The sequence below is a fragment of the Arvicola amphibius genome, chromosome 9 (genome assembly GCF_903992535.2).
Source record: "Arvicola amphibius chromosome 9, mArvAmp1.2, whole genome shotgun sequence".
In the NCBI taxonomy this organism is placed as follows: Eukaryota; Metazoa; Chordata; class Mammalia; order Rodentia; family Cricetidae; genus Arvicola; species Arvicola amphibius.
The window spans coordinates 63,503,321-63,560,248 of NC_052055.2; the positions used below are offsets into that span (position 1 = coordinate 63,503,321).

Genomic DNA, 56,928 nt, shown 5'->3' on the forward strand with positions numbered 1-56,928 from the left:
AATCTTAGCTGCATGATAGTCATATTGCCTTCCAGAATTTCTCCTATAGGGATTTTAATGCAGAGGGAAGATATTATTTTAGAGTAGATATTAATACCTAATAAACCAAGTAAAAAAATAAAAACTTATGTGAAAAAAGTCTCTGAATTAATTATAAAAGGTAAGCTGAGACTTCGTCAACTAGCAGGTATAGAACCAGCAGGAATTATAGTACCTTTTACTACTGAGGAAATAAAAAAGTTATGGGAAGACAATGAACCATGGCAAAGAGCTTGTGCTAATTTTTTGGGAGAAATTAATAGTAACTATCCCAAAAGTGATAGACTTAACCTCATAAAGAGAACTTCTTGGATTCTTCCTAGAATTGTACGTGATGCTCCAATAACTGGGGCCTGTACGTTTTATACTGATGCAAATAAATCAGGGAAAGTAGGTTACAAGTCAGATGAATTGAGTAAGGTGGAACAAAGTCCTTATAATTCTGTCCAGAAGGCAGAATTATATGCTATTCTTATGGTGCTAAGGGATTTTAAAGAACCTCTTAATATAGTTACAGATACACAATATACAGAAAGAGTCATCTTGCATATTGAAACCGCTGAATTTATACCAGATGACACAGAGTTGACTTCATTGTTTATCCCGGTGTAAGACATAATCAGGAATAGGCTTTGTCCAATGTATATAACACACATCCGGTCCCATATAGGTCTGCCTGGTCCTCTAGCACAAGGTAATGCTGAGATTGATCAATTATTGATTGGAAGCGTGTTTCAGGCCTCAGAATTTCATAAAAAGCATCATGTCAATAGTAAAGTCCTAAAGAAAGAATTTTCCATTACATGGCAACAAGCTAAGGACATTATAAAGAGATATCCTACTTGTTCTTTCTATAATCAAACACCATTGCCTGCAGACAGTAACCCAAAGGGTACTCAAAGGAATAAAATCTGGCAGATGGATGTGTTCCACTTTATGGAATTTGATAAATTAAAATATGTACACCACACCATAGACACGTATTCAAGTTTTCAATGGGCTATTGCCCTGAGCTCAGAAAAGGCTGATGCAGTAATCACACATTTATTAGAAGTTATGACCATCATGGGTATACCTGTACAAATAAAGACAGACAATGTTCCAGCATATGTATCTAAGAAAATGAAATGCTTTTGATTATTATAATATAAAACACATTACAGGTATACCAAATAATTCTACAGGTCAGGCAGCTATAGAAAGATCAAATCATACTATAAAGGATATGCTGAACAAACAGAAAGGGACAGAAAATACCCCCAGAAATAGATTGCATAATGCTTTATTAACCTTGAATTTTCTTAATGCTAATGAGAAAGGAATAACAGCAGCAGAAAGACATTGGATAATAGAAAAGTCTGCTGAACTAAATCAACCGATTTATTTCAAAGATGTGCTGACCTCTCAATGGAAGCCAGGAGATGTGCTATGTTGGGGAAGGGGTTTTGCTCTTGTTTCCACAGGAGAAGAAAAGTTGTATATACCATCAAAATTAATAAAGGTTTGATTTGAAGAGGAGAAACCTCTTGGAAAGGTGAAATGACAGCTAACCTACAATGGTGATATTCATACAGGTGGTAAGAAAAACATATAGAATGGGGCAGGGTTCTCTTCTTATCTCCACAGGAAAACATTAATCTTTGAAAACTTCAAGGGACCCTGGATGTTTGAATACTGACAGATGGAAAAACAGCTGCCCAATAGGGACTATCAAGAAAACTGGATAGGTTCCATAAGTAACATATACTAAATCATATTTCTAAATTTATAGAGCTGATTTTGGAGTAGGACTCTGGCTCAGTCCCTCTCTAATTCCAAGCCTGTTGTTAAGAGAATAATCCAGAGTTTCTGTCTCATGTCAAAAGCCATGATATGGGACAGAAAGAAATATGAGTTTAGAAAACATCTTTGGTTTTCTTCATATCTATCAGACCTTTCATTGAATATATTTAGCATGCCTTTCATTGAATATATGTATGTCTATATATGTCAATATGACTAATGTTTAAGTTTTTCACAATGAACAATGAGTTTTTCCTGCAATGACATTTGAAGTTTCCAGGAAGAAGATGGGGCCCCATACCAACAACTCCACCTGGTTGATATGATGTCATGATACTGATAGCGCTACTACAAGACCTGTTTTGGGTACCAGCTACACAAGACAGTTCCAACTTGGTTAGCTGAAATGGTGCACATCTTGTACAACATTCTGGTCAGACCTGCACAAAATACTCAGAGACTATTTGCAATTTTAAAAGACATTGATCTTAAAATTTAACCATCATTTTACTTTCACAGGATCCCCCAGAAAGAACGTCACCCCCATGACAGCTGGAAGTAATTCTAGAGGACGACATCCCCTCTCCCAGTAAAGTTTGTCCTTGGGTTTAGGGACATCATTTAAGGGTTGATTATAATTAGTCTATGGTTGAGGGTTGGGGGTTGGGGGAGGAATTTTATAAGTTCAGGGATCTTTTTGAAAAAAGAGGGCTAAGTGGATGATGGGATAATAGATTTGTAATTGTGAATTACTGTTTTTAGACAAATATATAGGTATCGATTCTTGTATATTGATACAAAGTTAAATTATCTTGACTATTATATGCATGCATGCTTCTACCTCTGTTTAGAACATTTTTATGTATATAAAATATACATATATTGTATATATTTACCATATTGCAGTGTACATTTCTACCTCTCATTAAGATATTTACATATTGTTTATGTATTGATATATATTTACCATAATGCATTGTATATTTGTACATTGTTTTTACTTGGAGGTCATATTGTCCTCATTTATTGCACAGTTGTTTATTGTCTTAGTCTTTGAGTTAGATACGTATTGAGAATTATATAGATCAATAGTCATCTATGTTTGTTTTTTTGTTTTTTTTTTTTTTGGTTTTTCGAGACAGAGTTTCTCTGTGGCTTTGGAACCTGTCCTGGAGCTAGCTCTTGTAGACCAGGCTGGTCTCGAACTCACAGAGATCCATCTGCCTCTGCCTCCCGAGTGCTGGGATTAAAGGCGTGCGCCACCACCGCCCGGCAGTCATCTATGTTTTTCACTTATAATTAGACTAATCAGGTTCTTTAGATACATAGAGATTATATTCAGTATAGATAGATAATCTTCAACCTCTTCAAAGAGCTGTAGAAAATGTCCTTTAATCTAACTCAGTTTCATGGTAGTGAGACACAATTGCTCCTGGCAACACTGATCATTTTCCGAAAGAATGTTGAGCACCAAAGACACTCAACCTGGAGCCTTTCTTCTTGGCAGAACTGGCCTTTGGGCAAAGAAATGCCCATAACTCAACCACTTACAGAGATACAGAGTATCTGTAAATGTATAAAACAAGACTGTCCTATCCTGCCAAGACAGGGTAAGATAGTTTTGAAAAGTTTCTTGCCTTTGAAAATGGTATGTCAGTTACATTAGGCCTTAGCCAACGTTGGTTGCTTCAATGCTGCAAACGTGACCTTGGGTGATTGCCCAGGTAGCTAGCTGTCTCTATGATTTGTTGCATGTTTTGGAAGTTGTTTAATTGCACTTCCTAATTACTCAGGTAACATTATTTCCCTTCTCAGATCTTCGATTTTATACAAGACTTAAGCTAGTTAGAATAGGATATTTGTACTTATTGTATATAATTTCGTAGTAGGTTTAGAACTCCCTTACTTAAACAAAAGGGGGAGGTGTTGCAGGAGCTCCTTCTGCTCCTTCAGCCAAAAGCTGCTGAGATACCAGCCCATTAGGGGCTTGGTCTCTCTCTCTCTTTAAAAAAGCTGCCACTGACCTCTGCTCACTCTCTAGCTTCTCGCTCGGCTTCCGGTGACTAAGCTCCCTTCCTGATTGCACAGAAGGCTATTGTCTGGGATAGTGATCTGTAAGTTTTTCCCCCTTAAATAAATAACCATTCTATTAATCATAATTCCAAACTGGTGTGGGATTGTTTGTGACTTACACCTTCAGGGTGAGCCCAAGTGTATATGAAGAATTCTGTACTTGGTACACATCAAAAGGAAGGAAAGCCACCCAATCTTTGTGAATCTCCATGATTAATTTGACAAGAGCATTTTTAAGGGTCTGGTTCATTCATTCTACTTGCCACGAACTCTTGGGCCTATAAGCACAATGTAATTTCCACTTTGTCCCCAAAACCTTAGCTAAGTTTTGAGTTATCTAGGCAGCAAATGATAGTGAGAGATCTAGGCAGTAAACCATTGTCTGACATGAATAGAGCAGGTTTTTTATACCTGGGAATGATGGTTTCCAGTCATTTCTTGATCACTATCTGGGCCATTTCATGCTTGGTAGGGAAGGGCTCCTACTCATCCTGAAAAGATATCTATAAAAAGTAATAGGTATTTTAGCTGTATTTTCATGGCTTTACCTCAGTGAAGTCAGTCTCCCAGTAAGACCCAGGATGATCTCCTCTCATCCACAGTCCAGGATTCCCTCCAGTGGGCTTGGTGTTGGTTAGTTGACAGACTAGGCACTTGGAGGATACTTGTTTGACCTTATTTCAGAGACAGAATACCTTGAGATGAAATTATCTGAGCAGTTCTTCAGTCTCTTGGGACCCTAGGTGAGTGGTTTGATGGATATGACCCAAACAAGTTCATTGCCATTTTGGCAGGCAAGATTAGTCTACTGCTCTCTGTTAGCCACCATTCTGGCTTTTGGAGCTGCCATGTTTGGGGTAGGCTGTAGATGAGAGCCAAATCCCTGACAGTGTATGCCAGTTTGTCTGTCAGTTCATGGAGACCCAAAATCTGGCAACTTTAAAATTAACAATGAGGCTGCTTGTTCTGCAGCTGGCTGAGCAGCTGCCTGCTGATTTCCATAGGCAACTGGGGAATGATTGCCAGGTTAGCCAGGAGTCACAAGGCTTCCAGCAGGTGTAAGGTTTCTTGTTTATTTTTGATAGTTTTTCCCTCGACTTTCAGAAGCCCCCTTTCTTGATCTATAGCACCATAAATGTGTGTTGTAGCAAAGACATAATGACTGGATATACATTAAGTTAATTACTTTTGGCTAACTGCAAGGCCTTTGTTAAGCCGATCAGTTCTGCCTTTTGGACCGACATCCCTGGGGCAGTATCTCAGCCCAAGTGTCCTCTCCCTTCATTACCACTACCATGCCTGGATACCATTTTCCATCCCTGATGAACCGCTTCTGTTGGTCTACCAGGGGAGTTCAGCATCTGGCATTTGTTGGTCTATCAGGTCAGACTGACTCTTGTGAACTTGGCTGAGTATCTCAAGGCAATCATTAATCAGTTTATCCAAGTCCAGGTTGGGTAGCATGTTGTCTGGATTGAGGGTGGTTGACAAGGCAAAGCGTATGTGAGGGGAGGTGAAGAAAAAAGATTTGGAAGTGCGTCATCTATGCATTTCTCAAAAAGCACTCAGGAGGTTGCTTGAGGACTCCTTTTACGGAATGAGGTATAGTCACAGTTAATTTTACCAGGAGGGGTTCTGTGTCAAGCCAGCTTAGATCCACCTGTCTCTACAAAAGCTTCAGGATACATTTTCAGCCAAGGGCCCAACTTTTGGGGTGGGAAGGACTGCTTAAAGAGTCTATATTCATCCTCTAATTGTAATGTTAGAACGTGTATTTGTATTTAAGTCCAGCACTGGCATTCCATCTTTGTCAAAGGTTACTTGAGCTCCAATTTCAGTTAGTAAGTCTCTACATGTCTTCAGGTAGTCCATTTTAATTGGTTCAGGCCAGTAGCTCCCTGTACCCACACTCTTATTTTGGTTATAGAGTCCATAGACTTTGCAAAACCAAATGTGTGGCCATCACCAACATAAATTAGATAGGACTCCCCTCAAATTTTAGGGGAACCCTGGGATTGGGGAGAAGCTTCAAACCAGTCCCCTTTCAGCACTCTGTTCTCCATCCTTTATCACCATCACTTGAGGAAGTGGCTTCTTGTGTTCCTCCCTCTTGGAGCACCCTCTTACCCAATGGATAATTTTTTTACAATAGGCACATTGGTCCTTTTGCAGAGGGGTCTGTCACCATGGTGGAAAGACTTACCTCAGGTTTGCAATCAGACTCCACAGTTGCTTCCATTTCTCCTCCAGGTTTGAAATCATGGCTGCCAGGACCAGGAAGGTCATGTGTGTCTGCCTGTCCTCTGCAGCTGCCATGGTTCATCTCTGCTTTTCATTTTCTGAAACTTTTTTCTTGTCTCACCACTTATTTTCTTCAGCTTTTAGCCTAGACTGCCCTTCTTCTGGAGTTCATCAGTTTTTATATACCTTAGCTATTTCTTCTAGAAGTTGAGGCAATGACCCTCCTGCTAAGTCATCTATTTCTTTGCAGCTTCCTTCTAATGTCTGGCATGGCCTGATTCGCAAAGTCTAGGATTACAGCTGAATTGTTATCAGCAGCTTTTGGATCTATTGGCAAATAGACTCTGAATGCCTCCATCAGCCTCTCTAAGAAGGTTGATGGGGACTCATTTGGTTCCTGTAAGTCTAGTCAAATTGGTGGATTGCCTTACAGTGGCCCTGAGACCATCCATTAGGGTTTGTTGGTAGATTTTAAGCCTCTCCTTACCTCAAGGTAAGTTGAAATTTCATTCAGGCCTGGTCAGTGTGAATCCCACATCTATGCAGGCTTGGTTGTCAGTGAGACAGCCATCTGATCCCAGGATCAACTTCTGGACTTCCACCAGAATCCATTCTTTCTTCCATAGAGAACAAAATCTGCAGTAGTTGTTGGAAATCATCTCAGGTTGACTGGTGAATAAAAATCGCAGATTCTAACAGATTAATAAGCCCCTTCAGATTGTCTGAAAAAAGAGAATTCTGGCTTTCCCAGTTATACAGGTCACTCATGGAAAACAGCCAATACTGATAGCTCTTATTTCCCTGTTCATCCCACACACCCACTACCTGGAGCGCTAAGGCAGTGGAATCTGACACACCCAGGAGCCTCACAGAAAGCATGTCTGTGAGTGTATGGTAGGCTGGTCATAACCTCAGTGGGTGGAAACTCCTGTTGAGGGTGTAGGAGAGAAGAATGATAGGGTGGTGGTGAGAGAAGAAGTTTTTTCTTTGTCTCCCCCCTTTGAGGACTTGGGATGACAGATCTCTTCTTCAGGGTAAATATCTGTGACTATTTTAGCAGTAGAATTGGAACAAAAAGCTTAAGCCAAGTTGGGGATAATAGACCATAGCTTCCCAGATGGAAATGTAATGAATTTAGTTAAGGTGTCCTGATCTTCCACAGATCGTGCCCTTGGTTTTTCTTATAATAGACAAATCAAAGGTGCCTTCTGGTGGCCAGTTAGTGATAAAGGGGGGACATTTTAATTCACATAGATTTTTCAAATGCTTCTACTTTAGAATGTTCAATCCATCATGAAATCTACAGTCCTTGAAGGCTTTAAGTTATCAAGGAACAGACTTAGCAAAGTGGGGTAACTAAAAGCTTGGCTTGTGATCTTTAGGTGTCCAAATTGCCAAAGCAGAAGGAGAAACATAAAAAAAAACACATGCACACACAATACTCAATAGCAAACCACAGAAGGCCATATACAGATCTGAAATTGAGGCACTGAATTAATGATCATGGTAGCAACCTGCTTAGCCTCTCCAAAGGAATTAGGGGGATCCAATCGCCTCCAAGCAGGTCTTTTCCTGATCACCTGTAGGGTGCTGAGATTCTTATCAGTCACATTAACCTGAGATCAACCATGTGTCCGTTTGAATCTAATGCTATGTAGTTTTCACAGAAAGAGCTCCAACAATCAGAGAAACCAGAGCTCCAATAGTAAGAAACAGAAATCAGAACTTGGCCCAGAAAATATATTCAACAAAATTGTGGAAGAAAACTTTCCCAACCTAAAGAAAGATATTCCTATGAAGGTTCAAGAAGCATACAGAACACCGAATAGAGTACATCAAAAAAAAAAAACTTCCCCTCGCCATATAATAATCAAAACACAAAATATACAGATTAAAGAAAGAATATTAAGAGCTGCAAAGGAAAAAGGTCAAGTAACTTATAAAGGTAAACCTATCAGGCTTACCTCGGACTTCTCTATGGAAACCATGAAAGCCAGAAGGTCCTGGATAGAGGTACTGCAGAAACTAAGAGACCATGGATGCAAGCCCAGACTACTATACCCAGCCAAGCCATCATTCACTATCAATGGAGAAAACAAAATATTTCAGGATAAAAACAAATTTAAACAATATGTAACCACAAATCCAGACTTACAGAAAGTAATAGAAGGAAAATCACAACCCAAGGAACCCAACAATGCTAACATCGCCTACAATAAACCAGTCATCTAGCAACCCCTAACCAACACAACTAAAAGAAAGGTAACACACAAACTCTACTACCAAAAAAAATGACTGGAGTTAACAACCACTGGTCACTAATATCACTTAATATCAATGGACTCAATTCATCTATAAAAAGGAACAGGCTAAGAGATTGGATATGGAAACCGGATCCAACATTCTGCTGCTTACAAAAAACACAACTCAACCACAAAGACAGACATCTACTCAGAGTTAAGGGTTGGGAAAAGGTTGTTCAAGCAAATGGACCTAAGAAACAAGCGGGTGTGGCCATATTAATTTCTAACAAAATTGACTTCAAACTAAAATCAATCAGAAGAGATGGAGATGGACATTTTATACACATAACAGGAATAATTCATCAGGAGGAAGTGTCAATCCTGAATATCTATGCCCCTAATATGAAGGCACCCACTTATGTAAAAGAAACACTTCTAAAATTAAAGGCAGTCATCAAACCACACACACTAATAGTAGGAAACTTCAACACACCTCTCTCACCAATGAACAAGTCAATCAGACAAAAAACTAACAAAGAAATAAGAGAATTAAGGGAGATACTGAAACAAATGAACTTAAAAGACATCTACAGATCATTCCAACCAAATAAGAAAGAATATGCCTTCTTCTCTGCAGCTCATAGAACCTTTTTGAAAATTGACCACATACTCAGTAACAAAGCAAGCTTCCACAATTACAAAAAATATTAGGAATGACCTGTGTCTTCTCAGATAACCATGGATTAAAGCTAGAATTCAACAACAATGCTACCCCAGAAAGCCTACAAATTCATGGAAACTGAACAGTCAACTACTGAACCACACCTGGTTCAAAGAAGAAATAAATAAAGTCTTCCTTGAATTTAATGAAAACAAAGACAAAACATACTCAAACCTATGGGACACTATGAAAGCAGTGCTAAAAAGAAAGTTCATAGTACTAAGTGCCCACTTAAAAATGGAGAATGCACACATTGGAGATTTAACAGCACAGATGAAAGCTCTAGAAAAAAAGAAGCAGACTCACCTAGGAGGAGTAGAAGACTGGAAATAAGCAAACTGAAGGCAGAAATCAACAAAATAGAAACACAGAAAACAATCCAAAGAATCAATGAAACAAAAAGCTGGTTCTTGAAGAAAATCAACAAGATTGACAAACCCCTGTCCAAATTAATCAAATGGTAGAGAGAGAACAAGCAAATTAATAAGATCAGAAATGAAAAGGGGGATATAACCACAGGACACAGAGGAAATTCAGAGAATCATTAGATCTTACTACAAAAGCCTGTATGCCACAAAATAGGAAAATGTAAAAGAAATGGACCTTTTTTAGATAAGTACCATATACCAAAGTTGAACCAAGATCAGGTGAACAATCTAAATAGACCTGTTAGCCATGAAGAATTTGAAGCTGTTATCAAAAACCTCTCTACCAAAAAAATCCCAGGACCAGATGGTTTCAATGCAGAATTCTACCAGATCTTCCAAGAAGAGCTAATACTTATACTCCTTAATGTATTTCACAATATAGAAACAGAAGAGCCATTGCCAAATTCTTTTTATGAAGCTACAGTTACCCTGATACCTAAACCACACAAAGACTCAACCAAGAAAGAGAATTACAGGCCAATCTCACTCATGAACATTGACGCAAAAATTCTCAATAAAATACTGGCAAACCAAATCCAAGAACACATTCGAAAAATTATGCACTACAATCAAGTAGGATTCATCCCAGAGATGCAGGGCTGGTTCAACATAAGAAAATCTATCAATGTAATCCATCATATAAATAAACTGAAGGAAAAAACCATATGATCATCTCATTAGATGCTGAAAAAGCATTTGACAAAATTCAACACCCCTTTATGATAAAGGTCTTGGAGAGATTAGGGATACAGGGGTCATTCCTAAATATAATAAATGCTATTTACAGCAAGCCAACAACTAACATCAAATTAAGTGGAGAGAAATTCAAGGCCATCCCACTAAATTCAGGAACACAACAAGGCTGTCCACTCTCTCCTTATCTCTTCAATATAGTGCTTGAAGTTCTAGCACTAGCAATAAGACAACACAAGGGGATCAATGGGATTCGAATTGGAAAGAAAGAAGTTAAAATTTTGTTCTTTGCAGATGATATGATAGTGTACATAAGCGACCTGAAAAGCTCCACCAAATAACTCCTACAGCTGATAAACTCCTTTAGTATCGTGGCCGATAACAAGATCAACTCCAAAAAATCAGTTGCCCTCCTATATACAAAGGATAAGGAAGCAGAGAAAGAAATCAGAGAAGCTTCACCTTTCACGATAGCCAAAAATAGCATAAAATATCTTGGGGTAACTCTAACCAAGGAAGTGAAAGACCTATTTGACAAGAACTTTAAGTCTTTGAAGAAAGAAATTGAAGAGGATACCAGAAAATGGAAGGATCTCCCCTGCTCGTGGATTGGGAGGATCAACATAGTAAAAATGGCAATTCTACCAAAGGCAATCTATAGATTCAATGCAATCCCCATCAAGGTCCCATCAAAATTCTTCACAGATCTTGAGAGGACAATAATCAACTTTATATGAAAGAACAAGAAACCCAGGATAACCAAAAAAAATCTTATACAATAAAGGTTCTTCTGGAGGCATTGCCATCCCTGACTTCAAACTCTATTACAGAGCTACAGTATTGAAAACAGCTTGGTACTGGCATAAAAACAGAGAAGTTGACCAATGGAATTGAACAGAAGACCCGGATCTTTTTTAAAAATTTATTTATTTATTATGTATACAATAGTCTATGTGTATGCCTGCAGGCCAGAAGAAGGCACCAGACCCCATTACAGATGTTTGTGAGCCACCATGTGGTTGCTGGGAATTGAACTCAGGACCTTTGGAAGAGCAGGCAATGTTCCTAACCTCTGAGCCATCTCTCCAGCCCCCGAAGACCCGGATCTTAACCCACAAACCTATGAACACCTGATTTTTGATAAAGAAGCCATAATTATATAATGGAAAAAAGAGAGCATCTTCAACAAATGGTGCTGGCATCACTGGATGTCAACCTGTAAGAATGAAAGTAGATCCGTATCTATCACCATGCATAAAACTCAAGTCCAAATGGATTAAAGACCTCAATATTAATCTGAATACACTGAGCCTGAAAGCGGAGAAAGTGGGAAGTACTCTACAACATATGGGCACAGGAGACCATTTCCTACATATAACCCCAGCAGCACTGACATTAAGGGCAACATTGAATAAATGGGACCTCCTGAAGCTGAGCAGCTTCTGTAAAGCAAAGGACACTGTCACTAAGACAAAAAGGCAGCCTACTGACTGGGAAAAGATCTTCACCAACCCTGCAACAGACAAAGGTCTGATCTCTAAAATATATAAGGAACTCAAGAGACTAGACGGTAAAATGCTAATTAACCCAATTAAAAAATGGGGCTCTGAACTGAACAGAGAATTCTCAACAGAAGTCCAAATGGCCAAAAGACACTTAAGGTCATGCTCAACCTCCTTAGCTATCAGGAAAATGCAAATCAAAACAACTTTGAGGTACCATCTTACACCTGTCAGATTGGCTAAAATCCAAAACACCAATGATAACCTTTGCTGGAGAGGTTGTGGGGTAAAGAGTACACTCATCCATTGCTGGTGGGAATGCACACTTGTGCAACCACTTTGGAAAGCAGTGTGGCAGTTTCTCAGGAAATTCAGGATCAACCTACCCCAGGACCCAGCAATTCCACTCTTGGGAATTTACCCAAGAGATGCCGAATCATACTACAAAAGCATTTGTTCAACTATGTTCATAACAGCATTATTTGTAATAGCCAGAACCTGGAAACAACCTAGATGCCCTTCAGTGGAAGAATGGATGAAGAAACTGTGGAATATATACATATTAGAGTACTACTCAGCGGTAAAAAAAAAGCAATGACATCTTGAATTTTGCATGCAATTTGATGGAAATAGAAAACACTATTCTGAGTGAGGTAACCCAGGCCCAAAAAGATGAACATGGGATGTACTTACTCATAATCGGTTTTTAGCCATAAATTAAGGACATCGAGCCTATAATTCTTTTTTTTCTTTTTTTTCCCTCCTCCTCCCCCTTCCCTCCCCTTCCTTCCACCCATACCCCCTCTCCACCCCTCTCCAAGACAAAGGGCCATAAATAAAGGACATTGAGCCTATAATTCGTAAAAAAAAAAAATCCTAGAGAAGCTATATAAGAAGGTGAACCCAAAGAAAAACATATAGTTATCCTCCTGGATACTGGAAGTAGACAAGATTGCCGGACAAAAAACGAGCCTATAATTCTTGATCTTTGAGAAGACAATAAGAAGGTGAATCCAAAGAAAAACATATAGTTATCCTCCTGCATATTGGAAGTAGACTAGATTGCTGGACATAAAAATGGGAACTTGGGGGCAAGGGGAGATTGGAAGAGAAAAACATGAAGGGGAGGATGGGGAGAGCTTGGGGGAATGGGATGCTTGGGATATAGGAAGGGTGGATATGGGAGCAGGGAAGCATATATCCTAATTAAGGGAGCCATATTAGGATTATTAAGAGACTTGACTCTAGAGGGGTTCCCAGGTATCTAGGGAGATGCCCCCAGCTAGTTCCATGGGCAGCTGAGGAGAGGGAGTCGGAAAAGGCCATACTGATGATTATCTTGCATATCACCATAGAACCTTCATCTGGCGATGGATGGAGATAGAGACTGAACCCCACATTGAAGCACCGGACTGAGCTCCCAAGGTCCTGATGAGGAGCAGAAGGAGGGAGAACATGAGAAAGAAAGTCAGGACCGTGAGGGAATCTTCATCTGGCGATAGATGGAGATAGAGACAGAGCCACACATTGGTGCACCGGACTGAGCGCCCAAGGTCCAAATGAGGATCAGAAGGAGGGAAAACATGAGCAAGGAAGTCTGGACTGAGAGGAGTGCTCCCATCCACTGAGATGGTGGAGCTGATCTATTCGGAGCTTACCAAGCCCAGCTGGACTGGGACTGAAAAAACATGAGATAAAACCGGTCTCCCTGAACATGGCTGACAATGAGGGCTGCTGAGAAGCCAAGGACAATGACACTGGATTTGGATCCTACTATGCATACTGGCTTTGAGGGGGGCCTGGCCTGTTTGGATGCTCACCTTCCTAGACCTGGATGGAGGGGTGAGGAACTTGGACTTCCCACAGGGCAGGGAACCCTTAGTGCTCTCTGGACAGGAGAGGGAGGGGAAGTGGGGGGGGAGCGGGGTAAATGGGATGCGGGAGGAGGCAGAAATTTTTCATAAAAAAGAGAGACAAAGGAAAATTATGGCTTTGTAAATACTTGCTTTCTGAAAACGAATCGACAAGGCATGTGACATGAATGAAATAATTGTTGTTGCACAAAACAGTCTATTCTGTTCAGTTCCTCCTTGACTGGAAAAATTTGCACAGAAACAACACTGACTTTTGAAGCCATGTGGTTTGTTCTATGTTTGTTGGTTCCTCAGTTTCTTGGGGAAATGTCCATGGGCAAGTTCCACAGACTTTGCCCCTCAGTTTTCTCATCTATTATGAAAATTAAGGATGCACATGAAAATCTGAGAAGTGTCAGCTCTGTGAAGAGGGCTGAGTGGATGGGATGCTTCCTTCCCCCATCTCTCTGTCACCAATTCCATATATTTCAAGTTTTCTTTTCCCTCCATTCCATTTACACTCCATGCTCCACAGTGGAGGCTGCATTGGAATCTCCTTATTTAGTGTTTGTACAGGCTTAGTTTCTACTTCATTGCTTTCTTCCCTTTAAATTTTAAGTGACAAGACCAGGCTTCTACTGTGCATTAATATCATAGGTTATTCTTACTGCAGGTCCTCATATAAGCTTACTGAAGTCCTTTCAAGAAGTTGACAGGGAATAAAGAATCTGTCCTATTATTGAATGTCATATTCTTTAGAGGATTATGAAGTAGTATATACTTCCCTAGCCACACCATATTCTTGGCATCACTGTGTTATCAATTTCAATTAAAGATGAGAACATCTGATAAATAGACAGAGTGGCCAGTGAAAGAGAGGGTCATATTGGCTAATGGACATTTTGACAGACTTGCTTCATCCTCACATCAGTTTATAAGGATGTTTTAATTATCTTAACATCTCTCCTTGAATCATTCTCCATGTACTTTCTATTCAAAAGTCTTCTCAGTAAAACCAAAATCATCAATAATTAAAATGTCATTAAACTCTCATATGTCTGCTGGACTCATCATATAGATGAATGCTAAAGTTGTTATTGTCTAAGATGGAAACTGATTTTTTGGTTGCTATTGGAAATGGTTTAGACCTCTTCAAACACTGAATAAACTCTTCAGGTCAACGTAGCACATTCATGTTGTGACTACTAAATGCAGCAAATTGAATGTACACCTAAAAAGAACATCTTGTCAGAACTTGGCACATTATTAGTTGGCCCAGGTAAGATTACACAAAGAGCTTGGATATCCATGCATACTGTGTTGAGGCTAGCTAGAAAGACAGACATCTAAGGGAACATGGAAAGGAAAAAAACACAACTGTTGAGTCTGGTTCCTTTTGGCAGCTAGGAATAAAGAATCTCAGAATGATACACATTTTTTGTGAAGATTGATGACCTAGAGGACAATACTTCTTATATTTGCCTGTTTTCAGTTAAGAATATTAAAATAGGGCTGGAAGTATGGTTCACTGTTTAAGAGTACTTCCAGAAGACCTGACTTCAGTTCCCAGCACCCACATCAGTTAGGTGGCTTACAGATGACTGTGACTCCAATTCCAGGAGATTTGCTGACTCCTCTTCTGACTTACACACACACACACACACACACACACACACATACACACAAATATATAATAGCAATAAATGTTTAAGAAAAACTGGTGTTAATTCTTTCTCAGATATTGTCTAGGAATCTCACAAAAATTCTACTAATATCGTTTACTATGGAAACATTCCAACTTTCCATGCAACCTCTGCAATCAGCCATTCAACTACCATAGTAAATGTCCTATGATCTCAATTAAATTACTTAACAAATCTTCAAAGATAGAGCTTCAAAACTCACCCAAAACATAAATATGGTGATTGTGAAGACAATTGAGCATGAATGATTTTCTTGAGAAGCTTATATACTTTGTGTATGTCTTATTCTTTTCCAAGTGCTTCTCTTTCTATTAACTCTGTTAAATCTATGTTAAACTTTCTTCTAGATAAACTCAAACTCTGCTTCATACATGCTAGTTTGGAAATTCTTTTCTGCCCCAAAGTGAAGAATATTGGATTTTTTCAGGTTGTTACAATGATAACGGTAGCCATTCAGTTCTTGCCCCACTATTTTTGCCAGTATAACTCAAGTACAACTAACTCAAGTATAACTTAATTTTTGCTGTGTTGAGACCCAAGGAATGTTATAAAACTAAGCCAAGAGAGGTGGATCAGCAGTTAAGAGCACCCACTGTTCTTGCAGAGGACCCTTGTTTTACTCTTTGGTTTCCAGCATCCACACAAGTCATCCTATGATGGAGGAGTGTCTATGTGTTACTTTCATTGGCTAATAAAAAAACTGCTTTGGCCCCTTTAATAGGACAGAAAATTAGGCAGGCAGAGTAGACAGAACAAAATTCTGGGAGAGAGAAGGCAGACGCTTCAGGCAGTCACCATAGGCAGTCACCATGCTTCTCCTCTCTGAGATGGACGCAAGTTAAGATCTCTCCTGGTAAGCGACCACCTCATGATGCTACACAGATTACTAAATATGGGCTAGAGGAAGATATGAGAGTTAGCCAATAAGAGTCTAAAACTAATGGGCCAGGCAGTGTTTAAATGAATATAGTTTCCGTGTAATTATTTCGGGTGTAAAGCTAGCTGGGTGGTGGGACGCAGCCCTGCGGCTCCTTCTACAATCCTACAACCACCTATAGCTCCAGCTCCTGGGGATACAATTTTTCAGGCCACTGTGAGCACCTACACAAATGCGGCATATACATAGATGCATAAATAAAAATGTAAATCTTATAAATAAGCTTGCACGTGTGTACACAAACATACATCCAAACTTTTTTACACTAAAAATTAACCGGAAAAAATATGTGATTTTAGACTATTAAGGAAATTTGTGGTTATGAATCAGGGAGCCATTTCTAGTGTGAAATGATAAACTTCCGGTCCCACAGGGGAAGGATGCAGCTTTCATATCTACTCCTTTTGTTACAAGGTTAAAATAAAACAGAGAGAAATTTCCAGAATTTAATCTGAGACAAAGTTAGGTGGAAATTCAGAAAGATTTGATGGAGAAATGCCAGCAGGAGAAGGAAGTAGCTTGCCTGTCTGGTGTCCAGGGCAATGTCTTCCCTGTGTGTTATTTCTTGGTTCCCTAAGACCCAGACAGATGAGATCTGTGTGTGGTTAAATGTTAGGTGATAGAGATAAGGATGTGTAGATATTACTGCAAAACAAACCTATTCAAATTTCAGGGTCTCTGGGAAATACAGGCTGACTATATGCTGATGTGGTATGTGCTCTGATTACCATTAATAAATAAAGAAACTACCTTGACTTGTTGATAGGCAGAACTTAGGTAGGTGGGGAATATGGAACTGAATGCTGGGAGGAAGAAGGCAGAGTCAGAGAGATGCCATGGATCTGCCTCAGAGACATACTGAAATTTTGCTGGTAAGCCAAGACCTCATGGTGATACACAGAATAAAGGAGATGGGTTAAATTAAGATGTAAGAGTTATCCAAAAAGAAGTTAGAGCTAATGGGTCTAGCATTGTTTTAATTAATACAGTTTCTTTGTGTTTATTTTGGGTGTAAGCTAATTGGGAGGCCAGGAAGAACAAGCAGCCCTTTCTCCTCCAACAAGTTGGTGTTGTAAATTCATGTAAAACCTGAGAGAGCTTGAAAAGGAATTCTAGACAAAAAATAAAAACAAACAAACAAAAAACAGAGTTTCTTGTTTTTTGCTGGTGGTGTGCTGCGGCTCCTTTAAGAGAGGTTTTCCTGACGCAGCAGCAAAAAAGCCATGTTATTTTGAAATGCAGGTTTTCTGGGATGTGTTGCCAGTACGACCTCTGTTTCTTTTGAGAGACCAAATATTTGGATGGGGTTTGTAAATAGACTGCTGCAGCTTGCTTAATGGCAATGTGGATCAGCTTTGTGTCTGGCACTGGGGCAGTGTATGCACCTCAGAGGCACAAGCAGCTCTACCATGCTGGACTGTATGGTGCAAACAGGAAGTACCATATATACCATAGTAATGGTGTAGCTTAAGTTTTAGATTGGGCAGGCAAACAGAAAGTACCATATTTGACCTAGTAATGTTGCAGCTTAAATTCTTAAGTGTTTAGCATTTTAAGAAGCACTTCTAGTTAGAAAAGAATTACAGATATGTGAAAAAGACAAATCCAGATGGACATGAACACTAAATGGTCACAATGTTGGATAAATGTACATAGGCTTGGAAGAGGGAAGAGAAAGACTATAGAGAGTCATAAAATAAAGTTAATGGTTTATTTTTTAAAAGGGTCTTTAAAGGGTTCTTAAAGAGTCAGAGTACAGATAGTCATCGATTAAAAAGATAAAGAAAATAAGCCACGTAAAAATGAAAAATTTACAGATTCTGGATTATGTATATTATTGTGTTATCTTTGAATTTTTTGTTGTGAATGAGCTAAGTACAGAGAGACATATCATTGTATGGGCTGCTAAGCTAAACCAGCATGTATATTATAAAGGTATCATGACCTTGGGTCTAAGGATATGTTGCTTTGGAAAAGAGGTTCTTCTCTTGTTTCCACAGATGAGAACCTGTGGATTGCTTCCAGACTGGTGTGGTAATGGAAGAAGACCCCCTGAAAGGTTGCTGTGAACACCCTCAAAAAATTACTTCACCCAACTGCTGACTGAAATGAACCTAGCACACAGAATACACCACTAAAGACCTGATTAACAACATCCCAAAACAGCAGGAAACAGTTTGGAGAAACCACACCCATATTCCCAAATATTGTTTATAAATGTTTGTTTACATTTAAAGAGGGATATGCTATAAAAATTTGCATTGATATGGATTTTGGTTTATTGATATAAATTTAAGGTCAATCTTATTATATTTCTACTCTTCATTAAGGTATTGTGATTATGTAGTTCATTTTTAAAATGTAGTGTATAATTAATAAATATAGGTTAATAGATAATCATCTATAATAGTCAAGCTTATAGTCATGTTAATTAGGTTTTCTAGATATCTAGATATATTTTTCAGTTAGGTGATCTTCAAATCTTTCAGAGACCTTCAGAATATGGCATTTAAAATGTTTTAATAACTTAGGACTTTTCATGACAATGAGACACATATGCTACTGTCAACACCAATTACTTTAAGAGGAAGATGGGCATTGAAGAGGCTCCTTATGGAGTTTGCTAGTCATTTTGGGCAAGAAACTGTTCCTACCTGGACTGCTGAACTGGACATGCAGGAGCCACAGAGAAATGACTGCTGAACTTGCCTAAAGGTGAGATGATCCTTTGGGGTTCCTGCTTCATGAAACAGTCTGCTAAACATTCTGCAGGACACAGAACATTGTGACAGATAAACTGCCAGTATAGGTGAAACTATCTTTGAAATTTCCTGCTTTGTGGAAAAGTTTGCTGGATACTAAGAGTCTGTGGGCTGAAGATGGATGTCCCAGTGGTACAGAAGAACTTTGGGTACGTGTCCAAGTAGTGAGATGTCTCTGTCAATTCTAAAATGTTGGAAGTTGCTTACAATGCACTTCCTGTTTACTTAAGTAATATTATACCCTTCTGGAGTCATTGATGGAGTTGAAGAATAGATATAGTTTTCCTTAGTTATGATAAAAGATAAAGTAGATATAAATATTGTAACTGTAATTCTTGCATGATAACTGTTTAGTTATATATAATTTTACTATGTTAAAGTTAAAACCTTCCTTTTTATTTAAACAGAAAAAGGGAGGTGATGTGGGAGTTCCCACTGTGTGCTCTGATTATCATTAATGAATAAAGAAATTGCCTTGGCCTGCTGATAGGGCAGAACTTAGGTAGGCGGGGAAGACTGAATGCTGGGAGGAAGAAGGCAGAGTCAGAGAGACACCATGGATCCGTCACTGGAGATGTGCTGAAACTTTGCTTGTGGCGATACACAGATTAATGGAGATGGGTTAAATTAAGATGTAAGAGTTAGCCAATAAGAAGTTAGAGCTAGGTCTGAGAGCTGCTTGGCCTGCAAGTGGACCTGACAGTCTGCAGGAGGATCCATCATTCTTTGGGGTGAGTGAGGAGTGAGTGCCCGAACTGCAGCAGCTGCCCGGAGAGGGACCTCCGACTCTCCACAACTCCCCCTGCCACCAGCACACTTCCTGCTCTTCCTGCAGGGGTTATTCTCCCCGGATACCGCCTCTCTCTCCCTGTCCCTTCCCAGCTTGCACCCAGAATACTCCCCCCCTCCCCCTGCCTCATCCTCCCGTCTTTGGGGCCACAAAATCCCACAGCTCAGCCTGTTTGGGCTCTGGGGACCTGGAATTGAGTGCACCCAGGCCGGTGGGAGGTCCCCTCCTTCATTTGACTGCCCGGGGCAAGGTAGGCCTTTGTCTGAGAGCTGCTTGGCCTGCAAGGGGACCTGACAGTCTGCCAGAGGATCCATCATTCTTTGGGGTGTCCTGCTCCAGTTCTAAGGCCATCCACGCAAAGGGGTCAGACTCTGGCCTCCAGGCAGGTCTGAGGATTCCTGTGGAGGGGTGCGGGCTCCTTCAGATTGTGCTGCCAGGTTCGCTGTGTGGTATTCCATCCCACCCTGCCCCCACCTTGGCCCTTTTGTCTGGGCTGCGACCCTGGGCTGCCTGGAATCCCTGATCCTGTGCCCTGACATTCCATCTGAACTGGTGAGTGAATGCGGACCCGGGGGCAACCTGCCCTGGAAGAGAGCACAGACCCCCTACCCCCACTTCCCTCTGCAGGCTTGTGTCGGTTTCTCCCTTCCCTGTGTGTCTCCCAAGCCTTCCCTAGTGTTCTCAGGTGTCCTGCTCCTGTTCTAAGGCCATCCACCCAGAGGAGTCAGACCCTGGCCTCCAGGCAGGTCTGAGGATTCCTGCAAGGGAGTGTGGGCTTCTTCAGATTGTGACGCAAAGAATAGGTCCTCCTCTGGCACTGGGGAGATCCAACCAGTTTCAGTCACAGCAATTATTGGTCTAGGACACCAAACACCTCCGTGCTCCTTTTGAAGGAAGAGATGGGCAGGCGCCAATGCAGGAGCTCCTCCAACAACATGAAAGGCAACATGACATCACCACAAGCCAGACATCCCGAAACAACAAGAATTGAACACCCTACCCCAGAAGATATAGAAGAAACCAACCTTAAACAGTACTTTATGAAAATAATAGAGGACCTTAAACAGGAGGTAAAAAACTGCCATAAAGAAATGGAGATGACAAACAAAAAGGTAGACGAAATAAATAAATCTCTCAAAGATACCCAAGAAAAACAAGAAAAACAAGAAAAAGCAATCAAACAGGTAAGGGAAACAGTACAAGACCTGATAAATGAAATGGAGGTATTGAAGAAAACACAATCTGAGGGACGACTGGAAATGGAAACTCTGAATAAACGAACAGAAACTTCAGAGACAAGTATTTCCAACCGAATACAAGAGATGGAAGAAAGACTCTCAGACTCTGAAGATACTATAGAGGAAATAAACTCACAGATTAAAGAACTAAACAAATCTAACAAATTCTTAACACAAAACATTCAGGAAATCTGGGACACCATGAAAAGACCAAACCTAAGAATAATTGGGGTAGAAGAAGGAGAAGAATTACAACTCAAAGGCCCAGAAAACATATTCAACAAAATTATAGAAGAAAACTTCCCCAACCTAAAGAAGGATGTTCCTATGAAGGTACAAGAAGCCTACAGAACACCAAATAGACTGGATCAAAAGAAAGCATCCCCACGCCATATAATAATCAAAACACAAAACATACAGAATAAAGAACAGATATTAAGAGCTGCAAAGGAAAAAGGTCAAGTAACATATAAAGGGAAACCTATCAGAATTACACCTGATTTCTCAATGGAAACCATGAAAGCCAGAAGAGCTTGGATAGATGTGGTACAGACACTTAGGGAACATGGATGCAAGCCTAGACTATTATACCCAGCAAAGCTTGCATTCACCATTGATGGAGAAAACAAGATATTCCAGGACAAAAACAGATTTAAACAATACGCAGCCACAAATCCAGCCTTGCAGAAAGTAATAGAAGGAAAATCACAAACCAAGGAGTCCAACAACGCCGACAATAACTCAGGCATCTAGCGACCCTTCACCAGCACAACTAGAAGAAGGGAAACACACAAACTCTACTACTAAAAATGACTGAAGTTAACAACCACTGGTCATTAATATCACTTAATATCAATGGACTCAATTCACCTATAAAAAGGCACAGGCTAAGAGACTGGATACGAAAACAGAATCCAACATTTTGCTGTTTACAAGAAACACACCTCAACCACAAAGACAGACACCTACTCAGAGTAAAGGGTTGGGAAAAGGTTTATCAAGCAAATGGCCCTAAGAAACAAGCGGGTGTGGCCATACTAATTTCCAACAAAGTTGACTTCAAACTAAAATCAATCAGAAGAGATGGAAAGGGACACTTTATACTCATAACAGGAAAAATCCATCAGAATGAAGTCTCAATCCTGAATATCTATGCCCCTAATATAAAAGCTCCCACTTATGTAAAAGAAACACTTCTAGAACTCAAGGCAGCCATCAAACCACACACATTAATAGTTGGAGACATCAACACTCCTCTCTCACCAATGGACAGGTCAATCAGACAGAAACCTAACAGAGAATTGAAAGACTTAATGGAGGTAATGAACCAAATGGACTTAACAGACATCTATAGAACATTCCACCCAAATAGGAAAGAATATACCTTCTTCTCTGCGGCTCATGGAACCTTTTCGAAAATTGACCATATACTTGGTAACAAAGCAAACTTCCACAGTTACAAAAAAATATTAGTAACCACCTGTGTCTTATCGGATCACCATGGATTAAAATTAGAATTCAACAACAATGCTACCCCCAGAAAACCCACAAACTCATGGAAACTGAACAGTCAACTACTGACCCACACCTGGGTCAAGGAAGAAATAAAGAAAGAAATTAAAGTCTTTCTTGAATTTAATGAAAACAAAGACACAACATACTCAAACCTATGGGACACAATGAAAGCAGTGCTAAGAGGAAAGTTCATAGCACTAGGTGCCCAATTAAAGAAAACGGAGAAAGCGCTCATTGGTGACTTAACAGCACACCTGAAAGCTCTGGAAAAAAAAAGAAGCAGACTCACCTAGGAGAAGTAGAAGACTGGAAATAATCAAATTGAGGGCAGAAATCAACAAAATAGAAACACAGAAAACAATCCAAAGAATCAATGAAACAAGAAGCTGGTTCTTGGAGAAAATCAACAAGATTGACAAACCCTTAGCCAAACTAATCAAACGGCAGAGGGAGAACACACAAATTAACAAGATCAGAAATGAAAAGGGGGACATAACCACAGACACAGAGGAAATTCAGAAAATCATTAGATCTTACTACAAAAGCCTGTATGCCACAAAATTGGAAAATGTAAAAGAAATGGACAGTGTTTTAGATAAATACCATATACCAAAGTTAAACCAGGACCAGGTAAATGCTCTAAATCGTCCTGTTAGTCGCGAAGAATTAGAAACTGTTATCAGAAACCTCCCTACCAAAAAGAGCCCAGGACCAGATGGTTTCAATGCGGAATTCTACCAGAACTTCCAAGAAGACCTAATACCTATACTCCTTAAGGTATTTCATAATATAGAAACACAAGAGTCACTGCCAAGTTCCTTCTATGAAGCTACAGTTACCCTGATACCTAAACCACACAAGGACTCAACCAAGAAAGAGAATTACAGGCCAATCTCACTCATGAACATTGACGCAAAAATTCTCAATAAAATACTGGCAAACCGAATCCAAGAACACATTAGAAAAATTATCCATTACGATCAAGTAGGCTTCATCCCAGAGATACAGGGCTGGTTCAACATACAAAAATCTATTAATGTAATCCATCATATAAACAAACTGAAGGAAAAAAACCATATGGTCATCTCATTAGATGCTGAAAAAGCATTTGACAAAATTCAGCACCCTTTTATGATAAAGGTCTTGGAGAGATTAGGGATACAAGGGTCATTCCTAAATATAATAAAAGCTATTTACAGCAAGCCGACAGCTAACATCAAATTAAACGGAGAGAAACTCAAGGCTATCCCACTAAATTCAGGAACACGACAAGGCTGTCGACTCTCTCCTTATCTCTTAAATATAGTGCTTGAAGTTCTAGCACTAGCAATAAGACAACATAAGGGAATCAAGGGGATTCAATTTGGAAAGGAAGAAGTTAAACTTTCATTATTTGCAGATGATATGATAGTATACATAAGCGACCCCAAAAACTCCACCAAAGAACTCCTACAGCTGATAAACTCCTTCAGTAACGTGGCAGGATACAAGATCAACTCCAAAAAATCAGTCGCCCTCCTATACACAAAGGATAAGGAAGCAGAGAGGGAAATCAGAGAAGTATCACCTTTCACAATAGCCACAAATAGCATAAGATATCTGGGAGTATCTCTAACCAAGGAAGTGAAGGATTTATTTGACAAGAACTTTAAGTCTTTGAAGAAAGAAATTGAAGAGGATACCAGAAAATGGAAGGATCTCCCCTGCTCGTGGATTGGGAGGATCAACATAGTAAAAATGGCAATTCTACCAAAAGCAATCTATAGATTCAATGCAATCCCAATCAAGCTCCCATTAAAATTCTTCACAGAGATTGAGAGGACAATAATCAACTTTATATGGAAAAACAAGAAACCCAGAATAGCCAAAAAAATCTTATACAATAAAGGTTCTTCTGGAGGCATTACCATCCCTGACTTCAAACTCTATTACAAAGCTACAGTATTGAAAACGGCTTGGTATTGGCATAAAAACAGAGAAGTTGACCAATGGAATCGTATAGAAGACCCGGATCTTAAACCACAAACCTATGAACACCTGATTTTTGATAAAGGAGCCAAAAGTACACAATGGAAGAAAGAGGGCATCTTCAACAAATGGTGCTGGCATAACTGGATGTCAACCTGTAGAAGAATGAAAGTAGATCCATATCTATCACCATGCACAAAACTCAAGTCCAAATGGATTAAAGACCTCAATATTAATTTGAACACATTGAGCTTGATAGAGGAGAAAGTGGGAAGTACTCTACAACAAATGGGCACAGGGAACCGTTTCCTATGCATAACCCCAGCTGCACAGACTTTACGGGCAACATTGAATAAATGGGACCTCCTGAAGTTGAGCAGCTTCTGTAAAGCAAAGGACATTGTCACTAAGACACAAAGGCAGCCTACTGACTGGGAAAAGATCTTCACCAACCCTGCAACTGACAAAGGTCTGATCTCTAAAATATATAAGGAACTCAAGAGACTAGATGGTAAAATGCCAATTAACCCAATTAAAAAATGGGGCGCTGAACTGAACAGAGAATTCTCAACAGAAGAAGTTCGAATGGCCAAAAGACACTTAAGGTCATGCTCAACCTCCCTAGCTATCAGGGAAATGCAAATCAAAACAACTTTGAGATATCATCTTACACCTGTCAGATTGGCTAAAATCCAAAACACCAATAATAACCTTTGCTGGAGAGGTTGTGGGGTAAGGGGCACACTCATCCATTGCTGGTGGGAATGCAAACTTGTGCAACCACTTTGGAAAGCAGTGTGGCGGTTTCTCAGGAAATTCAGGATCAACCTACCCCAGGACCCAGCAATTCCACTATTGGGAATCTACCCAAGAGATGCCCAATCATACAACAAAAGCATATGCTCATCTATGTTCATAGCAGCATTATTTGTAATAGCCAGATCCTGGAGACAGCCTAGATGCCCTTCAGTGGAAGAATGGATGAAGAAACTGTGGAATATATACATGCTAGAATACTACTCAGCGGCAAAAAACAATGACATCTTGAATTTTGCAGGCAAATGGATGGAAATAGAAAACACTATTCTGAGTGAGGTAACCCAGACCCATAAAGATGAACATGGGATGTACTCACTCATATTCGGTTTCTAGCCATAATCAAAGGACATCGAGCCTATAAATTTGGGATCCTTGAGAAGATAATAAGAAGGTGAACTCCCAAAAAAAGATATAGTAATCCTCCTGGATATTGGAAGTAGACACGATCGCCAGGCAAAATTGGGAACTTGAGGGTTGGGCAAGACTGGGCCAAGGGAAGATGGGGAGAGAAAAGTGTGAAGGGGAGAGCGGGGGGGGGGAGCTCGGAGGAATGGGGTGCTTGGGATATAGGAAGGGTGGATATGAGAGCAGGGAAGCATATATCTTAATTTAAGGAGCTACCTGAGGGTTGTCAAGAGACTTGACCCTAGAGGGGTTCCCAGGTTTCCAGGGAGATGCCCCCAGTTAGTTCCTTGGGCAGCTGAGGAGAGGGAGCCTGAAAAGGCCAGTTCCTATAGCCATACTGATGAATTTCTTGCATATCACCATAGAACCTCCACCTGACGATAGATGAAGAAAATGACAGAGCCCCACATTGGAGCACCGGACTGAGCTCCCAAGGTCCTGATGAGGAGCAGAAGGAGAGAGAACATGAGAAAGAAAGTCAGGAACGAGAGGGGTGCGTTCACTCATGGAAACGGTGGGACAGAACTAATGGGAGATCACCAACTCCAGTTGGAATGGGACTGATGGATCATGCGACCAAACCCATCTCTCTGAGTGTGGCCAACAGCGGGGGCTGACTGAGAAGCAAAGGACAATGGCTCTGGGCTCTGATTGTTCTTCATGGACGGGCTCTGGGGGAGTCTTCTCAGCTTGGTCGATCACCTTCCTGGACCTGGGGGGAGTTGGGAGGACCTTGGTCTTAGCATAGAGTGGGGAACCCTGATGGCTCCTTGGCCTTGAGAGGGAGGGAGGGGAGGTATGGGTGGAGGGGAGGGGAGGTAAGGGGGAGAAGGAGGGGAGGGAGGGGGGAGGAGGAGGGAAGGAGATGGAAATTTAAAAAAAAAAAAGAAGTTAGAGCTAATGGGCCAAGCAGTGTTTTAATTAAAACAGTTTCTGTGTGATTATTTTGGGTGTAAGCTAGTTGGGTGGCCAGGAAGAACAAGTGGCCCTTCCTCCTCCAAAAATAAACTATCACTGTGGTCCAGGCACCTGGCAACGTTCATCAGAGAAGGACTATCTCTGTTCTACATGCTGTTGGCTAAATGCCCCTGTGCTGTCTACTTTTCTAAACTGGGGAGTCAGTTGTAGTGTCTAAGAGGGCGTACCTACACCTGTATTGAGATGAGTCACACCTTTACCTTGTAGTGTAGATCTGTGTGACATGATTCAGATTTGGCCCATTTTCCTTTCATTGAAAACTGGCATAGGATGAAGAACACTGTTTAACTTCAGACTTGACACTTATTCAGCCATTCTTCAATTGTGTAGCCATGGGCCTCTCATTTACAGTGGGAGACACAGTGTGTTGCTGTGTGTTGGAGCATGAGGAGTTCCCCTTAGGGGCTTTCATTCAAGTGACCTTTTGCTTTGTAAACTTTAATTTTTAAGTTTTATTTTTAATTTTTTTGTGTGTGTTTAAGTAACCCAGACTGACCTGGAGCTCACTATATACCCCAAGTTGACATCACACTCATGGTGAATCTCCTGAGTAATGAGATTACATACATGAGCCACCATATCTCATTTGGATCTTGGATTTTTATTTATGTCCCAGAGAGGAATTTCAAGATTAATTTTAGGAAATAAAGATTTTTTTCCTTATAAAACAGTAAGAGGGGCTATTATGCACGTTAGCATTGGGAGAATGGTGAGTCGTGGTGGGCAGAACCCCAGAACATAGCACAACTGATGCCACAATAGAGTCACCATTCTGAATTTTAAACCCATCATGTAGGCCACAATACCTGCCAAAACAAGATCAAAGATTTAATCCATGAAAGCTCTAGACCTTAATTCCAGGAAAATCCCTAACTGCAGTAACCTTGCTTTCTGGATTCTGTAGTTCTGCTTCTTGCTAACTGAGGTGTGACAATCAGGGTGTAGTTTTTGTGCACAAAAGAAAGAGGGCTACAACATTCAGGATTTGATGATTTGGGCAATTTCCCCATGCATCTGCCAGCCGGCAATAAAGACATTCTTTTTGGCTTCAACAGTGTCTGTGTGGTGGTCTTTGGTAGGCTTACCTCACAACATTATAGAGGCATGAGATTCCCAGAGACTGAGATGCTATGAAACTGGGGTCTCAGATCCGCCCTGAAATAATAGCATGGAAAGTAGTTCCTAGGGAGTGTCTACCCTGAGAAGTTCCAGGGCTCTATGAAAGTTTCATGCTTCTATTCCAATCACCACAGAGGATCCTGATACTTTCACCAAAGATGGGAAATTATAAAAGGTCGCCTGAGTTATCTCTGGAAGTCTGTTTATGGCAGTGTTTGAATAAGACACTTAGGAGAAATTACACGTGATCCTAATCTGTTGTTTGGGATCCATGCGATATCTCAGCAATCCTGGTTTAAGTCTATATGGTACCACTTCTGTCTTTACTGTTTGCTTGTCTGTGGATCTCTCTGTATGATTCTCTCAGTTCTGTTAGTTGGGGAAACATATATTAAATGTAGGGGAGTCAGCAGTTCTGTGAGACTGTTAAAAAACACTTCAAGGAGTGTTTTATAGATAAGCATTAGGGATGAGTATGGTGTCTTTTGGGGGGGGCCTGGAAAACTCTGAACTCTATGTGAAACTGTTCAGCCCTTTTGTGGAGTAAGGTGGACCAACAAAAGATATTCAGACTCCCAGATCGTTTAGACCATCTGGAACATGGTGATTAAAGGCCTCATCCCCCTCTACCAGTTTCCTTATGTTGAATGAATTACTCTGATGCAGGATCCACACACCCTGGCATAAGACTTGTGCTTTCTTCTTAAGAACTGAAATTCTCTTGGTCAGGTCACCCAAACAAACTTAAACTTCCATCTGTTTTCTCAGTCACACCAGAGGAAGATGAGTTTCCTCCTTCATATATCCTAGTGTAACCTCTGACAATACCCAGAGAGGGAAAGGTAGTTCCCAGGGTTCTGCTTGGGTGAGGAGGAGGAGATAGTATCTTCTATCTTTGGTTCCCCCCTCCCCTCCACACATACGGAGTGAGTGCCTCTGGCTAAGGGTGCTTTTGGAGGAATTTCCCTGAGGCAGAGGCAACCCCATCCTTCTTCTAAGGGAGGAACTCCCAAAGGGTCCAAGACCTGGAGGTTTTCCCTCTACTCTTTTTATTCTTTTTACCATTTATGTTTTTCTTTCTACCAATGATTTGCAAAATCAGAACACTCCAAACTCACTATTCTCTGAAAAACCCCAGACTCTCATTAGTCTCTTCAAGACTGTCTTTTACACCCAACACCAACCTGGAATGATGGTGAAAAGCTCTTGGCAATCCTCTTCACAGGATCTGGCTTGAGAGGATGGCTACCCTCAGGCCAGGCTGAATATTTCTTGGGGACAATGTAGCCTAAATAGAGTGGATTTTCCCTTCTTCTTGTAAGGGGGCTATGGACAAGTTTTGCTAGATTCTTTTAGGGAGACTGGAGGCAGTTGCTAAAAAACCCACCAGTCTCTTAGGTGAGTGAGGTTATACATGAGCCCCAAGAATTGCCCAGTGGGTTCCTGAAGCACCTGACATAACAACTGAGAAGCAGAAAAGGTGCTGTACACAGAGAAGAGCAGGATTTTTTTTCCAGAATAGAATAAGGTATGCTGGGGCCGAAGTTATCACTTTTGACAGGACAGTGTGGGCCCAATTCTTCAGTTCACTTCAGCACAAAGAGTTGAACTTCTGACATTAACACAGGCACTTTATTGGGGGAAAGGAAAATGTCATCACTGTGCACACAGACAATTGGTGTTAATCTGCTGTGGCCCATGTCCATGGGCCTGTATCAACCAAAATGACTCCTTACCTTGTCTTGAAATGAAATAAAAAACAAAGAAGAAATCATGACCCTGCTAGATGTGACATCTCCAGATCTTGGTTACCCTGTCTGGACTCAAAATGTTTCAGTACCCAAACTACACACAAGAACAAACCACATGGGCTAAAAGGGAAGATGCCATATAGGAGGCAAATGGATGGCGATGATTGCTGAATGGGAGGCTCATACTCCATCGTGCTATCAGAAGGCAGTTAGCTGGCCACCAGACTTCACCAGGCCACCTTTCTAGGGACATCCCAAGTTGCTCAGTTATTCAGGTCCAGATATTATATCCCTCAACCTGACAATCTTGTCAAAAGCATTGTATCCAGAACTTGTGCATGCATCAACTCCAAGGAAGATGAGCCCCGAAAAGAATTTGCATGAAAGAAACACCTCCAGAGAACAAGGGGACATTCTCTGGAAGAGTGGAGCTTATCTGAATGGAGACTGCCTCAATGGTCACCAATAAACTTCTGTAAGAGTTGATTAATAGGTTTGGATTTTCCATCTCCCTGGTCTCACAATGGTCAGGCCTTCATGGCTAAAGTATCCCCAAATCTGGTCTGAAATGTTGATTGAAAATTTATTGAGCCTATAGGCTGCAAAACTCAGAATAATTATAAGGGATTAATAGGACCTTGAAGGAAACTTTTATCAAGTATGTCTCTGAGTCTGGCAAAAACTGGGCCAGTCACTTGCCCCTCTGAAGGCCAAGGGTACCTTATATCAAGAATGCTTCAATGCATTTGAAATTGTTTGAGAAGCCTCCCCCTTTCATCCTAAGTTAAGAGATGTTAATTTGTAAGACAGAAATGCCAGCCATTCTCTCTTCAAGGCTTTAAAGGCCCTGAAACAACCCAGAGTATTGAACCAAAGGCTGGGCCCTTGTCTGTGTCTGAGTTTGTCCACAAGTTCCCGCCTGGTAATCTTGCATGGGTAAAGAGGATCTCAACTGAGAGCCTGGACCCAGTGTGGAATGGTCTATATTCTGTGATCCTCACTACTCCTACAGCAGTGAAGATCACTGGTGTCACCATGTGGGTCCACCAAACTCAACTGAAGGAAGCTATAGAAGATTAAAATAGAGGGTGATCACTATGCCCTTAAACCTGCTAAAGATAAGACTGACACAGACCCTATGACTTTGATTGTTCTATTTTGTCTTCTTTGTCTCCCCATGGGAAATGGTTGTATCATCTATATAATGTTGTATATACTGCCACATGTGCTAATCTATTATGGAGAATAGGGCAGAACCTACCCAAATCTAGATTCTGGGTTTCTCTCCACATGGCAATTCATCCCCCTTTTCATTTCTTGGTTGGTGCAGGCAGGCACGGTAAACTCCACTGTAATTATAACTGTAGCCCTAATTGTGGGCTAAAAACTTCAAGGACTTCAGTGCTCAAGTAGCATAAGCCATCTGGAGAATTCTATTCCCTGTCTGGAAGTCTAGGTAGACTCCTTAGCAGAGGTTAGTCTTCAGAATTGCAGAGGACTAAACCTCCTCTTCAGAAACAAGGCTGTCTAGTACTCGTAGACAGCAGAGAAAAATAATGACATCTTCAAATTTGCAGGAAAATGTATGAATCTAGAAAACATCATACTGAGTGAGGTAACCTAAACCCAGAAAGATAATTATCATATATACTCACTCATAAGTTGTTTTTAAACACAAAGGAAACCAGCCTACAATTCACAATTCCAGAGAAGCCTTGACAACAATGAGGACTCTAAGAGAGACATATATGGATCTAATCTACATGGAAAGTAGGAAAAGACAAGATCTCCTGAATAAATTGGGAGCATGAAGACAATGGGAGAAGGTAGAAGGGGAGGGGAGAGGAAAGGAGGAAGTACAGAAAATGTATAGCTTAATAAAAACAATTTAAAAAGAACTCTGCCTTTTTCTGCCTCATTTCTCTGTTTTTCTGTTCATACATTTGTTTTATATTTACCATATAGTAATATCATGTGTAGTTCTTTATCTAGTCTGGAAATTTATCCCATCTGTTTAATACAGTTACATAATTAGCTTGAGTCTTCTCTCTTGCTCGTTCTTTTACCTTCACTGGTTCTATCCAAAATGTCTCCTTTCTGTGTCCCCTTTCAGATTCAGTTTATCATTCTGTTCATCCCCTCACCTAACTTGTTATTTAGACATCTTTTTAAAAAATTAATATCTGCTTTTCAATAACTGAAGGCTCACAGGATATTAAACTAAGAGTTCCTTCCTTGGTAAGCATGCCAGAAAGCTCCCGACCTCTGTGGCTTGTCCATTGTATCAGTGTAATCAAACAGTAGTTTATATTTTATAGGTTACTCATGCCCAAATTTCTGTCTTTTGTGATGGACTTCAAAATTTTATAAGCCTTTCTTAATTAAATACACATGATGAGTGTCAATATGGTAATGGAATTAAGGCGCACTCTTTCTTTCAGTGACTAAGATTAATGAAATGCTAAGCGTTCCTGTTAATGATTAAATTGTATGTAGATGCATTTGCATCAATTCTGTACAACTCAGATTTATTACATGATACAACTACTTTTCATTTTCTTGGTGTTATGTTTTTATGATCCTCGGTTCCAGAATGACTTGATAATGCTTGTAATTTATTTTATCAAAATCAAGAGAGTGTGAAAATGAACTGACATTATATACAGCATGCATGCAATTCTGTCTGCATCTCTGGGTCTATAAAACTCAAAGGAGAAATTATGAAATATTTCTTCTAAAAGCTACATCTATGATTATAGGCATGAGTGTGTGCACATGAGTGCAGTTACCACAGAGATTCCCTGGAACTGGAGTTCCTGGTGTTTGATTTTATGAGTCAATGTGATAGGTGTTTGAAACTGAACTCAAGTTTTTGAAAGAGTACAGTATACATTTTTCTGCTAGGCCAACTCTAGTTCCATAATTCAAAAACTTTATGAGATGTTGAGAAGATAGAAAAAGTGTGATCATTATGTTTAATTGTATATAAAAATACAAATGCTTATGCAAATAAGTATTTTTCTGTTTTGTTACTTCTAAAATTAATCCTATTATTTTGTACATATTAATTATACATAATAGTTATTTGTTTGTATACACTCTTGTTTCTCTGTTATATTCCCTCCATCTAAAATATTTCCCTTCACACTTCCTCAAAATGTTTACTCCTCCTTTCCTGTTTTTCTAGATTCCATTAATGAGAGGAGATATGTATATTGTAGTTTGGAGAGTTGTCTATCTCTTTGACTTGATGATAGATGGTTGCAACAATCTTTTTGAGAATTGCAAATTTTTTAAATTTTTTCTTTGTTTATTGAGTTATCTTGCATTATTTGTGCATATCATGTTTTCTTTATCCATTCATATATTAGTGGTCATTTAAGACATCCCATAAATCATATGTTGTAAGTAGTTCAGTGATAAAAATTACACACAAATTCACACACACACACATATATATATGCATATATATATATATATATATATATTTAATTCAGTATTGTAAATTCACTTTGATAAGTATGCACACCCAAGAGTGATACAGCTGGTATGTCTATGTTCTGTTTTCATTCATAACCATCATTATAGCATCCACAGTACCTGGAATGTTTTATTTTACAATGAACATAGCATATATTTTCTTTTTTCAACTACTTTCCAAATTTAAAAACATTTTAGATATGGTGAAAAATATAATCATTAAAAAAGCACTTAAAGTTGGAATTATAAGGCAATCTAATTATTATTTATCACCAAATTTGTCCCCTTCTATGCTTACATTTCTTTTTTTGTTTGTTTGTTTGTTTGTTTGTTTTTTTCGAGACAGGGTTTCTCTGTGGCTTTGGTTTTATTTTACTAGTGAGATAAAAGGGTCTGTGAACCCAAGAAAACGACCTCAAAATCTATAGTATTTGAGCCAAGATATATGTACTGGTGATTTTTTTCTAATGCAAATGGTTGCCAAGACTTACTATGAGTAGTCAGAACCTGACATCATATTAATTACTACATGACTGGTAACCTCAAAGTGGTCCACTTGGTAAGGAGAATGTTCTTGTGACTACATAATGTAACTTTGCACACACATTTGTATTTAATATATATGTTGACATTTGAGATACTGCCTAAGATATATTGAGTATGAAAAACTCTTTTCAGCATGCAGAAAAATGAAATTCTTCTCTTTCTCTTCTGCCATACACAATCTCTACACCCAACACATCATGGATGTCAAAATGAGACCTGGTATCCTGAAAATGCCAAAAACATGGTAGGGAAAAGGAGCTTAAGGACATGTTCAACTTCCTTAGCAATCAGAGAAATGCAAATCAAAACAACTTTGAGATATCATCTTGCACATGTCAGAATAGCTAAAATCAAAAACACCAATGATAGCTTATGCTGGAGAGGATGTAAGGAGAACACTCATCCATTGCTGGTAGGAATGCAAACTTGTGCAACCACTTTGGAAATCAGTATGGTGGTTTCTCAGAAAATTTGGAATCAACCTACCTCAGGATCCAGCAATACCACTCTTGGGAATATACCCAAGAGATACCCAATCATATTACAAAAGCACTTGTTCAACTATATTCATAGCAGTATTATTTGTAATAGTCAGAACCTGGAAACAACCTAGATACTCTTCAGTGGAAGAATGGATAAAGAAAGTGTGGCAATCTACACATTAGAGTACTACTCATTGGAAATAAAAACAATGACATCTTGTTTTTGCATGCAAATGGATGGAAATAGAGAACACTATCCTGAGTGAGATAACACAGACTCAAAAATATGATATGGTATGTACTCACTCATTAGTGGATTCGAGCCATAAAGGACATTGAGCCTCTAGTTTGTAATCCTATAGAAGCTAAGAAATAAGGTGAACCCAAAGAAAAGCATTCCTGGAAATTGGAAACTGACAAGATCACTTAATAAAACATATCAGAGGGAAAGGGAGGATTTAAGATATATTGTGGTTCCTATCAATGTCTGATGCCACCTCATAGATTTCCCTAGAATATGTTGGACTGATCTTACTTGTCTTTGTGGGATGCTATTTTTATAAAGGCATCAAATTTAATAAATTGTGTTTCTAACATTGGGCTCACCAAAACAAGGACACTCCATGCAATGATTAGTCTATAATTATTTAAGAAAAGAGAAGAAGCTTCAAGTTGATGAAATGAAATGTAGACATGCCTGCATCTGAAAAGCCAGGATTTGGTGGTTCACTTAAGAATGTTAATCAAGAAAAGTCAGAATAAGGAAAGCTAAGCATAAGATAAACCCTGAAAATATGTGAGAAAAGTGTTTTTTGTTAATGCTTTAATCATTGTTATTGCATATCATCCTGGGAGTATAAAAAAATAACACAATGGGATCCTTCTTTGAGAAATCATGTCCACACTTGATATAATATTTTATATTAAATTCAAGTCTCTGAAATTTTGTAAGAGAAAAGAACATCATGAATCATATTTCTTAAAAAAGAAATAAAAAAGTATTACTGAAGCATATTTTGTTTGGAAACGTGTTATACAGATATAAGTGTCCACATATATGCATGTACATGTAAAATTATGAGAAACAAAAATCAGTAAAACAATTCAGGCAGAGGTCTTGTAGATTGTGAATATTGACAGGCACAATTACCTCTATGGCTGCACTATCCACTTAACTCTAAATTCAGCCGGTAAACAAGGTTGATGCTGTTTTGAGGAGGAAGCTGCTCAGAGCTTTTTTTATACTCTTATTCATCAGGCTGTAGATGGCAGTGTTCAGAACTGGAGTGAACACATTGTCTACATCAGCAAATCTAATGTAATTCTCTCTGTTAATATGTAATAGAGAAACTGAGGTAAACTCAAAATCATGCCCCAAATAGCAATTGACCAGCTTTCAAGCATCAAATGCAGTCATGGTTATCTGAAATATCAAGAGCAGGGATGTAGGCTCAGCTAAGTGGTATTTTGTCACAATCAGTTTCTGGCTCTCCATTTTAGAAATTATGGAGTAGGAATTAAATTAAATTAAACATTTTCAAATATATGAAGCCATAATCAGATTGATGATATGGTACTCCCTTGATTAATTTAATGATAACTCATGTGAGAATACAATCAGTCAAATTAAGAATATTACACATTTTCTTCAGAATTCCTGTCAAAATTTCATTATATTTTATATAAAGTTTGATATTGCTGAAATTCTTGTAGCATATTACAAAGCTTAAAATAAAACAGTACCTCCTGGACATGACAGGACTACTGTACTCATGAACTCCAAGGTCAAATCGGTAAAGAAAGAGGCTCACTGGCCCCCATTCCTAATTTAGAAGCTTGTGATATTTGATGGCTTCCAGAAGAGGAAGAGTCAGGTACATTTAGGTTGCTGATTTCAGATAGTAGGGCTGGCTTTAATACATGAGCATATGGGCATGCAATGTTGCCCTAGGTAGATTATTTAAAGCAAAAAAGGCCATGAATTTAGGAATATTGGAATTAAGAGAATGATTAGAAACCATTAGCAAAAAATGAATGGAAATATAATCAAAATACACTGTATGCATGGATGAAATTCTCAAAGAATTTTTAAATTGTGTTGTGTAAAAGTTTGCACTTTGTAGTGTGAAGCAAGAAACATAGACAGATAACTCTCCTCCATCAGCACTTCTCCCACCAGCAATGGGGGAGTATTTCTTTAACCCCATTCTCTCCAGCAAAAGTTGTCATCAGTGTTTTTTATCTTAGCCATTCTGACAGGTGAAGATGGAATCTCAGAGCTGTTTTGATTTGCATTTCTCTGATAGCTAAGGATATTAAACATTTCCTTGAGTGTCTCTCAGCCATTTTAGATTCCTCTGTTGAGAATTCTCTGTTTAAGTCTGTTGCCCATTTTTATTGGATTATTTGTTCTTTGATGACCAATTTCTTAAAGTCTTTGTATATTTTGAGACTCACCCTCTGTATGATGTTGGGCTGGTGAAGATCTTTTCCCATTCTGTAGGCTGTTGTTTTGTCTTGTTGACCATGTTTTTTGCTTTACAGAAACATCTCAGTTTCAGGAGGTCCCATTTATTAATTGTTTTTCTCTCAATGTCTGTGCTATTGGGGTTATATTTAGGAAGTGGCCTCCTGTGCCAGTGTATTCAAGTGTATTTCCTAATTTCTCTTCTATGAGGTTTAGTGTGGTTAGCTTTATGTTGAGGTTTTTGATCTCTTTGGACTTCGGTTTTGTGTATGGCAACATATATGAATTTATTTTCATTCTTCATGTTGATACCCAGTTATGCCAGCACAAGTTGTTGAATATTATTTCTTTTTTCTATTTTATATTTTTGCTTCTTTGTCAAAAATCAGGTGTTCATAGGTGTGTGGACTGATATCTGGGTCTTTGATTTGGTTCCATTGTTTCTCCTGTCTGATTTTATGCCAATAGCATGCTGTTTTCAGTACTGTAGCTCTGTAGTAAAGTTTGAAGTCAGGGATTGTGATTCTTCCAGAAATTCCTTTACTGTACAGGATTGTTTCCACTTTCCTGGGTATTTTGCTTTTTCAAATGAAGCTAGTATTGTTCTTTATCTCCTTTTGTTGTCTTACTGCTCTAGCTAGAATCTCAAGTACTATATTGAATAGATAATGTAGTGAGTGGATAACCTTGTCTTGTTGCCTCCAGAAGTTCTTTTATTACATAGTAGGTACTTTTTCCAGTTGTTGAAATGTAGTAGGAGTGGTGGGCTGTGTCTGTCTCGGAGAGGAGAGTCATGGAGGCGAGCAGGCCTGCTTTTTGTCCCGCCAGGCTCCCGCATGGCTAGCTTAGCTCCAGAATAATTACACAGAAACCATATTCATTTAAACACTGCTTGGCCCATTAGTTTCAGCCTCTTATTGGCTTAATCTCACATCTTGATTAACCCATTTCTAATAATCTATGTAGCACCACAAGGTGGTGGCTTACCAGGAAAGATTCTAGCCTACATCCCTCTCGGGTCCAAGAATCATGGCGACTGCCTGAGGCATCCGCCTCACTGCCTTCTACCCAGCATCCTGTTCTGTTTACTCCACCTACCTAATTTCCTGTCCTATCAAAGGGCCAAGGCAGTTTCTTTATTAACCAATGAAAGTAACACATAGACAGATGACCCTCCTCCATCATTGAAAAGGATAGATTCAAGGAAAATCATTTTACAAAGTAATTTTTAAAGCAATTTCATATAAAGGAGAACCTGTTTGTTGTTAATCTACATTGGTTTTTATTTGAAATTCTATTGAATATCTTTACAGTTTTGACCCCTTGTGTTCTACAGTGCCCTCAGGGACAAACAATTATCAGGTTTAGGGGTAGAGGTAGGAGTTAGGATAGGGTTAGGGTTCAGGTTATGTTAGGTCCTAAACTGCAGAGGACACATTCAGAGAGGCAAGGTTTCCTAATGAAGGCACGGGATATCTTCAGAAGGGAAGAGCTGCCTGTTAAGGGCATGGGACACCTGCACAGGACCCAGGACAACTGCAAAAATATTAGAATGAACTGGTGACGGCACAGGACAGCTGTTAAAGACCAGGGCCACCTACTGTGGGGTCTGGATGCCTGCTGAAGGCACAGAACACATTCAGAGCACCCAAAAACACCTGCAAATGGGCACGGTCAACTGTTGAGGCCACAGGACAGCTATTAAGAACAAGGGCCACCTGCTTAAGGTGAGAGTCACATGCAGAAGACACAGGACATCTTCAGAAGAGTAGGGAAATCTGTTGACAGCCCAGGATACCTGCAGAAGGACAGAGCCACCTGCTGAAGGTCAAGGCCACCTGCTGAGGACATAAGACACCTACAAAAAGACACAGCCACTTGTTAAGGACATAGGACACCTACAGAGGTCCTATAACACCTACAGACAGGCAGGAACAAATGTTGATGGCACAGGACACCTAAAGAAGGAAGGGGCTAACTGCCCAGGGCAAAGGATACCTGTTAAGTATCAGAGCCACCTGCAAAGGGGCAGGGTCACCTGTTAAGGACACAAGGCATTCGAAAATGGGCAGGGCTACCTGTTAAGGGAACGGGATACCTACAAAAGTCACAAGACATCTGCAGAAGAGTAAGGGTACCTGCTGAAGGCAGAGAACATGAACAGAGAAAAAACATCTGCAAAGTGGCAGGACACTTTCACAGGACACATTTTAAGGAACAAGGCCTTCTGCTGAGATTCACAGCTACCTGGTGAGAGCACACAGTACCTGCTGAAGGGCAAGGGCACCTGCTCAGCCACAGAATATCTGCAGAATGTCAGGGCCATCTAATAAAAACATGAGACAGCTGCAGAAGGGCAGGGTCACTTCCTGAGGGCAGGACACCTATGAGGACACAGAACACCTGCAGAGAGGCAAGGTCACCTCCTGAACACCATGGTCAACTGTTGACAGCACAGGACACCTGCAGAAGATCATGGCCACCTGCTAAGACACAGGACAGCTGCAGAGGACCCAGGACAGCCACAGATTGACAGAGTCACATGTTGAAGGCTAGGATATTCACAGAATGACAGAGGCAACTACTGAGTGAAAAGGGTAACTGCTAAAGATGCAAGTCACCTGCTCAGGGACAGCATCACCTACTGAGGACCAGGGTCACATACTGAAGGCAGGGTCACCTACCAAGGGGTAGGGTCACCCATTGAGAGACAGATCTTTTGTTGAGGGTCAGGATTACCTACTGAGTAGAAGGTTTTCCTATTGAGTGGCAGGGTCACCTACTGAGGGGCAGGGTCATCTTCTGAGGGGCAGGGTCACCTGCTGAGGTCATAGAGTCAAACATAACCTGGACTCTGCATAACCTCCTTGGTCATTGGCAGTTGTGAATGTTCTGGCCTGTTCATGTGTCCTATGTGTGATGTGCATCATGTGTCATGAATAAGTTTTTTTATGTGTCTTTCGCTTGTGTGGTGAGTGTCATGCATATGTGTGATGTGTCATACGCTGTTATGTTATGCACTGTGTGACATTTCATGTGTGTGATGTATAATGTGTGTCATGACCATGTGTGATTTGTGTGTCATACAAGTGAATGTGATATGTGTTATGCATGTGTGTGATCTGTATGTCATGCATGTATAGAGCCCTGTGCAACCACCCACACAAGACCTGGCCAGTGTCATGCATATGTGTGTGATATGTGTCATGCACATTTGTGATGTGTGTGTCATGCATGCATGCCAATTGTGTGTCACATATGTATGAAGCGCTGTGCACCCACCCACAGGAGGCTGCCCGTAGCAGGTTCTGCAACAGAAAGCTCTAGTGCTCAGAGGTCACAGGGTGCAGAGAACACAGGACACACCTTCAGCAGCTGCTAAGGAAATTCTGGGGTGCAGGTTGAGCCCATATTCATCTCTTGATGTATACATGGGACTCCTGCTGCATATGGAGCACTCCTGCTGCACACAGTGGTCTCCTATTGTATACATGCATCTCCTGCTGCACACAGGGGCCTCCTGACCAGGAGGGGGGCCCTATGCTGCCCTGGCTGAGGCTGCCAAGAAGCTCCTGGGGTTGCAATAGGCAGAGGAACAGCACCGCCCTCCAGCACAGGCCTTGGCAGAGGACAAGGGGGAGGGTTGGGAGGCAAGAGTGGCGGACACCACCCAAAGCAGCCTCCAGCTCCAGAGGCTCCAGGTGAGGTCTGAGCCCTGGAAGCAGAGGCCACAAAAGGTGCAGGTAGCTGGGTAACTACCAGGGCTTCAGGTGGGGCGTGAGGGGGCTCCTGAGACATTCTGGGGACTTGGGGGGTTCCTAGGCCTTCCTGGGAGCATGGGGGATCTTCTCCAGACATGGGAGGCTCCTGAGGGCATGGGGGGCTTCTGGACCTCCCTGGGGACATAGGGGCCTCTTGGTGGCATGAGGGACCTTTCTGGGGGAATGAGGAGCTCCTGGGCACCTCTTATCCCAGCAAAGTCCCTGGCAGGGCCGGTGTGCCAGCCCTAGGCTCTCCCTGGGTCTGGTGCTGACTCAGGTGGAGAAAGAAGATCTGTCCTGGCAGGTACAGTTTATCCCGTAGCCTCCCCGGGTGCCATGGCGTCCCCCAGGACTGACATACAGGCAGTGGTCATGGAGAGGCACAGGATGGGTGAATGTCCTGTGTGGGAGGAGGCGACAGGACAGCTAGTTTATGTGGACATCCACGCGCAGACTGTGTGCCGCTGGAGCCCACACAGTGGGCAGGTGCAGGCAGTGAGCCTGGGTGAGTAAAGGCAAAGGCTGTGGGGGGATTCTAGAAGGAGTGGCAAGGGGTATGAGCGGAGGAGATTGGGGAGTGCTGGGAGGAGACCACTGGGTGGGGAGTGAGAGCAACAGGTTGTGGAAGGGGAGAGGAGAGTGCTGGGCCATGGGGGGTGCCCTCCCCAGCATGCCAGTGCAAGCGGTGCACCTGGCTGAGTGAGAGACACAGGTGCAGCTGGGGGAGCAGCGCTGGGTCTCAGGGTGGGGAGGAGTCCTGGGCCTTGGGTGAAAGCCCTAGGCCCTGTGGGGAGCCCTGGGAGGTGGAGCTGCTGACCCCTGACCCATCTCGTCCATGTCCACTAGCCCTCTGTCCCCTCACCCACCCCGTCCGAGACTGCTCACCCACCCAGTCCGTGGCTGCCCACCCTCTGCCCCCTAGGACACCGCGTGGGCTGCGTGGCCCTGCGCGGCCGGAAAAAGGGCAGCTATGTGGTGGCCGCTGGCACCTGCCTGGGCCTCCTGGACTGGGATTCGCAGCAGGTGACATGGGTGGCACAGCTGGACAGACACAGGCCACACAACCGGTTCAATGATGGCAAGGCTGACCCCGCGGGGAGGTTCGTGGCAGGTGGGCACCGAAGGGACTGCGGCCACATGGTCACGAAGGTTGTGGTGGGGGTGGGGTGCGGAGGGCTCCGAATCCAGGTGCTTCTTTAAGGAGACCGGGGATCCTGTTGCCCTGCCCCGCCCTCTTCCCCTCCCTACCCTCACCCCTCTTGGGCAAACACACCCAACTCCCACTGAGACCCCGGGACACCCGGTCACCCAGACGGACCCCAGAGCTCAGTACCCCAGGACTCACCAGGGCTCAGTACCCCAAGGCTCACTAGACCAGGGCTCAGTACCCCAAGGCTCAGTACCGCAGGGCTTAGTACCGCAGAGCTCAGTACCCCAAGGTTCAGGATACCAGGCCTCAGTTCCCCAAGGCTTAGTACTGCATTCAGTACCTCAGGGCTCAGTAGCGACAGACTTGCAGACTGACTGGAGCCTGAGAGGAACACCTGAGTGTCAATAAGGGCCCCACCCACGTGCCCAGGACTGAGAAGGAAACATTGGGCGCAGAGTTGGGGTCGCAAACCCCCAACGGCCCGGGGAGGGTGCTTCCCGCACCTTCCAGCTCCCAGTGACCATGCTGTACTTGGCTGGTGGCCCTGGCCCTCCATCTCTGAGGTCTCCTCTGCTGTCTGTCACATCATTGTCACCCAGAGTTCGTGGCGGGGGGGCGGAGGGGGGGCGTTCAAAGGTTTCTGCCTTCTGCTCTCTGCCCCCTGCAGGCACCATGCCCGAGCCCTCTGCACCCGATGTGTGGGAGCCAGCCCAGGGCTCGCTGTACTCACTGCAGGGGAACCACTCGGTGCTATGCCTGGCCGACCGGCTTGGCATCCCCAACGGGCTGGACTGGTCTACTGACCACCGCACCTTCTACCACGTGGACAGCCTGGACTACGCGGTGCACGCATATGACTATGACATGCAGGCCGGCACCATCAGTGAGCGCAGAGTCCACGCGGGACTCACTCCGGAGACAGGGAGGCAGACCTGGGGACAGACCGTGGGACTCAGGGAACAGATCACAGAACTCGGGGTACAGATCGCGGGATTTGGGGTACAGATCGCGGGACTCGAGGACAGACCGCGGGACTCGAGGACAGACCACGGGACTCAGGAACAGACTGATGGGAGGGGCTATGTCACAGGTGTCCCTGTGTCCCTGTGCCCATGGCCCCAGACAGTCCTGTAGAGGGGCCTCTCTTTCCCTGAGTGGCCATGCATGCGTGTCCCTGTCTCACAGAGAACCGCCGACTTGTGTACCAGCTGCCGCGGGGTCGGGCCATGCCCGACGGTCTGTGCGTGGACAGCGCAGGGACACTGTGGGTGGCCTGTATCGATGGCGGTAAGGTCATCCAAGTGGACCCGCAGACAGGTGCGTGACGTCAGGAGCCATACAGTCCTGGGAAAGGTCACGGTGTGTGGTCCAGTGCTTTGCAAGGTGTTTCTGGGCATGATGGGGTCACCTGCGTGGGTCTTTGGCGTGGCAGCGTCATTGTGTGTGAACCCTGGGCGTGGCAGGGTCAGGGTGCAAGGTTCAGATAGGACGCGTCCTACCCTCCATCCTGAGTGGGAGTGTAGGGTGAGGACGTCAGGGTTACAAGCCCCCACGGACCTGGTAGGGTCCTTCCTTCCTGTCTGATGAGCTCCAGGGGCTCGAGATGTCCTAGGTTTGCGACCTCATCCCTTTTCCCTGAGATCTTCCACTCTCACCCTCCCAGAGACCCCTGTCTTGAGGATTTGGGGGGATTATGGGCAGCTGCATGGGTGGGCAGTGAAGACGGAGGGTGGGGGAGAGGGGGCAAGGGCGAGGTAAAGATGGATGGGAAGAGCTTTGAAGATGGGGAGGGACAGTGAAGACGGAGGCGGGGGAGAGGTGTTGGGGAGGGGACGATGAAGAGGGAAGTGAAGTAGAGCGGGGAAGGGGGGAGGGCAGCGGCGGGGCTGTCCGGGTGCCAGGGTGCGAGCATTGCCGGTGACCCGGGTTCTCCCTCTGCTTGCTTGCAGGCTCCTGTCTGCCCGCACCGTGAACCTGTCTGTGTGTGGATGGGGGCAATGAAGACGGGGTGGGAGTGAGGAGGGAGGGCAGAGGGACAAGGGGCTGTCCTGGAGCATGGCGGCCGACCTGGGTCCTCCTCTGCCCACAGGCTTCTGTCTGCGCACCTTGGACCTGCCAGTGTCCAGGGTCACTTCCTGCTGCTTCGGGGGCCCCGACTATGCGGAACTGTACGTGACTTCGGCGGCCGACGGGCTGAGCCCTGAGCAGCTGCAGCAGGAGCCCCAGGCGGGACACGTGTTCAAGGTGAGGGTTAGCTCCGTGGGGGCAAGTCCCGTATGTGGGGAAACCCCATGGGAGGGGAGCCCCGTGGGTGCACAACCCGATGGGAAGGGAGCCCCGTGGGAGGGCAGAGAGAGGGAGCCTGTCACGGAAGAGGAGGATCTTGTGTCATAGATGCCCCCATAGCTGCAGCGGGTGGGTCTCCCGACCCACGTGTCCTCCGACCTGACCTCCGTCTTCTGCTCTGTACCTACCTTCCCTTTCCCTTGCAGGTCTCGGGCCTGGGCATTTGCGGACGCCCGTGCTTTCCCTTCGTGGGCTGAGGTCTCAGGCACGTGCAACTGTGCCTCCCAGAAGGGTTCGGAAAGTGCTTGATGCTCCAATGCGGGACCGGTGACACGCTCACCCCATCTACTGCAACCTCGGTGTAACCTTCCAGGAACGGACTCCTCCTCCCCTTCATAACCTTAAACGCTGCTGTAATGTAAACTGACGTGTGTGTTTATGTGCATGTTCATGTGGGTGCGGAAGTAGCGTCACAGGTGGCCGCGGGTCCTGGCTGCCAACTCTGTAATGCGTGGTGATGCACAAGGACTCTGTAGTGCGTGGTTATGCACATGCAAAGCCCTTTCATGACCTGCACACTGGTGCACTCACCCAGGCGGAGGTGTGGCCTCCATGGCCTATGCACACACGTCACAGGTGGGCAGGAGACCCACATGTCTTCAGGTAGTTCTGTAGGGGATGGGTGGGAGCGTCAAATGAGCAGCAGCCTGGAGCCTCATCTGGACCTCCCGCACGCTCACATATTACACACACATGCTGACATACACACAGACTTACAAGCACATGCATACACGGGCACACATGGGCTTGTGCAAGCAGACATACACTCTTACATAGATACTCTCATCTGTGCACACAAACAGGCACGCACAGGCATGCACACATGCAGACACATTATACATGCACATAGGCGCTTGTACACATGCCCACTTTCCCAGGTGCCCACATTCATACTCTCATGTGTGCACACCCAGACTCACTGGTTCAGACCTGTCCCATGGCAAACAGGAGTTCTGGGCTAGGGTCGCCTGTGTCTATGGCCCTCACTTGTGTGTCAAGCTATATCATGCTAGCCGAACAGGCCCTCCTCCCTCCCCCTTTTCCCCTCCTCTCCCTCTCTGCTCCCTCCCTGGCTCCCACCTCACTCTCAAGGAGCCTTTGTTAGTCCCAGTGCTACAATCTCAATTATGTTTATGGCCCTGCACATCCTAATTACAGCACAAAAGAGAAATTAGCGTAGATCACACATGCCACACCCATGAGCCTGTGTGTCAAGGCCTGACCTGGATTCTAGGCCCAAGTGATTGAGCAACTTCATGGTTTCCTGTAAACCCTGGGACAGGGCCACTTAGCCTGTCTTGAAATGCAGCCCATGGAGCCCAGCAGCAGTGTCACGGGGTAGGGGAGGGAACATGGGTGTCCTGGGGGTCTCCCAACCGCCATAGGGTGGACAGTGTCACAGGAAGTCTCTCACCCAAGGGGCAGCTGTCAGGTATTGTACATATTTCTAGTGATTGACCCTGCAGGGCAGGGTCCTTGTGTCTAGACCTGGAACTCCCACTTCTTTGCTGAATAATTAGAAGAATTTTACAGTTGGAAGAAAAACGTGAGAGAAATTTGTCAGTTTCACAGTAGCAAACACATCTGAGAGGTGTAGGGAGGGGTTAGGGTACAGAAAGGAGTACAGGGAGGAGTGTAGGGTACAGGGAGGAGTGCAAACAGGGATGTAGGGAGTGGTTTGGAGAGGGGTGTAGGGTGCAGGGAGTGTAGGGAAGGGTGTAATGGGAGGGGAGGGGTACAGGGAAGGATGTAGGGAGTGGTGTGGAAAGGGGTATAGGGTGCAGGGAGAGGTACGGGGAGGGGTGTAGGGTGCAGGGACAGGGTGTACAAAGTGAGAAGTGCACAGGCCTCACCTCAACATGCCGCTTTTGTTCCTAGGGGTTTCACAATTCTGACCAGACAGGAATAGACATAGGTGGGTCCTTCCTGTTCTGCCTGTTCAGGGCGGTTCGGATACTCAGCAAGGTGACACAGAGTACACAGGAGAATACTCAGAAGGGTACTCAGAACAGTGAGGCTGTTAGTACCCAGGAGGACTTAGATACCAGCACTGCACAGATCTTCAGCCTTTTTACTTTTCAGTCAGCATTTACTACCTGTGATGTGTTGTGTTTCTGATTAAACGGGTCTGGGAAGCCCGTGCTGGGGGGGAGACTCTTGTGCAGTGGGAGGTCCATGCTGTGGGCTGTGAGGGAGACTCTTACTGCGGTAGGGAGTCATATCTGTGGGGGAACTGATTGGCTCCAGTCTAGGGAACTTCCCCCTCTGCTGTTAGGCCACCTTGGGGCCTAGGACAAAAATGGAGTTGGTTTTGTCCCTTCCACTGTGGGGGGGGAAGACTCTTCCGAACTACGGGAAGAACTGTTGCTTCACCGTCATGTGGGGCAATTTCAGCCCCCTCCCCCGCATTTCAAGTTTACCATGGGCAGACCCTTGGTCCCACCCTGTGCTCCTGTGGCCCCCTGAATTCCCTGGGCTGTAGGTACCAAGCAACCTCCTCCCCTCCCCTCCCTTCCTCTCCCCTTCCCTAGGACTTGGCAAGCAGGCAACCTCAGTCCCCTTCTGGGGTCAGGGTGAGGTCACCCGAGGGCAGCAGGATGAGGTACAACCCTACAGGACCCCAGAACACATGGAACAGGGCCATTGATATGTTCTGAATGTTCTAAGATCACCTAAGGGGAGCCCCTCAGGGACACCCATGAAGTGTCCTGGGGGTTCTAAGAGCCCTCAATAACACCTGTAACGTCTTCTGGAGGTTCTAAGAGCACCTGAGGGTAGCCCTTCAGGGATACCCGTGATATGTTCTGGATGTTCTAAACCTGCACGTGGGTGGGTGGGGCAGGGGTGCAGGTAGAGCCCAAAGGGGAGGAGCGGACTGGACTCCTAGGACCTGCTGCACAGACAGCACAGACACCCATCTGTCAGGCGGGGAGGGGGTGACTGTGGCCATGAGACCAGATGTTTGAGACCAGGACCATGGGACTTCGAGGTGGAGAAAGCCAGGGGAGGGGAGGGCAGGAAACAAGAGGGGAGGGATAGGGAAGGCAGGGAATGGAAGGGGAGGAGAGGGGAGGGGAGAGATGGGGAGGGCAGGGAATGGAAGGGCAGGAGAGAGGAGGGGAGAGCAGATTGAGTGGTGCTCAGCAATGTCCCTGAAGAGGCTGTTGGAAGGGGCCCTGACTACTGGTCGGTTGAGGATGCAGTGGTTCCTGAGCAGAGAGGCAGGTCCGGCCTTGTCACATCCATCACATGGAAGGAGGAACAGGGCCAAAGTGCAGATTGAACACCCACTGTGCAGTTGGGATTGCAACACTGGCTGTTTGTTCCCTGGGGCAGCTGGGGCAGTGCCCAGCAGGTCTCCCCGCCTCATGTCCCTCCTTGTTTCTATCACCCCTTAAGGCAGCCTGTGTGGCCATCCCTTGCTCACCTCTCCCTCCTCCGGACAAGAGCCTCCCAAAGCCCTGTCACCCTCACCCCTCCCTCCAGATGAGCAAGTCACTGACTGCAGGTGGCTGGAGACTAACAGGTACCCAGTGCAGAGCTTGGTGAGTGACAAGTGACACAGGGTGTCCTGAGGACACTGGCTGCCATGACTTGGTCATCCCCCACTCCTGGATGTCTTTCCCTGACTTGGTGTCCCCCAGTTACTTTGGTATCCATGAAACTACCTCTGTGCCTCCCAAATGACCTCAATGCTCCCCCACTTACTCGGTGTTCCCCCCTCGCTGCATCTGTATCTCCCAACTACCTTGGCTGCTTCCCTTCCGCCAACATAGAAAGTGTGTCCACCCGCAGCTACCTAGATGCTCCCCTCCACCCCCCCCCCTTTGTGTTCCCCCTTCTGGGTGTCTCCTGCCTGCAACGTGTCACCCAGGCTAATTCATTGTCACCTAACTGTCCGCACGTCCCCTACTACCTCCCTGTACCGCCCCCCCCCCCCATTCCCCACCCCCGCCTGCCTCCGTGTCCCCAGGCTACTTCGTTGTCTCCCCCCGCCCCCATTATCCCCATCTGCGTCAATGTTCTTCCTGGCTGCCTTCTGTCATGCAAACTGCCTCGGTGTTCCTCCTTCTGATTACCCTGGTGTCCTCCTGCCTGCATCTGATTCAATGTCCCTCCAGCTGCTCTGTATCCCCTGACTACTCAGTGCTTCCCTCTCTCCACTCCACATCTTGCTCCCAAGTCCCGCTGGTCTGGCCCTTCTGTATTGGCCTGGAGGGCCTCCGGAGTAGTTTCACACCCAGTACCATACCAGTTCCATCTGGGGTAGAAAGGTAGAGCCAGTCCTAGTGGTTCAGTCGCCTGAACAACCCCCAAGCCCGAGGAGCCGGCTCACCAGACAGACAGACAGGGGCTGAAGGGGTGGGGGTGGGGGCGGGTACCCCTGGCTCAGGGCAGAAGAATGCAGGGACCTTTCCTTCACACAGTAGGCACACAACTATGTCCTGACTGTGTGTTGTCACCAGGGCTACGCCCCTGCGGGGACCTTCCTTGCACAAAGTAGGCCACAGCCCCGAGGAATTGTTCCTGTACACAGTAGGCACACAAATATGTCCTGAGTGTGCATATCGTAATCACAGCAGCCACACCCTCGCGGGGACCGACTAGCCTGGTGTCCTCCCTCAAGTCCATTCTGCTAGTGAAGATCCAGGGAAGACAAGGAGAGGACCGGCCTCAGGTCAGTGACTGAGCGGTGAGGCAGGGGTGGCTGTCGGGGGTGGGGACACGGGGAAAGGTGTTACATGTGAGAGAGCAGGGATTCTGTGATCCAGGGAGCCACATGGGGGGGGGGGACTTCCCGGGACGCAGGGGGTCCAACCTTACCCCTCCAAATGTAACATGTCCACAATGGATGTCCTCTGTCCTGAACTTCACGGTTCTGCCCACCAAAGAGGGCACAGGGGCCTTAGTGGGGGGGGGGGGGGAGACCGGTGTGGGGGGGTTCAGCCTTTAGTGTCCTTACCTGGTAAACTGAGACAGGGCGGGTGGGGGCAGTACACCCTGTATAGTGTGACAACATCTCCTTCTACAGAAAGGAAACTGAGGCGCAGTTCAACCGGGCTCACACACACTTGCCCTGTTCCCCTGAAGCTGGGACCCTATGGATGGCCAGCCGAGCTGCAGCCATGCAGACTGGATGTCACAGTTGTGTCCGCGGCTGTGGGATGTCCCCCTGCACCACCTGTCCATCCCAGGTAAGGGTAGGCCTCGCGGAAGGGATGGGGAGGATAAGAAAAGGCCACGCGGGGAGGGGCGGTCTCACCGGGAGGAGGGAGGACCCATGGGGTAAGGGCTGACCCACGCAGGGACGAACCTGGCTGACTCTGTGCCCTGAAGAGAAGAGGATCCTTCATAATGACTAGAAAGGGGATCTGAAGGCTGACATCAGGACAGGAAAGGGAACCAGGAGGATGACATCAGGACGGGAAAGAGGACCGCGAGACGAGGTCTTCACGCGTGGACGTTGACACACGGTGGTCTGGGCGATGCTCCACTCTCAGGGCGAGCTTCTGTGTCCCTGCGGTGTCCTCCATAGCGCGAATGGAGCACGTGCAGGTGTCTGGAAGCCTTTGAGTCCTCAGAGATTCAGACAAGAGGCCCTGGAGGCAGGAATCATGCACTTGTGCCCCACGACAGAAGGGGTAGCCCCCAATGAAGTTTCTAGGAGGGTGAAGGAGCTGGGGGGGGGGGGACATGAGCGGGACACGGGAAGCCAGATACAAGGCCCTCTGACCTGCGTGGGTGGTCGTGGGTAAAGAGGAGTTGTGGAGAAGGAGAACAGACAGACAGAAAGACAAAGCCCTAGAGGGACTCCGTGCAGCCCTTAGGATTGGCACAAGAGTGTGTGGGCTTTGAAGTGCGTCTGTCCTCAGGGAGCCATGACACCATGACATACTGCCTGAGCAGGAAGTCCCCAATCTCCGGATCAGAGTCTCGGCTGCTGCACCTACTGGGGCAGGTCGCTCCCTGCATTATGGGGCCCATGGTGTTGAGATGGTCAGTGACACAGGTGAGTGGGGCGTGAGAGAGGGCCCAGGCAGGATGTGATGGACAGGGCGAAGGGGGACAGGGTGGAGAATGGAATGGGACTGAGTCCAGGTTGCGGGATTAGGGTCCTGGTGATGGGTAGGGGGTAGGGAGGGAACTGAGAGCCTCTGGGGCAGGTGATATATAAACAGGGGGAGGGGACTGTGAGTCCCGGGGTTCTGGTTTTGGGTGTCCTGGGGTGCTGTGCAAGGTGGTCACGATGACACCCCGGGAACGAACCCCAACCTGCTCTCTGCCCCAGACCCTGGACGTGAAGCAGCAGCTGGACGCAGGGGTGAGGTACCTGGATCTGCGGATTGCGCACATGCAAGGCGGCTCTGAGAAGAATCTGCACTTTGAACACATGATCTACACCACTGCGTTGGTGGAGGTGGGGGTGAAGACCAGGAGAAGGGGAATTGGGGGAGGGGCGGAGACTAATGTACGTCATCATGTGTCCCTTTGACATCCCCAGGACACCCTGACAGAGATCTCTGAGTGGCTGGAGTCGCACCCCCATGAGGTCATCATCCTGGCCTGCAGAAACTTTGAGGGGATGACAGGAGACTTGCATGAGTACCTCATAGACTGCATCAAGAATATCTTTGGTGACTCTCTGTGTCCGCGCGGGGTGAGAAGGATTGTGAGGATTGTGGTGAGGGTGAGGAAGGCGTGGGCACGTGGGGGTTGGGTGAAGAGAGAAGGCATGGGCACATGCAGTAAGAAATCCGTGGCCACCCAGGACATGGGTGCGTGGCCTCGAGGGTGCGTGGGCCCTTAGCTGTCCAATCCTCAGTTTCACTCAACTTGTTCCTCACTCCCATGCAGGACATCCCTACACTGCGGCAGCTGTGGGCGCATGACCAGCAGGTGATTGTGTCCTATGAAGATGAGACCTGTGTGGGTCACCACGCGGAGCTGTGGCCTGGGATCCCTTACTGGTGGGGGAACCAGGTGAAGTCCCAGGCGCTGCTGCAGTACTTGGAGACCATGAGGAGCTGCGGTCGCCCAGGTGCCACCTGGGACATAGCTGGAGGGGCACTGATGTCACTTGTCAGTCAGATAGGGGTGGGGGTCTGTGAGGATGTCACCTGTCAGTCACACACTGTGATGTCACCCCACCCTTCCCCCTTCCCCTGCAGGAGGCCTTTTTGTGGCTGGCATCAACCTCACAGAAAACCTGCCCTATGTTCTCTCGCACCCATCCGGGTCCCTGGAGATGCTGACAAGGCCCAACCTTCGGCTCCTAATGGCGTGGGTGCGAGCACAGCAGCCAGGGCCCGGATCAGGCTGTACCAACATCATCGCTGGGGACTTCGTGGGCTCCAACAGCTTCGTGGGTGAAGTCATTGGGCTCAACCAGAAGCTGCTGCAGTGACTACAACAAGGGTGGGGTCAGGGTAATGGGGGTCACAGTCAAAAGGATCAGGGAGGCCAGGGTCAGTGATCTGTTCTGTCATCCCCTAGAAAAACCTGAGGCCCATATGAGTCAGTCTGTGCCATATCCTGGTCACTTCTGGTCATTAGGACCTAAGTACCAGGACATCTCTTGTCATACTCCATTGTCCATGGAGGTCACATGACCTGCATCACCTGGCACGAGGTGCCTCTGTTCATTAAAACATTCAGAAGCCAAACGTGTGCAGCAGTGTGTTTATCTCTTATAGCCCAGGCTAGACTTTCATGGGAAAATTTTTGCAGCATCTCCCATAGCCCAGCTAGGACTGGCTCAGCCTTCCTACCCCAGACAGAGGGCAGAGCTCCCAGCGGAGCTGGTATGGCCTGGATGGAGCTGACTCCACTGGGTATGAAACCACTCGGGAGGCCCTCCAGGCTGGTGTCTGAGATACAGAAGGGGACAGAGGCAGCCGGGGCTTGAGGGCAAGATACAGAGTGTGGGGGGAGCACTGAGTAGTCAGGGGACACAGAGCAGCTGGAGGGACATTGAATCAGATGCAGGCAGGAGGACACCAGGGTAAACAAAAGGAGGAACACCAAGGCAGTTTGCATTTTTGCAGTGTCTCTTGTAGCCCAGGCTAGACTCTTATGGGGAAGATGCAGGGGACAGCCTTGGACTCTGATCCTCTGGCCTCAGTTTACACAGGGCTAGGACACTGGGAACCCCAAATCCTAAGCCACAAGTACCATAGCTGTAGAAGGAGCTGCAGGCAGGTCTGCTTTTTGTCCCGCCCGGCTCCCACAATAATTACACAGAAACTATATTCATTCAAACACTGCTTGGCCCATTATCTCTAGCCTCTTATTGGATAACTTTCACATCTTGATTAACCCATTTCTAATAATCTGTGTAGCACCACGAGGTGGTGGCTTACCAGGAAAGATTCTAGCCTACATCTGTCTCGGGTCGAAGAATCATGGCGACTGACTCACTGCCTTCTTCCCAGCATTCTGTTCTGTCTACCCCACCTACCTATGTTCTGGCTTATCAGGCCAAGCAGTTTTCTTTATTAATTAACAAATGAAAGTAACACATAGACAGATGACCCTCCTACATCATTTCCCCCTTTTCTGTTTAAACAAAAAAGAAAGGATTTAACTTTAACATAGTAAAATTACATATAACAAAACAGTTATCAAGCAAGAATTACAGTTACAATATTTATATCTACTTTATCTTTTATAATAACTAAGGAAAACTATAACTATCTATTTATTCTTTAATTCCATCAAAGACTCCAGAAGGATATGATATTACCTAAGTAAACAAGAAATAAGCAACTTCCAAAACTCTAGAAATGACAGAGACATCTCACTGCCTGGACAGTCACCCAGTTTCTCTGAACCGTTGGGGCATCTATCTTCGGCCTTTCAGGCCCATAGTATCCAGCAGACATTTCCATGAAGAAGGAAAATTTAAAGACAGTTCAGTCACTTTTTTCTGTGTTCTGCAGAATGTCTCGCAAATTCTTTTATGAAACAGGAACTCCGAAAGACCATCTCACCTTTAGGCAAGTTCAGCAGTCCTCTCTCTGCGGGTTCTTTATGTCCAGTTCATACAACAGTCCAGGCAAGAGCAGTTTCTTGCCCAAATGGCTATCAAACTCCATAAGTAGCCTCTTCGATGCCCATCTTCCTCTTGAAGTAGCTTGTGCTGCCAGGAGCATACGTGTCTCATTGTCATGAAAAGCCCTAAGTTATTAAATGTAGTGTGGCGAGCAGCGGGCAGGCCTGTTTTTCGTCCCGCCCAGCTCCCACATGCTTAGCTTTACACCCAAAATAATTACACGGAAACTGTATTCTTTTAAATACTGCCTGGCCCATTATTTTCAGCCTCTTTCTCACATCTTGACTAACCCATATCTAATAATCTTTGTAACACCATGAGTGGTGTCTTACCGGGAAAGATTCAGCATATCTGACCTGGTGGCTGGCTTCATTGCATCTGGCATCTCTCTGAGGAGAGGCACGGTGGTCTGTCTAACTTAGGAGAGGCGTAGCATCTGACTGAGCCATCTACCTCACTTCCTTCTTCCTGTTCTGTCTACTCCGCCCACCTAAAGGCTGGCCAATCAAATGGGCCAGGCAGTTTCTTTATTAGCCAATGAAATCAACTCAAACAGAAGACTCTCCCACATTATTTCCCCTTTTTCTGTTTAAACAATAAAAGAAAGGCTTTAACTTTAAAATAGTAAAATTACATATAACAAAACAGTTATCAAGTAAGAATTACAGTTACAATATTTATATCTACTTTATCTTTTATCATAACAAAGGAAAACAACTATAACTATCTATCTATTCTTCTTCAGCTCCATCAAAGACTCCAGAGGACACAATATTACCTAAGTAAATAAGAAATATGCAATTTCCATATAACTCTAGAAATGATAGAGACATCTCGCTGCCTGGACAGTCACCCAAAGTTCTTTTGTATTGTTGGGGCATCTATCTTCGGCCTATAGGCCCACAGTATCCAGCAGAGTTTCCCATGAAGCAGGAAATTTCAAAGACAGTTCAGTCACTATCTGCTGTGTCCTGCAGAATGTCTCGCAGACTCTTTCATGAATCAGGAACCCAAAGAGATCATCTCACCTCTAGGCAAGTTCAGCAGTCCTCTCTCTGAGGGTTCTCTGTGTCCAGTTTATGCAATAGTCCAGGCAAGAGCAGTTTCTTGCCCAAATGGCTATCAAACTCCATAAGGAGCCTCTTCGATGCCCATCTTCCTCTTGAAGTAGATTGGTGCTGCCAGGAGCAGACATGTCTCATTGTCATGAAAAACCCTAAGTTATTAAGACATTTAAAATGCAATATTCTGTAGTCTTTGGAAGATATGAAGTATGCCTATCTAACTGAAATATATCTCTATATCTAGAAAATCTAACTAACATGACTACAAGCTTAACTATTATCAATGATTATTCATTAGCAACCTATATTTCCTAATTATACATTACATTTTTAAATGAACTACACAATCACAATACCTTAATCGTTATTAGAAATACATATACATATAACAAAATAGACCTTAAATTTCTATCAATAAGGCAAAATTTATACCAATGTAAATTATTCATATCTATATAATCTCCCCCTTTAAATGTAAAAGAACATTTATAAACAATATTTGGGAATATGGACGTAGTTATTTCTCTCCAAACTGCTTCCTGCTGAATGGGGACACTGTTAATCAGATCTTTCATGGTGTAACCTGTGTGCCAGGTTCATCTCAGTCATCAATTGGGTGAAGTAATTTTCTGAAGGCGTTCACAGCAACCTTTCAGGAGGGCGTGGTCTATCATACCATATTGGGATAGAAGCAATCCAACAGGTCTCATTTTCTGTAAAAATAAAAGAAGAATCTCTTTTCCAAAGTATCATATCCTTAGATCCAAATTCTAAAGTCAAGGTATTTTCAAGATATCTTTCTTGGATTAGTTCAGCAGCATTTGTAAACAAATATCTTTTAGCAGCTGTTGCTCCTTCCTCAGCATTCAAACAATTCAAAAAGAGCATAATAGCATACAGTATCAAGATTCTCTGTGTATTTTCCATCTTTGTGCGGCTTTATTTTAACCTCTATTTCGTTTATTTTACTTTTATTTTTTGAGACAGGTTCTCTGTATATCTTTGTCCTGGAATAACTCTGTAGACCAGGCTGTCCTTGAACTCTCAGAAATCCGTCTGTCTCTGCCTCCCCAGTGCTGGGATTAAAGGTGTGTGCTACAACACCTTGAACTCACAGAGATCTTTCCGTCTCTGCCTCCCAGGCATTCGGATTAAAGGTGTGTCCTGCCACACCTTGAAGTCACAGAGGTCAATCTACCTCTGCCTCCCAAGTGTTGGGATTAAAGGTGTATACCACCACAACAAACTACTTCCTTTTTCTTTCTTTCTTTCTCTTTTTTTTAACTGTAAGAACTTTAACTTTTAGCCTGCATGTATTTTTAACTCACTGCAAACCATTTAGAGGTTTTCTTTGTCTTTGAATCTCTCTTTACTGTATATCTCTCTTTTTCTGACCACACGAGTCTTTAATTTACCAAGCAATATAGGTAGGATTAAAGCCGTGGCTTTGACAGCTAGATCCAGCCCATTCCTTAGCTTTCCAGCCTCATGGCAGAGGTACCGGTTGTAGCCATGTTTATCACCACAACTCTGTGGCGGTTCAAGGTCCCTGCCAGCAAGCAAGCTGCAGCATTCTTCTCAAAGACCAACCACATTCAAATGCTCTGTACGTAGTCGGACCGCCTGCCCGAAAGAGTCAGAGTTTGCCCTGGCAGTACGGACCAGAATGCCAGCATTTTAAATGGCCCAGCTTTTTTCCTGCTATGGCTGAAAACAAACAAGCATGCAGTCAGCTTTTATCAACACCATTTAAGTGTTTCGTAGCAGGACCTCTTAAAAGAGCTGCAGGGTTTTGCAGCTAAAGCTGAGTCAGGAAGCCTCTCTTAGATAAGAGCGCTTGCTCAGATCCGAGAAATTGCTGCTATCAAGAAAACATGCTTTACTCTATTCTTTCCCAAGCTTTCTCAGGTTTTCTGTGGATTCAGTTATCCACGTTGGCGCCATTCTGTAGTAATGGAGCTGCGGGCCAGTTTCCCGCCGCCCTGCTCTCGCATGCTTAGCTTTACACCCAAAATAATTACACGGAAACTGTATTCTTTTAAATACTGCCTGGCCCATTATTTTCAGCCTCTTTCTCACATCTTGACTAACCCATATCTAATAATCTTTGTAACACCATGAGTGGTGTCTTACCGGGAAAGATTCAGCATATCTGACCTGGTGGCTGGCTTCATTGCATCTGGCATCTCTCTGAGGAGAGGCACGGTGGTCTGTCTAACTTAGGAGAGGCGTAGCATCTGACTGAGCCATCTACCTCACTTCCTTCTTCCTGTTCTGTCTACTCCGCCCACCTAAAGGCTGGCCAATCAAATGGGCCAGGCAGTTTCTTTATTAGCCAATGAAATCAACTCAAACAGAAGACTCTCCCACATTAATTAAAACATTAAATGCCATATTCTGTAGTCTTTGAAAGATATGAAGAATGCCTATCTAACTGAAATGTATCTCTATATATCTAGAAAATTTAACTAACATGACTACAAGATTGACTATTATCAATGATTAACCATTAACAACTTATATTTCCCAATTAAACATTACATTTTTAAATGAACTATATAATCACAATACCTTAATCAATGTCAGAAATACATATACATATAACAAAATTGACCTTAAAATCCATACCAATGCAAATTATTTGCCCGCATCTCCTTCTACACATACCCACTGAGTCACATGCACCCAACCACTGAGTTGCATCCCCTCCATGGTGGTAATTCCCACCATCTCGTACACAAACATAACAGGTGACTCATGACCCTGTGACTTCAGTATTAGTGTATTTTCAGGTCAGAGGGTTAAAAGGCCTCCTCACCCTATCCCCATCCCCTGAAGTTGGATCCCTTCCACCCAATCAGCCTGCAGGGATGCTACTGTGAAGTCTGTAGCTGAGAGGATGGATCTGTGGACCTGTACACTTGGCCATGAGGCCCAACCTTGCTAGGGGAGTGGGATGTGGCTTCAGGTGTGTCTGTCTGTCCATCTCCCTCAGGGACCCTCCTGGCACCACTGTGCCC

General features: G+C 44.0%; 2 protein-coding genes across 20 annotated transcripts; both read left to right on the forward strand.

Moving 5' to 3' along the window:
• The first annotated feature begins 40,204 nt into the window (after window positions 1-40,204).
• LOC119823243 (regucalcin-like) lies at window positions 40,205-44,155 on the forward strand. 6 transcript variants are annotated; one of them, XM_038343135.1, is made up of 6 exons: window positions 40,205-40,272; window positions 40,601-40,801; window positions 41,219-41,407; window positions 42,114-42,424; window positions 42,632-43,058; window positions 43,536-43,672. In XM_038343135.1, the coding sequence occupies exons 2-5, from the start codon at window positions 40,633-40,635 to the stop codon at window positions 43,028-43,030; spliced, it is 1,068 nt and encodes a 355-aa protein (XP_038199063.1). In that variant the 5' UTR covers window positions 40,205-40,272; window positions 40,601-40,632; the 3' UTR covers window positions 43,031-43,058; window positions 43,536-43,672. The 6 variants fall into 6 exon arrangements, 5 of the variants coding, with proteins under 5 accessions (XP_038199063.1, XP_041911637.1, XP_038199065.1 ...); XR_005286921.1 differs by adding an exon at window positions 43,396-43,426 and having other exon boundaries at window positions 40,248-40,801; window positions 43,536-43,674; XM_038343138.1 differs by lacking the exon at window positions 40,205-40,272 and adding an exon at window positions 43,939-44,155 and having other exon boundaries at window positions 40,355-40,801; window positions 42,114-42,329; window positions 42,632-42,763; window positions 43,536-43,690.
• On the forward strand, window positions 44,009-51,456 carry Plcxd1 (phosphatidylinositol specific phospholipase C X domain containing 1). 14 transcript variants are annotated; one of them, XM_038343122.1, is made up of 9 exons: window positions 44,009-44,145; window positions 47,192-47,318; window positions 48,373-48,470; window positions 48,884-48,987; window positions 49,700-49,802; window positions 50,082-50,210; window positions 50,295-50,462; window positions 50,648-50,831; window positions 50,962-51,456. In XM_038343122.1, exons 2-9 carry the CDS (start codon window positions 47,279-47,281, stop codon window positions 51,195-51,197), a joined length of 1,062 nt encoding a protein of 353 aa, XP_038199050.1. In that variant the 5' UTR covers window positions 44,009-44,145; window positions 47,192-47,278; the 3' UTR covers window positions 51,198-51,456. The 14 variants fall into 14 exon arrangements, with proteins under 14 accessions (XP_038199050.1, XP_038199048.1, XP_038199049.1 ...); XM_038343120.2 differs by lacking the exon at window positions 44,009-44,145 and adding an exon at window positions 44,288-46,781; XM_038343121.2 differs by lacking the exon at window positions 44,009-44,145 and adding an exon at window positions 44,288-45,224.
• The last annotated feature ends 5,472 nt before the right edge of the window (window positions 51,457-56,928 follow it).

Coding starts and splice junctions, on each gene's coding strand:
- LOC119823243 (XM_038343135.1), top strand. CDS start 40,633: ATGGCGTCCCCCAGGACTGACATACAGGCAGTGGTCATGGAGAGGCAC. Junction 40,802..41,218: donor GGTGCAGGCAGTGAGCCTGG/GTGAGTAAAGGC, acceptor TCTGCCCCCTAG/GACACCGCGTGGGCTGCGTG. Junction 41,408..42,113: donor CGCGGGGAGGTTCGTGGCAG/GTGGGCACCGAA, acceptor TGCCCCCTGCAG/GCACCATGCCCGAGCCCTCT.
- Plcxd1 (XM_038343118.1), top strand. CDS start 47,042: ATGGAAGGAGGAACAGGGCCAAAGTGCAGATTGAACACCCACTGTGCA. Junction 48,988..49,699: donor GCACCACCTGTCCATCCCAG/GTAAGGGTAGGC, acceptor CTGCCTGAGCAG/GAAGTCCCCAATCTCCGGAT. Junction 50,211..50,294: donor ACACCACTGCGTTGGTGGAG/GTGGGGGTGAAG, acceptor TGACATCCCCAG/GACACCCTGACAGAGATCTC.